We start from the raw sequence: 60,948 nt of genomic DNA, 5'->3' as shown, positions 1-60,948 counted from the left end.
GGTGCAGGCTGCAGTCAAGGTTACAAACCCCTGGCCTAGAAGCTCCAGACCTGTTGCATTGGGGTTTTCGGGGAACTTTCCAGCCGGGTTCTGCAGGATTCCCCAGCCGAGCGTTAGCAGGAGCCTGGGAAGAGGAGGCCAGCCCGGAGCCATGCAGACTTAGCGGGCCGTGCCCCCCACCCCCGGGCACAGACACCTCAGCAGCGCTCCCAGGCTGCATCTCTGGGATCTGCTCCATGCCGAGTGTATGTCCAGGTGGGGGGAGGCGGGTCCCAGCCGGGGGTCCTTGGCAGGAGCAAAGCAGCTGTCGCTGCCTCTGATCGAGCCTGGCACACGTGGGGCGGGGCGCGTGTCCGGCTCGCAGCGGGGGCAGCCCCCCGTGCGCTGCTCCGCCCAGGCACCTATATTTAGTCCCGTCCCCCCCCCCCCGGTGCTATTTTGGCTGCATGTGGCAGCCCCGTTACCACGCCCCCTTCTCCGCTTTCGCTCGCTCGCTGCCCGTCGCCTCTTTTCGCCCTGCCCGGCCCAGCTGGCAGCCGCTCCCGCAGGCAAAACTCGGGGGAAAGTTCCCCCCAAGTCCCGCCCCGCTCCCCAGCTGCCCCGGGCCCGATGCAAACAGACCCCGGCCGTTCCGGGGGCGAGCGCCCGGCGGCTCCGGTTGTGTAACTTGTGTCCCCCCTCCCCACGCAACCCCCGAACTGCCGAGCTCGCCTAGCCGCCGTCATGGGGCGAGCCGAGGAGCTGGTGAGGATCGCGAAGAAGTTGGATAAGATGGTGACCAGGAAGAACATGGTTAGTAAATCCGAGAGGGAGAGAGAGAGAGGGAGAGAGAGTTTGTGTGTGTGTGTGGGGGGGGGGGGCAAGGTAGGAAAAACAAAACACGCTGTGTGTTAACACGTAGCATGTGTGGGGGGGAGGGTAACCCCCAAAACAGTGTGTGTGTGTTGAAACTTTGCAGCTTAGGGGAAGAAAGAGTGAGAGTGTGTGGGTGTGTTATTTTCTGCAGCTTGTGTTTGTGTTAAATTGTGCAGCTGGTGTGTGTGAAATTCTGCTGCTGGTGTGTGTGTTAAATCGTGCAGCTGGTGTGCGTGTGAAATTCTGCAGCTTGTGTGCATGTTAAATTGTGCAGCTGGTGCATGTGTTAAATTCTGCAGCGGGTGTGTGTGCAAAATTCTGCAGCTTGGATTGGTGTATGTGTGAAATTCCACAGCTTTGTTTGTGTGCAGTTCTGCAGCTTGGATGTGCGCGCGCAGGAAGAATGTACAAAGAAATAAAGTTTGTGTGTGCAAACTCTGCAAGCGTGGATCTGTGCAGAACGAGCAAACCCACATAAATCCAGCAGGTGGAGGGAAGGAAAGGCCTGGCTTGGGGGCAGGTAGCTTGACAGCTCTTACTAAAACAGCCTGAGTCCCATTCGGTCAGAGGGCAGGTGGCTGTGGCCAGAAGTTCTTGTGGGGAGTGGGTGCTCAGCGCCTCAGGATATCAGGCACTCAAAGCTTTGTGCTCCAAAAGTGTCAACTTTGGCGTCTATGTGTGCAAACACCAGTTTCTTGTAGCCTGCTCCTTTGGGGTTCAGTTATCCGGTTGACCCCAATACCTGATTCCTCTGCGCGATGGTGTTGGTTTCACAGGTCTCCTAACAGTATTTGCCTATTGCCAGGTCTGGTCACGTGAAGAGTGGTTGTCAAGCCCACTCATCTGTAGGGTGCCTCCCCTCCCCAGGCCTCCCCAGCTCGGGGGCAGGGTTTGGTGAGGAGGAGAGTGAGGATGAAAGCCAGTAGCGTTTGTGGGGAATCTGAACAGGGCAAACCTAATCTCTGACTGGTGCTCACCCAAAGAGATTGGGCTGGAGTGAAGCAAACCCATTCAGGAAGGGCGGGGAGGGGAGAGGGACAGGAGATGGGGTGCACACCCTTTTCACGAGAGACTGAAGAAGTGGCGGGCCCAAGGGAGGAGCGAGAATGTGATGAAATGAAAGCTGGGCAAGAGTGCCTTTGTGCACAGGATTTAAGAACAGGTGTTTCCCACCCCCCGGCAGTCCCAGTGCCTTTGATGAAGGAAACATTTAGCATAGGTACAACTGGCCTGATCCTTCCTGTCCATCCGTCTTGTCCTGGCCAAGGCCTGCTGGCTTGGCTTCCCCTGATTTACTCCTCAGCTGGCATAGCTCTCAGTTGCAGTGACACTACCCCATTACGCTAGCAGGCGATTTGTGCCCTTACGGGCCCGGCGCTGTGCAAGGAGGGGCTGGTGCATGAAGTTAATATTTTACTTTCCATGTGACCTTTGCCTCAAGGGAGTGTAATTAACCCCCTCTCGCTCCCCTCAGTTGGTGTGTAGGATCTGAGTGCTTATGCTGCTGCTGTAATGGTGGGCCTTGGATTTGTTCTAAGGCAATCAGATGACCCTGCCCCGATGAAGCGTGACTTGGCAGTAGCTGGATGGAGGACACCAGCTCTGTGCACTGGAGAAGCAATACACCTAACCAGGCTCAGTCCTTCCAGCATGAGACCTGAGGTGTGTGGCTGGCCCTTCCTGCAAGTGGAGAGGCGCCTGTTTGAAAAAGGGGAAGCATGTGAAAAAGTTCCCCCACGTGATGCAGGTTGCAGCGCCTTATCTGTTTAAGAGCTGCTAACCACAGCAGAATCCCTGGGCAGTTTGTCTGTGATTGTTAGTGCATGGGGGGCGTGTTGATTTCTCCCTTGCTCTGCACATGTATGAGCTCAGCCTGATTCTCCTTTGCCCAGCTCCTGGGGGTGGTGTTTACACCAGTGCAAAGTGGGTGTGCAAGGCCACTCTGAATGATAATGCTTTGCCTTTGTTTCGCACGTGGGCCAATGTCTGCAGGAGGCACTGGGCAATACGGAATTGAGCCCGTACATCGGGCTTCCAATTGGCGCTTTCTCCAGGTACCCCAGTGTTGTGCTAGTCTTTGACGGTGGCTGGAGCAGAAGCCCAGCCAGCCTTTTTTACCCCCACATCATCTGGAGGGGACCACAAACCAGTGTCCTGGGAACCTTTCACATTTCAGTCATGCTCAGCTCCCAGCCAGTCTGCCTAGCCAAGGTGTGGACATATGTTCCCTGGATACCTGTGGGACTGTATTACTTCTAGCTGGTGACACATCAGAAGCCACTTATACTGCTCAGGAATAGCGAAGTCATGGTGCTGTGTCCTCCCAGAGATAGCTCATGTGTCTAACCAGTGAGAAACCTATTGCTCAGTATTCACCTTAGTGGCTGGCCATTTTTACCTTGTCTTAGTGCTTTCGTCCTCAGCAAGGTCATTCTTGTGCCAGGCTCAGTATAAAAATTAAAATGAATTAAATATCCCCCAGCACTGTGTGCAATTGCAATCAGTATCCAAGGATGGCCCCATTACTTTTTGGCGGGCCCCCGGTTATTTTGTGACTTCTGCATACAGATGTCTCCAAAGCCAAAGGTTTGAGTGAATGGTGCAGTACCACCCTCCTCTAGGAGGATGTGAGGGACATCACGTCAAAGGAACACCAAACAGCTGCTGCTGGGAGTAGCCCAGAGGTGTATAGTGTGGGGCGCGGAGCAGATCTAAAAACACTAGCTGGATTCATGGTGTCTTTCTGAAGGACACAACTGAAAGGACTTCTCCTACCCAAAGCCGGAGCCAATAAGCCTTCAAAATGAATGGCACAAGCGCAGCATGGAGAGAAGGGACTTGGCTGTCCAGTTCTGTAGCAATCTTGCTCCTCACTAAACCAACAGAAAAAGGATGACAGCAGAAGAATCCGCCTCCACCCGCAGGTGCCACCTTGCCAGCTCTGAATGCCATGCTTTGGCCTGTACTCCTCTCAAGCATGTTGTTCCCAGACCCTGACAGACAGATGGCTTTCCAGTTAACGTTGTTCTGAAGGCTCAAGCAAAAGCTGCTCCTTGTGAGTTCTGCTCGGCTATGGGACACCCCAACGGTGCCCAGAGTAACTCAGTTGCTTATTGTAGGTTGACCGATCAGAACAGAGCTGCCCCAGAGAGGCAAATCTTTGTTCTTATTGGTCCTGCTTGTAACAATGTGAAACAGCTTTCCCATGGCTCTCTTCTTTAACCTTACAAATGCAGCTGAAAACTGAACCAAGCTTCAAAAGCGAAGCCACTACTAAGATTGGATGCCAGTGTTCCCCATAAGCTGAGCACTTGGGTGGCTGCCCAGGATAGATTCAGGTGCTGGCCAGGTGATTAACAAGGTGCCCACAGTAAGCAGTGCATGTATCTATCGGTGGTGCACATTTGTGCATGCGTTGATGCATATAACAAAATTTATTCCACCCATGAATGGAAAAAAAATAAAGAGGAACACTGCTGGCTGGGGAGAATGTTGGACAATCCCGGCATTGCACCTGCACCCCTTGATCATGCTTGTTTGAGACTGTTCAAGGGGCTGAATACAGAAGAAACAGGTAGGCTGGTTCCAAGCCCAGCTGAATTGCTAGGTGACCCTAGTAGCTGTAGTACCAGTGTAACATACATCACAGGCCTACAGAAAGGAGAGAATTCTGCAGAGCAGAGTCATAGAATTAGAAGATCAGGGTTGGAAGAAACCTCAGGAAGTCATCTAGTCCAACCTCCTGCTCACAGGAGGACCAACCCCAACTAAATCATTCCAGGCAGGGCTTTGTCAAGCCAGGACTTACGAAACCTGTAAGGACTGAGATTCCACCACATCCCTAGGCAAAATCCCATTGAGCAGAACTCTACACCTTTGGGACCAAACCCCGGGGACATGTAGATCTGACTGAGACAAGCACTCATCTGAAACTATCATATTGCAGTTTAACTCTTCTTAAGGATTGTTTACGTGGATACGATTGTTTACATGGAGGGGGTGTGAGCATATAAGTGCTGTTTCTCTGTACTTAGAAGAGGAAGCTAGGTAGGGTGTGGAGGAGGAGAAGATTGAAATTTTCACACCCCAACGTGAACTTCCATCAAGATTATTTTTCCCCGCATGGGAAAATCTCACTTGTAATGGAATTCTTTGGGAAAATGTCAGTTCAAAACGAAGGGAAAATGTTAATTTTGTTGCATTTTAAAATGTCACATATAAATTCATAATTTTTTCATTAGAAATATTTTATCGGGAAAATACAGTATTGGGTCTTTACTCAGCTCTGGGTCTAGGTAGGTACAGAGGCAGACAGAGCAGCTTGTGGCCTGAGTAACTGTATTAATGGTAATGAAAGTTCCCTATTTAGTGTTTAGGAGGTTGATTCTTTAGCACTAAGAGACAAGGCGGCAAGGTTTTATCTTTTAGTGAAATAACTTCTGTTGGTGAGAGAGATAAGCCTTGGAGCTAACCTGGAGCTGTGTAAGCTCAGAAATTTGTATCTCTCACCAACAGAAGCTGGTCCAAGAAAAGATATTACCTCACCCATCTCATGTCTAATATCCTGGGACCAGCACAGCTCTTTACCAATGCTCTTTACCACTAGCCCAGCACAAAGACCTACCTCAGCTCAGCACTGTGCTCACTTGTCAGTAGTGGCTGGTTTGCAATTAACAATGAGCTTGAATCTCCATAGCCTTGCACCGTGGGTTGTCATCCAGTTGGGGCACAGCACTCTACCTCTGCAGCCAGGCCTGTTTATTTACCCTGGCAATGTTTTGTACCCCCTGTTCACTTGCACAGCTGTGTCTGGTACGCGGGAAGAATTGGGCCTCACGACACAAGACCCCATGAGTTAACATGAAGAAGCGTCAGCGGAAGTGTAGTTACAAAGTTGTGATCTTCTCTTGTCAGTCACTCGGTAACGAGTAGGACGTCTTCATGTCACCCTCCTACTTGTGAGTCTGTTAATGGCCGATCAGCCCGATTCTCTGCAGGTCTTATCACAGAAGAGGCAGGCGCTGGTAGCTGTTGGAGGGGTACAGGGCAGTTTTTACCGCATTTTTCTTCTTCATGGCCTCTCCTTGTCTGCATTGCAATGGGACCTGCTGGAAGAACCCAGTGAGGGGTGCTGCTACTGGATCTGTACAGCAGGAAGATTCACTGGCCCATCCCCTGCCCCCAGATGCTGCCCTGCTGGAGCAGCCTACAAGGAAACTGTGCAGAGCTGGGCACCCGCCCCATTTCCTGTGCTCGTCTCCTAGTTAACGTAACTGCTGTGGCAGCTCCTGGGCTCGGTGTTGATAGCCCCACGCTCATAGGCGGGGAATGAAATCTCACTGACCTGAGGTGAGGGCTGGGACTTGCTATATTTAACCCTGAGTTCAGCTCCAAACTGCTGCAGCTAGACAGAGCCCTGGCAAGCTTTAAGGTCTGCTGTCCCGTGACCCAGAGCTGTGCTTCACACTGTTCCACCGGAGAGCTGGGCGGTGCTTAGACCGGACGGAGATGGGTCACAGACCTGCCCCCAAGAGTTACCTGTCAGCTGTGCTGCTGGCCTGCTGAGGGACATAGGGCAGGTGGTGTCTTACTAAAGCTGCTGCCACCTCTGCTTTGTTCGGACAGCTGTAAGCACTAGAATGGGGATCCCTGGTTGTCCAGCCTCAGCAGGCCACGTCGGACAGTTTAAAGACCTGGCGTTCCCGCGGCCGTTGTGCTTCTGCGTCCCCACTTTGGGTTTTCTTTCTCCTGACACCTCTGTTTCACAGAAGCAGTGTCCCCTGAGCACTGGGGTAAATGCCCCAGAGAGATCCAGGTGCTGCCCAGCTGATTAGCAGAGCACCCACAGTTAGCATCATGCATTTGTACCGGTGGTGCACAGCTGCCCATAATAAAACTTACACTGCACATGGATGGAAAAAAAATGAGAGGGAACACGGCACGTGAGCCTCAGTGTTCATTTCTATGGGGAACATTTGAACTGGAGATCAGTCTCTATACTTGCTGAAAGTTAGGAGTCCCAGTTTGGAGGTGGTGGTAGAAAGCAATAGGGTCAAATTCTGCTGCCACCTTACTCCAACCTCACCCCTGGGATGTGTTGTATTTAGATAAATCTATGTCCCAAAAGTGTTAATGGAGCCCTGTGACTATCCAGCATCAAACAGACTTAAATAAGGTTCAGAGCTTGGTTTGCAGAGACCTCCACCTGCCTAGTGGGATTTCATATTTACCAAGCGCAAGCTGGTCACCCTCTTGGAAGAAAAGCTTAGAGGACTTGAGGCGCAAATATCAACCCTCCAGTCCATTGGAGAAGGTGAAGACTCCTTTGATAGAAGGCATCTTTTAGTACTGGAGGCATAGCAGGCTGAGCAACCGGTGAGGGCAGTACAAACCGAGGGAAAAAAACTGGAATGCTGTAACCTCCAGGAGAAGAAAGCTAATTCAGGTATCTCCAATTCCTACAGAGGTAAGCAACCACTTTCAAGTTCTCTGCACAGGTGATATGATGGAGGATGTTGTGGCAGAGACCTCTCAGGGAAGGGATCAGAAGAAGACCCCACTGGCTGGAAGGGATGGGATGCATAGTCCTAGGGGTGGCAGTTCTATGACCCCCCCCCCCCGAGAAGACGATGGGTGGTGCTGGTTGGGGACACCGTCTTATGAGGGACGGACTCATCTGTCTGCTGTCCAGACCGGGTATCTTGGGAAGTTTGCTGCTTACCAGGAGCAAGAATCCAGGATATGAGAGAGAGACTGCCAAAAATCATCAAACCTGTAGATTATGCCTTCCTACTTCTCCATGTAGGAACCACTGACACAGCAAAGAACGATCTGCGGATTATGTAACTCTGGGAAGGAAGTTTAAGGAATATGGAGCGTAAGTGGTCTCATCCGTCCTCCCTGTTGAAGGAATGGGTCCAGGTAGAGATCATGGATGTAAATATGTTATGCAGGTGGTGTTGGAGAGAGAGATTTGGTATCTTCGACCGTGGGATTCTGTTTCAGGAACAAGGATTGCTAGGAAGTGAAGGGGTCCACCTAACAAAGAGAGGAAAGAGCATCTTTGCAGGCAGGCTTGCTAAACTAGTGAGGAGGGCTTTAAACTAGGTTCCTTGAGGGGAAGGTGACCCAAGCCCCGAGGTAAGTGGGGAAGGAAGAAGGTACAGCAGAAGAGGAGCACTCATTCAGAAGGAGACGGTCGGGCAATCAGCTTATTGTCTAAGGTGTTTATACACAAATGCAAGAAGCCTGGGATTCAAACAGGAAGAATTAGAGGCCTTGGCACAGTCATAGGAGTATGAGGTGATTAGAATAATGGAGACTTGGTGGGATGACTCATAGAACTGGAGCACTCTCAGGGAAGGATATAAACTGTTCAGGAAGGACAGGCGGGGAGAACAGGAGGAGGAGTTGTGGTTATGCAAGAGAGCAGTGTGATTGCTCAGAGCTCTAGTATATGGAGGGAGAAGAGACAGTTGAGTGTCTTTGGGTTAAGCTTAGAAGCGGAAGCTACAGAGACGATGTTGTGTTTGGTGTCTGCTACAGGCCACCAAATTAGGGAGATGAGGTAGATGAGGATTTCTTCAGACAACTAAGAGAAGTTTCCAAATCACAGGCCCTAATTCTCATGGGAGACTTTAGCTACCCAGATATTGGTTGAGAAACCAATACAGCAGCACACAGACAATTCAGGAAGTTTTTGGAGAATGCTGGGGATAACTTCCTGGTACAAGTGCTGAAGGAACTGACCGGGGGCCATGCACAGCTTGACCTGCTGCTCACAAACAGGGAAGAAATAGTAGGAGAAATAAAAGTGTGTGGTAATGTGGGCTGCAGCAACCATGAGATGGTGGATTTCAGGATTGTGACAAAAGCAAGAAAGGTGAGCAGTAAAATATGGACCCTTGATTTCAGAAGAACAGACTTTGACTCCCTGAGAGAACTGATGGGCAGGATCCCCTGGGAAGCTAATATGAAGGGGAAAAGAGTTCAGGAGAACTGTCAGGATTTTAAAGAGGTCTTACTGAATGCACAGGAGCAAACCATCCCAATGAGCAGTAAGAAAAGCAAATATGGTAGGTAACCAGCTTGGCTTACAAGGAAAATCCTTGGTGAGCTTAAACTCAAAAGAGATGTGTATAGGAAGTGGAAACTTGGGCAGATGACTGAGGAGTATAAATATATGGCTGGAGAATGCCGGGGGGTAATCAGGAAAGTGGAAGCACAATTGGAATTGCAGCTGGCAAGGAATTTGAAGGACAACAAGAAGGATTTCTACAGATATGTTAATAAGAGGATAATCAGGAACGGTGTGGGGCCATTACTGGATGGGGGAGGTGACCTGGTGACACATGAAGTGGGAAAGGCTGAAGTACTCAATGCTTTTTTTGCCTCAGTCTTCACGGACAAGATCAGCTCCCTGAATATGGTACTGGGTAATGCAGTATGGGAAGGAGGGGGCAGCCCTTGGTGGGGAGAGTACAGGTTGAGAGCTATTTAGAAAGGCTCTCAAATCCGTGGGTCCTGATTTAATATATCCAGGGGTACTGAGGGAATTGGTGGATGCCATTGCAGAGCCTTTGGCTATTATCTTTGAAAACTCATGGAGGTGGGGACAGGTCCCAGATGACTGGAAAAGGCAAACGTAGTGCCCATCTTTAAAAAAGAAAAGGAGGACAACCCAGGAAACTATAGACCAGTCAGCCTCACCTCAGTCTGTTGAAAAATCATGGAGGGGATCCTCAAAAAATCTATTTTGAAGCACTTGGAAGAGGGGAACGTGATCAAGAGTAGTCAACATGAATTCATCAAGGGCGAGTTGTGCTTGACCAATCTGATTAGTTTCTGTGATGAGGTAACTGGCTCTGTGAACATGGGGAAGTTAATGGATGTGATACACCTTGACGTTAGCAAAGCTTTTGATACAGTCTTCCACAAATTCTTGCCCATAAGTTAAGGAAGTATGGTTGGATACATGGACTGTAAGATGGATAGAAAACTAGCTTGATGGATGGGCCCAGTGGGTAGTGGTCAGTGGCTCAACATCTGGTTGGTGCTTGGTTTCAAGTGGAGTACCCCAAGGATCGGTTCTAGGCCATTATTGTTCAACATCTTTATTAATGACCTGTATGAGGGGGTGGATTGCACCCTCAGCAAATTTGCAAAAGGCATTAAGCTAGGGGGTCAGGTAGATAAGTTGGAGGGAAGGAATAGGGTCCAGAGTGACCTAGACAAATTGGAGGATTGGGCCAAAAGAAATTTGAGGTTCAACAAGGAGAAGTGAAGAGTCCTGCACTTGGGACAGAAGAGCCCCAAGCACTGTTACAGGCTGGGGACCGACTGGCTAAGTAGCAGTACGGCAGACAAGGACCTGGATATTGCAGTGAATGAGCAGCTGGACATGAGTGTGCCCTTGTAGCCAAGAAGGCTAACAGCATATTGGGATGCATTAGGAGAAGCATTTCCAGCAGATCTGGAGAAGTTTTTATTCCCCTCTGCTCAGCACCGGTGAGGCCATATCTGGACTATTGTGTCCAGTTTTGGGCCCCCCCAGTATAGAAAGGATGTGGATGCACTGGAGAGGTTTCAGCGGAGGGCAACAAAAATGATTAAGGGGCCTGAGCACATAATCTATGAGGAGAGGCTGAGAGATTTGGGCTTAGTTTGCAGAAGAGAAGAGTGAGGGATCATTTGATAGCAGCCTTCAGTTTCCTGAAATTGGGCTCTGAAGAGGATGGAGAGTGGCTGTTCTCAGTGGTGACAGATGGCAGAACAAGGAGCAATGGTCTGAAGTTAAAGAGGGAGAGGTGTAGGCTAGATATTAGGAAAAACTATTTCACCAGGAGGGTGGTGAAGCACTAGAATGCATTACCGAGAGAGGTGGTGGAATCTCCATCCCTAGAAGTTTTTAATTTGCTTGACATAGTCCTGGCTGGGATGGTTTAGTTGGGGTTGATCCTGTTTTGGGCAGGAGGCTGGACTAAGACCTGCTGAGGTCCCTTCCAGCCCTAGAATTCCGGTATTCTATGATTCTAAGGCAAGCACACCATTCAGATCCTCGGAACTTTTTAGTAGAGACTCAGAAAAGAAGGAAAAGCCATCTAAGCACATGAAGCATTAAACCAGTCTTCCTTTTTAACAGCTGATCCCTTGTTCCCTTTCCCAGGAGCTGGAGAGAGTTTTTAGGAAGGAAAGGCCCCTTGTCTGGCAATCTCTGAAATGGGTTTAAATGTGATAACCGTCCTTTGGAGAAGAGCGAAGATGTTTGTTGAGAGGGACTGGAGTTGCTGCTTCGTGTAAGGTCCTGATCCAGTTTTCCAGAGAACAAAATAATAAATAGGTGCAAACGTGGAGAGACAACAACACCAGCAAAGGTAGAAAATGCAGCCGCTGGCCTTGCAAGCTCACTACTGGAGAAACACAGGTTCCGTGTACAAGAGCCGGGAAATATGTGCCAGCATCACGCTGTTTAGGGTCCTGCTTGTGGTTATCTCTGGCTCCCAGGTTACGGCAGTGCTGCAAAATACAGTCCTGGCCAAGGGTGACTGGAGACGTGAGACCAGGTGTGACACCTCCCAGGGCAGGGAAGTGATGGGACAACTCCCCTCAGCCCCCAGGCCATGCCTCTCCCTGCCCCTGCCCGCCTCTTCTCCCTCCTGTGGGTGATGTGGCCTGGCGGCTAGTGGGGGCAGGGGTCTGGCTGTCCTGCATTCATTGGCATCAGTGTGGAAAAGAGCAATGTGGCCCATGCACACACGGCTTCCTGCTGGTGAATGCTGGTGAATCCTGTCCCTCTCCTGAGTGACACACCAGGAGAGCAGAATGAGCTGGTGAATGTGGAGGGGTGGTGCAGACCCCTGTTGTGGGTGCCAGGCCCCTTTGCTAGTCCCACCCCCCACCAGCTGCTGGCTGTCTTCTGCCCCTTCCAAGCATTTGGTGTTTCTGGGAGGCATGTTTCCCCTTCGTTCCCCTGACGCGTAACCCCTGGAGTCCGAGTCTTGTTAGACAGAGGGGATGGGACGGAGAAGATATAAGGTGGGGAAGGAAAAGCACAGGTCGGGGGGAGGGAGAGACAGTCTCAGATCCCACAGGCTCGTACGTGGTGGGGTTATTCATTTGCACCCCCCATGGTCTGCCTTGCTACACCCACACCCTGACCAGTCTGTTTGGGGATCACCTGGGCCAGAGGCTGGGCAGCGGATCGCAGCAGCAGCAGCAGATCCCCTCCGTGTAGCCTCCCTCACCCCTGTACTCACCACAAGGCTCCCCACCTCAGCGGGCTGGGAGGTCGAGCCCTGGAGGCCTCCCTGCTGCCTGCAGAGGAGCAGAGCTCGGGAGGCCGAGGCAGAGGGCTGCGTGCGGAGTGTGGGGAAGGGGTGGAGGGAGGTCAGTCACCTGTGCTGCCAGCCTCCATCCCAGGTAATCCTCCCCATCTGTGGGCTGAGGGGGGGTGAGGTGAGGTGGGGGGTACTTGGGCTGAGCAGAGGTGGGGTGCAGTGGAATCTTGAGGCTGAGCGTGGGGGTGTTTGGCCTGAGGGGGGGACTGTCGGCAGGGGGGATGCTCCTTGGGCTGAGCACGGGATGGGGTGTTTGGGCCAAGTGAGGGGGCGTGTTTCAGGCTGAGCCAGAGTGGGGTGGTTGGGGGTGGGTTGGGGCCAAACTGGGAGTGGGTGGAGGGAAAGCCGGGGAGCAGGGCCAGCTGGAGAGCCGGGGGGGAAAGGGCAGGGCCTGCTGTGGGCAGATGGTGGTCCACATTTACAAAAAAAAAAAAAAAAAAAAGCACACACAGCCCAGAGGTCCCTGCATACAGCCTGTCCCAGGTGGAGTCTGGGTCTCTCTCTCTCAAGATTAGGATATTGGTGCCCCTGGGTGCCAGGAAATGGCCAGGCTAGGAGCCAAAAAGGTGAGACTCACTCCAGGAGCCAAGCTTTCTCCCGAAATCGCTCTCTCTTTTTAAGGCCTCCCAAAGGGAGCGATAGCTGGAATCACTCATCCTCTTAGGATTTCGTCCACCAGTTTGACTGAGTTTCTGACGCACCAAGTTCTGTTCACTGTTGTCTGGTCCTGCACTGGGGTTGTTTACCAGACCTTGAGGTCTATCATGGACCCATTTGTTTGGATTAATTCAGTGTCTCCATCTCCCTCTTGTGCTTTTCCCAGTGACATTTGTTCCTGCAGGCTAGGGTGACATCTTACAAACCTCTGTGGATTTTTGACATTTGAGCTCACAATGTGGGTAAAGTCCCAGTTATTACAGCAGTGTTACTGACCGCAGGGGTTGGCTGGCTGCGTCTAACTCAACAAGCCTGCCTCTCTGAATCCAAGCTTGTAATCAGAGCCCACCAGTTGCCACATCTGACTCTAGTTTGGTGTAAGCAGCTACCCTGCTCTGTGCTCTTCAGCCTTCCATGTGTGATGGTCCATGTGGGCAAGAAGAACCAGTCATCTACTGTTGTGACTGTCATGGGGATTCTCCAGAACACTCAGACCCCTTCAGACTCTGCTCTGGCCAGGAGCACTGTTTCACATTTTGGTGCAGGGTTGACCTGTTCAGGCCACGGTGTGGAGAGGGAGGAAAGGGGGCAGAGCATATGGGGCGGACAGGGTAGCAGTGCAGTGGTGTTACTGAACATGCTCAGTACAAGCCATCTGCTATTACTGCCCAAAAAACCCTCATGTCTTTCCAGGGGCTACTAAGGCAGAATCTTAGCAATTAGGTGACTGGAGCAATGTATGTAATTCTGCTATGAAAGAAAGAAAATTAAATAAATAGTAGACCAAAGGTCTGCAACCTGTGGCTCTTTAGGGCCTTCTTTGTGGCTCCTTATGCTGTAATTTCAAAGTAGAAAAAACAAAACAACCCTCCTGAATATTTTCGACGAAGAGTTGGCAACCAAAAGCCCAAAAATAACAGCTCATCTAAACAGCAAATGAAATGTGATCTTGAAATGTTGGATAACTTCCCCCAGCATCCTCCAGAGAGAAGGTTTGGGAGAGAAAGTCAGGAAGACAGTGGTGCACACACACACGTAAAGTGTGAGGAAATATGTAAAAAGTTTGTGAATGTCCTGCAGTAAACATGTATCGCATTACAACTCGTGGTGTGAGCTCTGTTCTTAAAATAGCGGTTACAAAAAGTAGGGTTTGACGCTATTGGTTAAGGACTGTCTCATATTCACATGCACTGTGCTTCTTGAATGATGGAGTTTTTTACCAAATTGGGGGAAAAAAAGAGGCTCTTCTTTATATTTTGGTTGCTGACCCCTGGTCTTAGACCCATTCAGCTCTAATACTAACCTATTCTGACATCTTGTGACAAGTCACTTAAGGGACGTTGGTTAGCATTAAAATTTTAATATGTGTACTTAGTTTGTTACTAACTCTGCGGGGAGAGAAAGAGAGTCAGGACTCCTGGGCCCTATCTTAGCTCTGGGAGGTGAGAGTGGGGTCCATTGGGTTATGGCAGGGAGCAAATACATTCTGGCTCTGTGTAAGAACATCAGAATGGCTGTACTGAGTCAGACCAGTGGTCCCTCTAGCCCAGTAGCCTGTCTTCCAATAGTGGCTAATGCCAGATGCTTCAGAAGGCATGAACAGAAGAGGCATTATCAACATTTTCCCATGGCTTATGGGGCCCTTAGAAAGCATTTAGGGGTAAATTACAGCTAAATAACAGCCAGAACACTGAGAGCCAGGACTCGGGGCTGGAAACAAACTTTATGGGATCACAGGAAGCTCAGCCACACCCATGATAAGTGGTCATCCTGCTAACTAAAATCATGCCAGATTACATATGTTGCTGGATGAGAGAGTTCCCAAATAGAGAGGTTCAACCTGTGTATGTGATCTACAGGAAGAGCTGTCTTATCAGCCAAAAACAAGTGATTGGTGGGTTTATGCATTCTGGGCCACACCGTTGGAGTAAGTCAGTGCTGCTGTGTTGAATTAGTGGAGCTTTGTCAGTTGACACCAGCAGAGGATCTGACCTCTTACTTTATTCATCAACTTCTATGTCAATTAGAACTGAAAAAAATACTTTATGTCAGTAATTCATGGCAAGAAAACCAAGCTTCAGGGTCATAGGCAAAGGGAAGAGAGAGGGTTTCTGCTGAAATTGAAATGAGAGGGAAGGTCATGGGGGCAGTCAGGTCCTGGGGCTTTTCCAGATGGTAGAACTGCAGAAAAATGAAGGCTGTCTCACCAAAAGCAGTAAATGGAAGACCAAAAGTGGTACCTAGCTTGCTCTGGTACATATCTGGCCCCCATTCCTGTATCATCACCATGTTTTATGTATTTCTCCTCACACACTCCTGGGAGGCAGGCATGGGAGTGCTGTTATCACCTGTACAGGTAGGGAAACTGAGACACAGAATGGCAGGGACTTGCCCAAAGTCTCAAAGAAAGTTGTGACAAAGTACGGAATTGAATAGAAGCTCCCGTACCAACCACTGGTTGACCCTTCTTCTCCTGGTCTGTGGAGAATAGAGACCCAAAGCAAATGTTCCTCTGTTACGCAAATGTAAGAACATAAGAACAGCCACACTGGGTCAGACCAAAGGTCCATCTGGCCCAGTGTCCTGTCTTTCAATAGTGGCCAATGCCAGATGTCCCAGAGGGAGTGAACAGAACAGGGAATCATTGACTGATCCCTCCCATCACCCATCCCCAGCCTCAGACAAACAGAAGCCAGGGACACCATTTCGACCCATCCTGGCTCATAGTCATAGATGGACCTAACCTCCAAGAATGTATCCAGTTCTGTTTTTGAACCCAGTTGAAGCCCTGGTCTTCACAACACCCTCTGGCGAGGAGTTCCGCAGACTGACCTGTGCTGTGTGAAAAACTTCCTTTTGTTAGCTTTGAACTTGCTACCCATTCATTTCATTTGGTGACCCCTAGTTCTTATGTTATGGAAACTAAGAAGTGACTTTTCCTTTTTCACTTTCTCCATACCTGTCATGATTTTATAGCCCTCTATCAATTCCCCTCTTGCTCTCCTCTTTTCCAAGCTGCAAAGTCCCAGGCTTTTTAATCTCTCTCTGTATGGCACCCATTCCAAACGCCTAATCATTTTTGTTTACCTTTTCTGAACCTTTTCCAATGCCAGTATATCTTTTCTGATACGAGGCAACCACAGTTGTATGCAGTATTCAAAATGTGGGCGTACCATGGAGTTATATAGAGGCAATAAGATGTTCTCTGGTTTATTCGCTATCCCTTTTTCAATGATTCCTAACACTCTGCTTGCTTGCTTGTTGGTTTTTGACTGCTGCAGCACATTGAGTGGGCGTTTTCAGAGAACTATCCACAATAACTTCAAGATCTCTCTCTTGAGTGGTTATAGCTAAATCAGTCCCCATCATTTTGTATGCGTCGTTGGGATTATTTTTTCCAGTGTACATTACAGTAAAATATCTATTATCTGGCACCTCTGGGGAACTGGCGTGCTGGATAATCAAATGTGTTGGATATTGGGTTATATGCCCTGGCTGGATAGTCAACTCCGCGGCAGCCGGCCCTGGTTGGTTAGCTGGCCTGAGTGCCAGGTAACACAATGTGCTGGTTATCTGGGTGGCGGCTCACTGAACTTTCACTGTACTTTACATTTTTCACCATTAAATTTCATTTGCCATTTTGTTGCCCAGTCACACTGTTTCATGAACTCTCTTCGAACTTCTTCACAATTCACTTTGTTCCTAACTATCTTGAGCAGTTTGATATCACCAGCAAATTTTGCCTCCCCATTATTTACCCCTTTTTCAAAATAATTTATAAATAGATTGAATAGGATTGGTCCCAGTACAGGCCCTTGAGGGACACTACCAGTTACCACTCTCCATTATGCAAACCTACCCTTTGTTGCCTCTTTGTCTTCCTCTTAGGCCAGGGGTGAGCAAACTTTTTTCCCCTTTTTGGCCCTGCAATTAGCTGGGGTCCCCCCCAGCCTGTGGGAGGACCACAGGAAGGGTTGTGGGGAGGAAGGACACTCAGGAAGGGGACACTGCCTCATGGGCAGCCGCCAGCTTTTCACATGCTTGGCAGTCCCCCCAGCCATACGGTCACCCTGAGGCCCTCCTGCTTGACGCAAGGCCCTGACTATTCCGATTGGCCCAGTGGTAGGGGAACGTTCCCGTGATGAGGGTAGCGGTGGAGACTGTGGAGGAGGAAGCAGATGGCTGGGGAGGCAGTGGAAGCTCTGGGGTGGGAATTGATCACTCTGTACCCTCCCTACAAAATGTCACACTCCTTCTGGGGGGCACACCCCCCCACTTTATTTACCCCATCTTAGCCTATGACAGCTTACTTTACATAAGAGCCTTTGGTGAGGGTCCTTTTCAAAGGCTTTCTGGAAATGTAAGTACACTATATTCACTAGATGCCCCCTGTAGAGCTCTACTAGATTAGTAAAGCATGATTTTCCTTTACAGAAACCATGTTGACTTTTCCCCCAACAATTTATGTCCATCTCTGTGTCTGACAATTTTACTCTTTACTATAGTTTCAACTAACTTGTCCAGTACTGATGTTAGACTTACTGGTCTGTAATTACCAGGATCACCTCTAATGGTGTCACATTAGCTGTCTTCTGGTCATTAGGTACAGAAGCTGATTTAAAGGATAAGTAACAAACCACAGTTAATAGTTCTGCAGTTTAACATTAGAGTTCTTTCAGCACTCTTGGGTGAGTGCCATCCAGTTCTGGAGATGTACTAAGTTTATCAACTTGTTCCAAAACCTCCTGTAATGGCACCTCAGTATGGGGCAATTCCTTAGATTTGTCACCTAAAAAGAATGGCTCAGGTTTGGGGATCTCCCTAATATCCTCAGCTGTGAAGACTGAAGAGGAGAGGGGGCAGCTCAGCTGGTACCTGGGGGTCCTGCAGCTGTGCGCCAGGTCCGGGGTCTCAGGAAGCATGTGTGCTCCTTTCCCTCCCGAAGCAGCTGGTGCGTTTCCCTGAAAAGCTGGATCTGTTGCCCGCCGGCACCTTCCTTCTGCCTGATGCCTTCCTGCGTGGGGAAGCGGGGAGAGTGGGAGTCCCAGGTCCACGCCTGCTCCAGCTGCTCAGGCAGCACGCACCCTGCCGCTTGCTACCCACAGTAGCCACGCACTACCTGAGCAGCTGCAGCTGGCGCAGATCCGGGACTCCCACGCCCCATGCGCAGGAAGGCAGTAGGCAGAAGGAATTCACCTGCAGGCAACAGACCCGGCTTTTCAGGAAACGTGCTGGCTAACTGGGGCGGGAAAGCAGCACAAGGGCTTCCTGAGATGCCGGCTCTGGCGTGAAGCTGTGGGACTTTCCCCCACGCTGGAGGAAGTCGGTGCTACCTCCATTTTTGCAGGAGGTAACGCCAGTGTGGGCACTTTCTTGGGAAAAGGAGGATTAATAATTAACTAAAACCATGCCAGATTACAGATGTTGCCAGATGCGCAATGTTCTGGATTAGAGAGGGTCACCCTGCATTTCTGTTGTCTCGCACCCCCTGGAATTCTTCATGCCCCCCCAAGGGGGCACGCCCCTCAGTTTGAGAACCTGTGTGTTAGATCTTTTTCTTGAACTGGCTGAGGATGAGAATGTTATCTCTTCCTTCTCAGCTTGCCAGCAGACTTTTGGGCCTCTTTTCAGTGATTTACGATGCTATAGTACAAGATAAGCTGCAATGACGGCTTTCCCACCCTAGCTTTACACTGAACTAGCTTTCATTTGAGGCCAAGTAACTGAAGAGCCTTTGTGTGTGCATGGCCCACTTTGAATGAAAAGTTTGGGGCCTGTTTTGTGTCAATTTATGTCAAAGATTTTTGAACAAAGACTGGCCAGAATCCATCAGAATACAATATCAGGATCTTGGCCCTTCAGTATCTTTCAGGCAACCGGCAAGTAATCCCCAAGCACACCTGCACACACACCCTAGAGATGGTGTAAATGCAGAGTCATGCTGCTGGCTGGCAGAATTGGTCTGGGCGTAGGCTGGGGTCACAAGAAACAGAATCTGCTACGAGGCCAATGAGAGAAGCTGGAGTCAATCTATGAAGGGTTTCAGAGCCTTGGGCGCTTTGAGGGTGGCCTCATGCAAGGCCCTGGGCAAGTTGCTTCATCTCTCAGGGCCTGGGTGCCTGGCAGAACAGGACTAATTCTTTCTCCTGCCCTTTGGGTCTCTGTGTCCTTTGGGATTGTCTCTTGCTGTATGTCTGTGCCGTTCCCAGAGCAGTGGGGTTCCAGGGCTCAGGCAGTGCCTGTAGGCACTTGGGTGATAAAATAATGCAGCCTGTCCTTGGTGGCACCAGCACTACTCTTTGTGAAGTAGCGTTGGGGAAGAATTTGGCCAACAGAGGACAGTAGAGGCCAGGATTTTGCCTGTTTTCTGACAACCCCGTTGGCGCTCTCAGCTGCAGAGTCTATTTCTGGGGGTTGATTTCGCCACTGATGGTTCAGTGTTCACTGAGGCTTTTGTTTGACCCAGGAAGGCGCTCTCGATCTGCTGAAGGAGCTGAACAGCTACACGATGACCATCCAGCTGCTGCAGGTGAGGGGGAGTGGGCAGGAAGACAGGGCAGCGTCCCGAGCTTCACCATAGCCTTGCTTAGGTGCAGTACAGGGGCGGAGAGGGAGCAGAAGGGGAGACGACTTGGAATTCAAAGTATGTTAAAAGCATGCATAAGCTCTGCCTGCTTGGGGTGGTGCTTTGCCCCCTCTAGTTGTGGCTAGGCCATCTCACACTTGTTGAGCCGCTACTAACTGGGCTAAGGGAACAGCGTGTGTTAGCTATGACCTCATTAAGAGGTCACAGGTTCAGTTGCTGGGGCTGAGAATCCACCTGGATTCCGCAGTCTGGGCTGCCTGGTGTCTGGCAGGAAAGCTGTTTCTTTTAAGAACCTCTTTTTTTTTTTAAATTAAGGCTGGACAAATTTTTCCTGTGCCAGCGAGGAGTGCACGAGAGAAAGAACTGGGAAGCCAGAGCTCCCAAGTGGAGGATGGTCTATCACAGCCATGCATCTCGTAGAGCTGGAAGGGACCTTGGGAGGTCATTGCATCCAGTCCCCTGTCCTATTGGCAGGGCCAAGCACCGTCCCTGACAGATTTTTTAAAAAATCTATTTGCCCTAGACCCCTAAAACCACCGGGTTGTCCCTCCCTCCTGTCAGTTTAACCAACCAGCATCTAATCCATTGCTATTGCTGGTGCTAGGGAAGGTTCCACCATGTTGCTTACTGTCTCAAGATGATTTCGAAAGCAAGCTGTCTTGTTCTCTCCCTGGGTCTTTCTGGGAAAGCAGGGGCTGTCAGAGCGTACTGTCAGGAATTCTCCTGATGACGTTCCTTGGGCCACCACCAGAGTGAGGAAGGGCCATATTAGTTTCTCTCCATCCGTTATTGTATTGATTAGTAATATCTGTTGTTTTCACACCTAAAAACCCCAGTCATGGACTAGGACCCTATGCCAGGTGTTGTACAAACACAAAACAAAAGGTAGTTCCTGTCCCATTTGACCAAGGCATTTACATGGCCCCAATTGCTGTAAAATGGGAGGCAGGGCAATTCTATTATGTCCATTGTACAGATGAGAAAACTGAGGCATGGAGCAGCTAAGTGATATAACTGTGTTCAGACAGGGCACCTGCAGCATGCTAGTGCGGTAACTACTGGGCGACCTTTTTCCTCTGTTCTGCCTTCGCCTTTGATCTGCTTAATAATAAACAAAGTTCCGTCTGTCCTCTCAGACTACGAGAATTGGCGTGGCCGTCAACAGCGTCCGGAAGCAGTGCTCAGATGAAGAGGTGGTGGCCCTGGCAAAAATCCTCATCAAGAACTGGAAAAGGCTGCTGGGTGAGAGATGCTGAGGTTGCTTCAGCCCCGAGTGCCATGCCAGCTGGTCCTGAAACCTCGTTAGCTCTTCGATTGCACACAGTCCTCGCTGTCCCTTTACTCCCCTGGGATGTAAGGAGCTACTGAGCCTGGTTGTTGGCTTTAGTCTGACAGAAGGGTCATGTGGAGGCTTATTGGCAGGATCCAAGTGCAAAGAGGGCAGGCTGGATCGAAGCTCCTTTGCGTGATACTGCTGTGCTAGCCTTGGGAGCTCTGCCATGCCCCTGCTCATCACAATAATCCCTCTCTCCCATGTAACACTTTCCATCGTCAGATCCTGAAGCACTTCCCTTCTTCAGTGTATTTATCCCCACAGTCCACCTGCAGCAGGGTGATGCTGTTTGCGGGGGGTGGAAACTGAGGCACAGAGGCGCCGTACTGCCCACGATCACACAGCGCAGGAAACTGACTCTGGGTCTCCTATGTCCACAGGCCCTAGGTTCCCCCTCACTGTGCAAAGCCATCGTGCTGTTCCAAGTCGTAGGCCCACATGCATGTTCTGCCGTTGCACACACCCTGCGCCTGCGTCTCTTAGCTGGTCCACTCCTGGGTCCCCAGGCCTAGCACCTCCAGGCTGAGCTGTATGATAATCCTGGCCTGGAACTGCACACAATCCCTGCCGGCAGGGTTCCCTGTACTGGAAGCTGGGTGCTTGTGCAGCCGTGCAGGATTGGTTCCGATGCTGCCTGGCTGACTTGCAGAGCACCCACAGCTAGGGTTTGTGTTTCTCCTGACGGTGCACAGTCACACGAGCCTTGGTGCACGTGGAAAAATTTATTCCTTACATGGAAAAATCCCCTCCTGGCTATAGTGGTGACGGCTCAGCAGGGGGAGAGGCCAGGCCCACCCTTTCTAGGCCAGGCCCTGCCCCTTGCTCTGCCCCCAGGAGAAGGGCAGGGCTGCCCCAGCCCTCCTTGGAAGTGGAAGCAGCACCTTCTCCGCCTCTGGGGAGTGCTGGGGCGGCCCTGCCCCTCCCCGGGAGCAATGCAGCTGGGGTGCTGCCCAGCCTCCACCTTCCCTGCTGCTGCTCCTGAGTGCTGAGGGGAGGGGAACGCAGAGCAAGGCAGCCTCCTGCTGGCAGTGTAGCCCCGCTGGTCCGTCTGGGAGTCTGCACTGCATCCCCTCCCCTGCACTTACCAACAGCGGTGGCCGGGAAGGCGCAGGCCAGGTGGCTCTGGGTTATCCCACCTCTCCACCAGAGCTGGGGCCATCCCAAAGGGGAGTGCAGGGCCCGGGATAAGCCTCCACCCTCATGAAGCCTGGAGCAACCCCCACCCCCGGACCCGCCTTCCGCACTCCTTCTTCTGAATAATGCAGCTGGGGGATCACGGGAGCCTGGGGTGGCGGGGGCATGGGGGTTCATCTCCCCCTACGCTTCCACACGGCGGGAGGCGGCGCGCCCTGGGGCCAGAGCCCTCTGCCCCCCACGCTGCTGAGAGTCCGTGTGGTGAGTGAGCTGGGGGAGGGTGAACCCTGCTACCACTGCGTGCTGGGTCCCACAATTCCCTCTCTTTCCTCCTGTCCGTCGCATGGTTGGGGCGGCCACCTTGGGGTCCCTAATAGCGCAGTCTATGCCTTTTCCCATGGCTGCGGCCAGTGAGTGTGGGGCCTGGGTGGCTCTGGCTATGTAGGGCTGGCCCCTCCTGCCTGGGGGGTGCATATAGCCCTGCCTACACCCCCCACACATCAGCTGTGCGTGGATGGAGAAGATTAGAGGGAATACTGCCTGCCAGTCCAATCCTGACCCAAAAGAAGCAGCATCTCTTTGAGTTGGTGGCTTGGGCCCAGTGGTCATTTGGACCCAGGTCTCAAGAGATAACAGGCTAATGCACTAAGCCTCTGGGCCACCATATCCCCTGGGAGCAGAGGGCTGGATGCTGTGGGCTGCATGTGGGCCCTGAGGCTGCCCTGATGATACAGTCATAGAATCCTAGGGCTGGAAGGGACCTCATGACATCAAGTCCAGCTCCCAGCCCAGTGCAGGATCAACACCAACTAAATCATCCCAGGCAGGACTTTGTCAAGCCAGGACTTAAAAACCTCTAGGGATGGAGACTCCACCACCTCTCTAGGCAAAACATTCCAGTGCTTCACCACCCTCCTGGTGAAATAGTTTTTTCCTAATATCCAACCTACATCTCTCCCTCTGTAGCTTGAGACCAGTGCTCCTTGTTCTGCTATCAGCCACTACTGAACTTCCCCAAGTCCTCATGGCTTGTTTGTTTATCCCAGCCAGTATGAAATTATCACCTGCTCAGTGACTAGAAGTGCCCTTTCCTCTGTTCACATTTTGATTTCAGCCAGCAGCACCTGAATGCCCAGCTGAGCTTTTCTTTTCTTTAGAGACCTCGGGGACCCCAAAGGGAGAGAAGACCCAGGAAGGGCAGAAGAATAAAAAAGAAAAAAGTGTCGACTTTCCCAACTGGCAGCCTGATGAGACGGATCCCCATCCAGTGAAGCTCTGCCAAAGCCCAGCTGAGAAGCACAAGGCAAAGCACAAAGACCGGTATGAGGTGCCCACCGCGGTTCCTAGGCAGTAGCTGTGTCTTGGCCATAGGAAGCAGCACTGATACTGAATCAGTCACTTAGCTAAGACGTGGGGCAATCACTGGTCAGGCAGGGAGAGGCAAAGGGCTGGATCCTCAGAGGTATTTAGACACCTGATTTCTAGGTGTCTAGGCCTTGGTCTCCACCTGTAAAATGGGTGCAGCTCTGCCCTGCCTGCCAGGGGGTTGTGATACATTAAGGAGAGGGCTGGGGGCCATATAGATAGATAGTAGTTTGTCGCCCATGGCCCACCAGTCTCCTCCTTTGGACAGGTTGGGTGGTGCATCATGGGCTGCCACTGTGTGACCTCAGGCCCAGCTCCTAAGGCACTGAACCACCTAATGCCCCTCGATTTCAGGGGAGTTCCTGGCTGCAGTGCATCATGGGAGCGAGAATCCAGCCAGGGAGTCCAGCCCATGTCAATAGGAGTTAGGTGCCTTGATACCTTTGGAGGGGGGAGGAAGCAGGCAACTGGCCAGAGGTCACCAGAAGTTTGTGCTAGTGCATGGCTGTGAGCCCAGGTCTTCCAAGTCATGGGCCGGTACCTATCCCTGGCCCATCCTGCTTCTCCATTCACTGCCTGGCTTGGATCACACTCTGTCTTCCTGCAGGTTGTCCCTTTGGTCCCACTAAACTCAGGAGCAAAGCTGAGTGGAATTAGGATTTGGCCTCTAGCTTTTTTATGGCTCATCCCTTTATCCTTTAGGAGTCAGTAATCTGGTGTGTCTTTTCCCCTGCCTGTAAAGGGACTTCTCCAATCATAAGGCTCTGGGCGCTCTTCCTGGCTCAAAGAAACATTCGTCGGATCAGAAACAGGCCAGGTAAACTCCCCAGCATCCTCCTCATTGCTTGGCTCTGGGCAGGGCGGCAAGGGAAGCCAGGCTGGTGTGTGAATTTGTCAGTGTGTTGGGTGTGAAGACCTCTGGCGTGACCCACTGTTGTATATTTCAGGTAGAGCCACCCACGGGGCCACCCCGAACCATGCGCAAGATATGCAGCCGCGTAGGGCACTGGGAAATTGGGGGCACCAAACTGCCCAGGCTGTGCCCAGCAGGGGCCAGAACAACCCCTGTCCTCACCTCTGCTCCGCCCCACTCCATCTTTCCCCACTCATGTCCCTGCATCACCTCTGCCTCGACTGCCCACGACACCCCTTCTCTAAAGCCCCCTGCCTGAGTGCCGGGGCCCAGGGGTTCAGCAGAGGGCCCGGTGCCAGCAGCAGGGCTCAGGCCTACCCCTGCACCCCCTGGTGGGTGGGAAGTGGAGAGATCAGGCCCCAACCTCCTCCCAGCCATGTCACTCCGGCGTGCAGGGGACTCTTCCGTCCCTTCCCCAAGCCCATTCCCCTCCTGCTCCGCTACCGCCAGTGAGCGCAGGAGTGTCCCAACCCCTGCTGCTTCCCCGCCCCATCACTGCCCCCACACCCCCTGAGCACAGCAGACCCCTGCGAAGGGGGTGCAGCCCCACCTTGGCGTGTTCATCCCCCCTCTGGTGGGAGCAGGTTCTCCAGCTGCGTAGGGCAACATTACTGCTAGGGATGGCCCTGGCCACCCAAGTCCTGTCCAGGCCTCTGCAGCCATTTCTGTCCTTGTGATAACATGGGGCTTCCTCCAACCAAGCACAGTGGGACAAGCAGGAGGAGAATGTGAGTGTGTTAAAGTGGAAATGGGAATAAACCCATGTCCAAAAGAGAGAGCAGTCTCCAAACTACTCCCGCTTTCCGTGAGGGAGGGGAGTCAAATTAGACCTCGACTCGTCCCCAGACTCCAGACCCTGCTGGGACCGGGCAAGGAAGAGACGTATCTGACGAAGGGGGTTTTGCCCATGGAAGCTCACGCTCCAAAATGTCGTTTAGTTTATAAGGCGCCACAGGACTTCTCGTTAGTTTTGGCGAGGGAAAGACATGCCTAAAAGTGGAGCAGGGCTGTAGATTCGGTGCAAATTGATTTGCCTCGTCGTTCTAGTGGGCTGAACCAGAAGCACACGACTGGACAGGCTAGGAATTCGAGACGTTTGCAGTCGAGGGCCTTGACTCCTCTGTTTGAATCCAAGGGGTTTAGGTTTGACCCATTGCTGCTCGAAAGGGTGTGTTTGCTCTCGGGCTCTCCTGCAGAGAGGCTGAGCTTAACTTGGCAGCACTCGAGCTGCTGTGCAGTGGCTGTCCGAGCACTCTGCCATCCTGCTTTGCAGGCGAGGAGCCTGGAGCACCCCAGGGACGTGTTGTGCATTGCAGCAGTGTCGACACAGCCGGCTGCTGTGCCCCTGGCCCCTGTGCGGGTGCTTCACGGCCTGCCCCAGCATGATGCGTCTCTGTGCTTGCAGACATGCCCTTAGTCGAGAGACAGGAGAAGCTTTCAGGGAAAGGAACATAGAGAAGACCAAGAACTGAAGCGGCTGGCGCTTGTTTTCTTTTGTCCCTTTCTTTCGCCTTGTGTAGTATGTGGGGTTGGTTTTTAAGAGGTTGTGTGAAGAGCTCATGTGCTAAAAATATAACAATAGAACTGTGCTGCGAAGCAGAAACCACTCTGTGTGACCCCCCTTTCTCCCCAGGAAACCCAGCAAATCCAGCTCTCACACGGCAGCCCCAAAGAGTCAGTCTGCAGACTCCAAGCCAGACAGGTAGTGGCTGATGTACCCACAGATCCTTTGTTCGGGGAGCAGCAGTTACAGGACAGGGGTGACGCGAATAAGGCCACACGGGTCTTGAACAGCTGAGGTTGATGGAAAAGACTCCTCTTGCTGCGGAGGGTCTCGATCAGACCTACAGTGAGTCAGTGACAGAACTGGGGATAGAAGTCCTCCATCATCAATGCTGAAATAACTTTCTCCACAAGCATGAAGTCTTTATGCCTGCATGAACACACAACACCCTACTCTTTTATCTAGCAGCTTTCAGTGGTTAATCTCCTAGTGCTTTACAAAGGAGGTCAGGGTCATCACTACCCTTTTACAGATGGGGAAACTGAGGCACAGAGCAATCCAGTGACTTTCATGAGGTTACCCAGCAGGCCACTGGCAGAACCAGGAGTAGAACCCTGTACACGGGAGTCACAGTCTAGGCGGCAGTCCCTGGAAGTCCAGCTGTGTTTCTGTCCTCTCCTTCATGGTCTGTGTACTGTTTCCACAACCTTTTCACTAAGTAAGTTATACCACTCAGTGGTTTCCTGTGGCTTACGATGGGAGTTCGGCACACAAACAGGCTCTTGAGACTTCTATGAGCTGCCCCTGTGGTAAAGCGCTGCATGTGGGGACAGCTAATTGTCTCACTTCTACTATGTCCACTTGCAAGATCTGGGCTGTGACTGGGGCACTCACCTCCAGAACCACTATATGTTTAGGGGAGAACTATGGCAGGAGAGTGACCTGAGCAGTAACGTTTGCGTGCCCTCAAGCAGAGCCCGATTCAGCCTCCCCCAGATTTCTGAATTCAATGGCAAGTAGCCTTGATTCTCCAGCCAAGCAGGAGTGAACTGAGGCTGTCAGGTATTTCTAGACCCACAAAGATACAGAGCTAGATTCCTGATGACACAAAACTCAGCGATGTTCAGAGCAGGGCCTGTGGGTTGGCCAGTTGTAGAAACACAAGCTCGTTGGGAAGTTCATGGCTGGATCCCAATGCAGAATTCTGCCAAAGTCAGGGTTGGACCCAGGGTTTTGGCAGGGTTCTGTGCAGAGTACTCCGGTGGGGACTTTTTTTTCCATGCAATTGACCATTGATTGAAGGACCGTCTATCCTCAGGGGCCGTGTCTACACTAGCCCCAAGCTTCGAAATAGCCACGCAAATGCCATTTCGAAGTTTACGAATGAAGCACTGAAATGCATATGCATATCAGCTCATGGGAATAAGGGGACTTCGAAGTAGGCGGCGTCCTTTTGAAAAGGAGCCCCATCGGGATGAGCCGCGCGGCGCCGAGGCGCGTCAATTTCAAAGTGCCGCGGTCGCCCGCATGCTAATGAAGGGCTGAATATGCATTTCGGCGCTTCATTAGTAAACTTCAAAATGGCCATTTGTGTGGCTATTTCGAAGTTTGGGGCTAGTGTAGATGTAGCCAGGAGGGAAGAAGGCCAGGATTTGGTTCATTAATTACATGAGAGCTGGTGGATTTCTCCATCACATGTGATTTTGAGGTTGAGTCTTTTTAAAAGATCCACAGTAGCACCAACAGGGATGATGGTCTTGTGCAGAAATACAGGGTGAGGTTCTCTGGCCTGTTTTATGCAGGAGGTCAGACGAGATTGTAAGAGTCCCATCTGGCCTTAAAATCTATGAATTGGGATGTTTTGTTATTCTTATGCTATATATATATATATATATCTCAGATTAATAAGGATACACTCAGAAACACAGGAGTTCTGCCGCCAGACTCCCACCCTAACTCTTACTCAGTACGCTCTGTCACAGCCGGGAACAGAACACAGGAAGTCCTGACTTCCAGGCATTTTGCTTTACCCACTAGGTAACACTCTGATGGCTAGGGCCTCCAGCGAAAGGGTTCATGCTTGAATTCTCCAGTTGCAAGAGGGGTGAATTGGGGGTTTGAGGAAAACAATGTGTTTGTAGGAGGCTGACTGGGTTGGGGAGGAGTCCCACACTCCTCTGGTCAGCAGTTCCACTGGCTCGCTTACCAGGGCAGTCGGTCACCCTAATGGATGACAGCAGAGATAGGGGCCTGGTGCTGGGATTTCGGGTGTGCTAATCTCTCTCCTCTCTGCGTGTTTTCCCTCCGAAGGGAGACCAGCGACTGCAAGGCGCTTCCCACCACCTCTAAAAAGTCGCACTTGGATAGCAAGAAAGAGAGGTGGGTCTCTTGTGGCTGGATTGTGGCATGTTTTGATTCTCTGTCTCTGGGCGAGAGAGGTGCCTAGCTCAAAACAAGGCATCTCTGCCCTCCACTACAACCTCCTCTGCCTTCTCTGCATGTCCCCTTCCTGGCCGTGGGCAGCAGGCCCCCCATTCACTGGTCAGTGCCCTCCTTAGGGATTATCTGGTTCCTTGTGTCCCTCGGTACATTCTAGGCTCTGTGGCTGTTGCCCCCCTTTCCCTGTTCTCCATGTGTTGGGCCATGGCCTTTTCACCCCCATTCCTCTTGCAGGAGAGACTCTGCAGATTCAAGATCTTCCACCATCACTGCTGCCTCCTCCTCTTCATCTTCCCCTTCCTCTCCTCAGAAGAGGCCATCGGTGGAAAGGTAAGGAGGGGAGGCTCATTCTTCCAGCCAGCTCACTGAAGGCTGCCATCTCACCCACTTAGAGCCTTAGGTTCCCAACCTGCTCAGTAACACAGCTCACTTCAGTGAGACCAGCAATTCCATGACACACCCACCTTTTTCAGCTGAATCAATTGCTCATAAACCACCACATTTAAGGTGGTCCGCTCTTACCAGAGAGGTTTGCAACATAGTAATGCTCAAAACAAGCTAAACAAGGATCAAATGCGTCGATGTTTCAGATCCACCACCTTCAGCAGTGAGCAACAGAGCCATTTGCAGAATCTGCTGAATTCAGCTATTTGTAACTAAGGAAATACACATCTCCTAGAGCTGCAAGGGACCTTGGGAGGTCATTGAGTCCAGTCCTCTGCCGTCTTGGCAGGACCAAGGACCAGACCCTCTTTTTTTAAATTTATTTGCCCCAGGTTGCTAGATGGCCCCTTCAAGGATTTAAGCCTGAGTTTCACAGGCTAACCCTCAAACCACTGGGCTGTCCCTCCTCTGTAGCTAGACCCTTAAATCTGTTCCACTCTCAGCATTCAGTTCAGGTGCCTGAATTTCGCCTTTTCCCATTATGAATTTCATATATGTAACAATATTTTTAAAAGTATAATTTTTATTAAACAATCGAACCGAAAAATAATAGAAATTTTATGGAGCAGAGCAAAATGCAAAGTAGAGTTAATAGCAACTTACTGGGTTAGTGGGAAACCTGGGCCTGCCAGTGTGCAAAAAGGTGGGCAAATAGGGATGGCGGGTAGGTGGCTCCAGAGAGCAGGGTCCCTTCCCTGCCAGCCCCTTGGAGCTAGGACGTGGCATTTAAGCCACGTCCCAGCTCTAGGCAGCTCCCCCATCCTCCCACACCCCCACTTGGCACAGCAGGGGGTGGGGACAGGCTCCCTGCCAGCCCATTTGGGCCAAGACGTGGCATTTTAGCTGCCTCCCAGCACAAACGGGCTCCTGCGGAGTCGGCATTTCCCCTTGCGGCGGCCCTGCAAAGAGCCGCTGCGGGGAAATGACCAAATCCGCACCAGCTGGGAATCATGCAGCCTTAGTGCATGAGCCCCAGCTCTCAGAGGTCGTCTGTTTCCTTCCCGTGGTGGCTTTGCAAAGAGCCACAGCAAGGGGGAAGTTGGTGAAATTTCATGGCACTCCTGGACAGCTCTCGCGGCACACCCGTGTGCTATGGCACACTGGTTGAAAACCACTGCCCTAGAACCAGACAAACTCAGGGCTGGAAGGGACCTAGAGAAGTCCTCAAGTCCAGCTCTTGGCGCAGCGAGAGGGCCAAGTGAACCTAGACCAATCCTGGCAGGTGTTTGTCCAACCTGTCCTTGAACGCTTCCAGTGACTGTAAATCCGTGGCCTCCCTGAAAAGCCTATGGCAGAACTTTACTCTCCTGGCAGGTAGGCAGTTCTCCTAAGATCCAAGCTAAGTCTCCCCTGCTGCAGCTTACGCCCCTCATTTCTTGGCCTACTCCCAGCCCTTCTTGTCCTTCCGAGGGGATTGACTGTGGGAGAAGGAAGGTGAGAATCTTGGGTCCCGGACGGGGGGATGTGTGTCCCAGTGTGCTGTGGAGGTCTCTGCACCAGCTACTCTCACTGCCCTAGCTGGGATGGGTCACATCTCCAGACCTGGGGCAGGCAGGGTGAGTTAGAGGATATCTGGTTAGAGTTTCCCTGTCTGAAGCCTGTTGGACACTGGGCGGCCAGCCACCTTTCAGAAAGAACTGGGGGAGGCCGAGGAGCCATGATGAAGGGCCTGATGTGCTGGTTCCCCTAGGGGGCGCTGTTTGTCACGGCAGAACAGCGCTCTCAGCCAGCAGGGGGCAGTAAACATCACGCTGGCCGTGCTGAGCTGGGGCGTCCGACGGGATAGCGTACCCCTCTGTTTTAGCTTCATCTGAAACAGACCTGGCCCTGGGTGCTCTCTCCATAGGTGTGACTATGCTGTGTGTACCCAAGCACCCGTGGCTGGCCCACGTACCCTGGCTGGCGCTGTTAAATTACAGAGCAGATCTTTGAGTTTGGGCCTGTGTGTTGCGATCCACTGTGGGGAGAGTCCCAAGGCCCAGGCTCCAAGCCAAGCCCAAAGCCAGGGGTGAAAGTAACTTACATACTCTCTGATCCCACCCCCCGGGGGAGGGGTCAGTGCAGGGTGTTGGGGTGGGGTTGTGGTAGGACAGTGCCCATAAATAATGTAAAAAAACACAAAAGCAGCCAAGTAGCGCTTTAAAGACTAACAAAATAATTTGTTAGGTGATGAGCTTTCGCAGGACAGACCCACTTCTTCAGATCGTAGCCGTACCAGAACAGACTCAATAGATAAAGCACAGAGGTCCCAAACTTGTTATCAAGGTTCGCAAATCAGAAGAGGGGTGGACGGAGGGGGGCGTGCGGTTGGGAAGTCTAGAGTTAGATAAAACAAAGTACGTAAACGAGTCCTTATAATGGGCCAGGTAATTGTTATCCCGGTTCAAACCACATGTTAATGTGTTGAATTTGAATATAAGTGACAGTACAGAGGGAGTTCTCAGAATTGTCATTTAGATTCAAATGTGACATGGTTTGAACCGGGACAGCGATTACGTGGTCCATTATAAGGACTCTTTTACATACTTGATTATCTAACTCTTAACTCCCACCCCCCCACTGCCCCCCCCATCTCTCTGCTCTTCTGATTTGCCAATCTTGATAACAATTTTGTCTGCTTTATCAACCTTGATAACAACTTTTGGACCTCTGTGCTTTATCTATTGAGTCTGTTCTGGTCTGGCTGTGATCTGAAGAAGTGGGTCTGTCCCACGAAAGCTCATCACCTAATAAATTACTTTGTTAGCCTTTAAAGTGCTACTTGGCTGCTTTTTTGTTTGGATAGAATACAGACTAACACAGCTCTCTCTCTGTGTCACTATTCAACATGTAAGAAATGTAAGCGTGGGATGGCGCATGGGAGATGAGGGGGTTCAGGGCAGGATTTGGGGCGGGGGGATGTAGAGGGGGAGCTCAGGGCTGGGAGTGCAGCCACTGTACTGCTCTGCTGACTGAGCACCGGGACCGGCCAGGGCTGTGGGAACTGCACAGCCTGGCAGGCTGAGCCCTGGAGCTGGCTGGGGTGGTGGGGACCATGCTGCCCAGCCACTGGAGCACTGGGCCTGGAGCCAGGTGTGCTGTGACCACCCTGCCCAGGATGCCAGCTGCATCCAGAGCCCTGCTGTGAGCCACCCAGGGCACACCAGCTTACCTTGCCCATAGCTGAGCCTTCTGAGGCCCAGTCAGCTGCCACAGGCAAGCTTCAGTGTTTAATTACAGAGCAGCCATGCCCCAAGAGACAAAACACCCTGCACCTTGGCTTGGAAGGCATCAGGTGCTGGCTGTAGAAGGTTATAACCTCAGATCCCACAATGCAAATAGACCTGAGCCAACACGAATGCAAGTCAATGGAAGGTTGCTCAGGGGAATTTGAAGACAGCCATTCTGAGCATTTAATACCCTCCCAGACAGTCTCACCCCTGCCCATGTCTAGGCCTGGTGTTTAGACCGTGCCCATCACCGTGGTGTCCAGATACTTTATGGATGCATGGCTGGGGTCACCAAAACAACCTCAGTCTGGGGTTCTCTGCTGGCCACATATGCACTCATGTGTTTCCCTGGTTTGATTCCAGGAGGCCTTCTACAGGCTCCAACCCAGCTGCGTCTCCCACCAACTCTCGGAAGAACTCCAGCAACAGCAAAGATGACAGGTAGGGGAGGGTGCGGTGTGAAAGCCTAGAGAAGATGGTGTTAGAGACCATCTTATCAGTGGCCCAGTGCTTTCAGGATTTCTAGGTTCAAGCCCTGTGTGATCTTGGGCAAGTTACTGGGGCCTAGATCCGCTAAAGTATTCAGGCACCTAACTCCTGTGGAAACCAACAAGAGGTTGATACCTAAACACCTCAGAGGACACGAGCCTTAAATCTCTCTGTGCCTCTGTCTTCCCATCTGTACAATGGGGATAACAGCCCTACCGAAGGAAGGCTCCAGGAGGACAAATACATTTAAAATTATGGGTACTCAGCTCATTAGGGGATGGAGGTATACACTCAAGATGGTTGGATCTTGCAAAGGCCCACGAGCAGGAGAATGATCAGGAGGTGTCCCCAGTCAGTGGGGGATAGATGGAGTTTGTGGTGGGCCAGTGGGGTGGAGACAGATCCATTGCAGCATGAGATGGAGGGGCCATAAGGCCATGAGGTCTGAGGCTGCTCCCTGTGTGTGTGCAGGTAGAGCAGTACCTGGGGAGTACAGGTAGCCAGTGTGGGTAGAGAGGTTCCTGGCAGTGGAGGTGTGTGTCACACAGAGGGACCCTGTGTAAAGGAAGATGCTTCAGTTAGTGGCAGGAGCTCTCCTCTGGCTATGGCGAGTGGGGTAGGGGCCTTGCCATGTGACTTCCTGGGGTGATTGCTTGTCTGTTCTCTGCAGAGCCAACAGCACCAAACCCGAGACCCCCAGCAGCCCTTCTAGCCCCACGTTTGTGCCGACCATCTCCTTCCTGGCGCCCTGCTACCTCACAGGAGACTCGGTCCGGGATAAGTGCATCGAGATGATCTCCTCTGCCCTGAAAATGGATGGTGAGAGGGGGCCGGGAACAGCCCAGGCTGGGGAGGGGATGTAACTGGGGCAGCTCATGGGCAGGTATGACTTCAAGGTGGCCCTTTCGCTGGCTGGGGTTGCGGCAGATACAAGGGCTGGGATTGGTACACGAACACAGACGGTCGTGGCGGGGCACGCAACTTTTGCTTATTGTCCCATTGGAGAAAACAAGGAAGCAGCAAGAAACACCTTTCCATGTGAGGCTCTAGACCTGTGTTTCTCAACCAGGGGTATGTGTACCCTTAGGGGTACACTGAAGTCTTTCATGGGGTACGCCAACCCATCTAGCTGTTTGCCTAGTTTTACAATAGACTAGCTATAAACACTAGTAAAGTCAGTCCCATCTAAAAGTTCATTCAGACAATGACTTTTTTCTACTGTTTCCTCTGCCTTACGCTGACATGTAAGTATAATAGTTCTGTTCCAATCCATTGATTTGATAATAAGATGGTGGAAAGTCAGCAAGTTTTCAGCAGTCGTCTTCTGGGATACTTGTGCCTGGTTTTGTAAGTAAGTAGTTTTAAGTGAGATGTGCCTTGGTGGGATTCAGAACAAATCTGACTCCTGCAAAGGATCCAGAGATGTAGAAAGGTTGAATGGTGCTTGTTTCAAGATCTCAGATTACCTTAGAACCATGTTCCCTCTCTGGTAGTATGTGTACCCTTAGGGATACATGAGAGAAATCTGGGGGTCCTTATATTTATTTCGAAAATGGGGGTACTTTATTAGAAGAAGATTGAGGAAACAGACCAGCCCTCTAGACAGTGCTTGGTTCTGCTGTGAGAACAGGGGACTGGACTTGGTGACCTTCCAAGGTCCCTTCCAGTTCTAGTGTTCTAGGATTGTGTCTGCCAGACTCTTTGAAGGGGCAGCTCTTGCTCTTGGTAAGACTAAAACTGAACCTCTTGCCTCCCTTCTTACATCTCCATCCAATCAGCCAATGCTGCGTTGCTTGTTCTGTTTAAATCCATCTGATGGTTGCACTGCCAGCAGATCACCCCTTCTCTGAGCAACCCTACAAAAACAAACCAATGCACATGCCCTGGAGCATGGGTTCCCAAACTGGTGTGTGCGTGGGGGGGGGCGTGAAGAAATTCCAGGGGAGATGCGAGGCAACCCAGCACCCCTGAGTCATTCCCTGCACCTAAAGAAACAGCTGGCCCTTGCTTCCAGCCCTCAGCCCCTGCCACTCTATGTGGGTGACCCGGTGCAGTGGCTGTAAAAAGCAGGCAGCCAGCGAAGGCCCATGTAGAGCTAGCTGCCTTCTGCAAAGGTGAATGAGTGTGGGTTGTGGGGAGGATGGGTTAGACGAGGGACTCGCAGTGCCTGGCTTTGGGGAAGGGGAGGGACAGAAGCAGGTAGCTCCCAGGCAGCTGGGGTGGCTGGCCCCTGGTAAAAAAAGGTGGGGGGGATGTGAGGGTTTCTCAAAAATCGAAAGGGAGCGTGATGCCGAAAACATTGGGAACTACTGGCCTAGAGTGCACAAGCAACCCTAGAATAACCACCCTTGTGAATAAGCTCCAGGTCAGTTACTGTTTGTGGCTCACAAGCGACTTTGTGGGGACAGACTGGTGGGTGTGGCCCTGTAGCCTGTTGGCAACCCTGTAATAACCAACCAGGAAGTCGGTGTCGGTACCAAGCTCATTGTACCAGTCGTCCGTGATTTGCGGCGAGTCGGCTTTGTAAGGCACTTACCCCCTTCTCTCTTGCTCCCCCCCGTAGACGATTACAAACAGTTTGGAGTCAACTGTGACAAGATGGCCTCTGAAATCGAAGATCATATCCTTTTTCTAGCTGGGCTGTGGTGCCTTCAGAGAGACGCAAACGTACGAAGCCGGTGCCTGTCCCAGGGGCCAGCTGTGGGAACTCACCACTAGCCGTACTGGTGATGCCCACAGCGTTTCAGAAAGAAACTCGTCGGCGAAGTACCTGCTGAGCTCCGCCCCCTGCTCCCAACCTCTGCTGCCTCTTGCTGGCCGACAGCTCCGCCGATCAAGTCCTCTGCACGCCCCTCCCAGAGCCGCCTGCCCCCGTGCGTTGGTGTTCTGTGGTGTGCAGGAGGCGCTAGGAAGGAGGACAGGAGCAGGTGGGGGTGGGGGGGTACATGGGGAGGGGCACAAAGAGGTGGTGGGTCGGAGGAGGGGGTGGAGTGGGGGTAGGGCCTGCGGCAGAGTGGGGCTCAAGTACCATTACCGGACAGGGAGGAAGTGGGGGTCTGTGTATTCCACTACCCAGGCTGCTGTGGCTTCATTCTGGTTGTTATCCAACTAGCTGTGATCAAGGCGGGTTGGGGAGTGGCTACGGCTACGCAAGCCGCACACACAGCTCTGAGTGCCATGCAGCCAGACCCCCAAACCTACAGGGAGCTTGGAACCCTCTGAAGAGTGAGGAGTCTCAGGGATAGCTAAAAACAACACCAAGTCCTGTGTCACCTCATGGACTCTCACGTTTTTGAGAGCATCAGCTTTCGTGGGCAAAGCCCTGCTTTGTCAGATGGGGTCGCTGGGTTATCTGTGTCCTTAGGACCAACCAGGAGTCCCAAGGCACCTAACAGATTTTTTTGGGCAGAAGCTTCCGGCTAAGAACTCCTGCACAAAGAGGTTTTGACCCACAGAAGCCAGTGCCCAAATAAATGTTAGTCTGTGGGTGGTTGTTTTTACAGAAGAGTGAGTCAGTCCTGGGCCCTCACAGCTCTCCTCCAAGTCAGTGGCAGTTGTGCGAATTCAGCCCCTCCTAGCAACTGGCCGCTGCGGTGTATTGTGCTGTAGGTGCAACAGTTCAGCTGTGCTGGCAGCTTATAATATAAAGGCCTTTGCAGGTGGGCAGGGAAGTAACCCCACGAGCTCCTTCTACTGTGGAGTCCTTGTACAAAGTGGAGCTAATTGTTGGCTGTGTCCCGGGTCCCAGCTCTGCAGGCAGCTGCCACTGCAGGCCCGCTGATAAAGACGACCAGACTTGATTTGTAAGTAAAGGCTCCTGGTCAGATTTACTGTCCATGCCGAGTCAGTGAAGCACGCTAACACATGTATGGTCAATGCAGTGGATTCAGGGCAGGACAGGACTTTCCATCCACCCTCAGTAGGCCAAAGACACACCCTCTCGCTGATCCTTCTTCTATACAAACAGGTTACGTAGTGCCCCTCTGACGTGGTACCGCCTTTACCTTGTACATGGTGGTTTGAGCAAAACAGCCCTGTCCATCCTCCCGTCTCCTAAATGCTTTCAGAGGGGTCAGGGTGATCCTACATCATCTTCAGGGAGGGGTGTTTACACCTGAGCGGGCTGGTACCATCCTTCTGGAATGTGATGCCAGGAGCGAGCTGTGGCCAGGAAAGTGAGTGGTTTTGCAGACCTGTGTGTTTTGTGAGTGTGGAAGCACCACGGTGTGTAACGGCCTGGTGGGCTCACAGCCTGACTTCTGCTGACTTTGCTTTGTACCCGTCAAGGGTTCAGCCTCCTGCCTCTTATCGCAGGCTCACCTTTCAGGCTCTCTCTTCCTCCCGTACAAAGTAGGTGGCAACACGTCTGGTAGCAGGTCAGGCATCTGTTCTGGAAAGGGCCTGGTTACAGAGCTTCCTGCCCAGTGAGGCTGGCCAGCAGGGCTGTCCTGAGGCAACAGAGTACACAGCTGCATGGGGCTCCACTTGCCCCACTTTAAGTAGTGCCCTATGTGGCACCTGCATATGGCAGGTGAAGTGGAAGTTAAGTGGCCTGCTGTCTCCTGCACCTGTTATGGAGGAGAAGTTGTGCCTCCCAGGGAAGCTGGTGTGTAGCAGATGAAATAAGTGATAAGAGGAAGGACCAGCTCCTGCTATGAAACTTCCATGATTTCTCCAGAGACAGGGCTGGCCCCAAAATCACTGATCTCTGGTACAAACTCAAAAACTCAGCCCAGGCTTAATGGAGGCACCTCTAGGTCCATTTCCTAGGGAGTCTGGGCTTAGCTGGGGCTTGGCCTGAAAGCCAGGGGAACCTGAGGAGCTTTGCCTGAGTTCAGTGGTTTGCTTGAATCCAGACATCCAAAGCAACGATCCGGGAGGTGGAAACCTTGGAAGATGTTGCTAGGGTGTGGCTGGCTTCCTGGGTTGTCCCAAAGCCCAGGTGGGCCTCTCTAAGGATGTCGACCAATACTAGGACATTCACACCCCACTGCTGTGGCCTCCCATCATCCATGAGCTCTTATTCCTTGACGGTGCCACATATCTTCCAGGAGCTGAAGAGCACAGACATGAAATATCGTAACCGCGTGAGGAGCAGGATCAGCAACCTGAAGGACCCCAAGAACCCCAACCTGCGGAGGAACGTGCTGAACGGAGCCATCTCTGCCAGCCTCATTGCTAGGATGACAGCAGAGGTGGGTAGCTTGGGGGGAGGTTGTTGGGGGAGAGGGGTGCCTGGTGGCAGCCGCACGGAAGAATTGGGTCAGCGAGATGTGTGATATCGCTGATGGAAATGAGGCAGAGCTGACCAGGAGGAGAGGAAGCTGCTGAGCGAGGGGGCAGCAGACCAAGGCACTTGATGTTTTCTAAGCTACGAGTAAGGACGGATAGGCCCTGGCAATGCATGTCACAGGCGGTGTTGGTGAGTCTGGTGGAGGCAGGCTGCCCAGAAGTTGTGTGGGTGAGTCGTTCAGCGGCATTGCCCATGCACAGGGAGGACAGTTGCAGGGAGGGACAAACTGACCTAAGCGTTTTTGTGGCAGCCTCTCCCCTCTGCTGGAAATCATATCCGGTGGAAACAAGGCCCCTTTTCAAGCCTAACCCCTGCTGTGCCCACTGCAGAATCCAAGTGCGATGTGTGTTCTCTGCCCAGGAGTGTTGCAGGGCTGGAATACCTGGGGTTGGGAGCTGCAAGCTTGGGTTCAGGGGCATTGGCAGAGTGCTGTGGGGGAGCCCAGGGCTGGAATAGCAGACCAGGCTGAAGCTTGGGTTGGGGACAGAGCTGCAGGGAAGCTAGCAGGCCTGGGGCGGCAGCAGGAGCACATGGGAAGACGTTGTGGAGACCCAGGCCTGGGTTAGGGAATGTCACATCCACAGTGAGGGGCTTCGGCCCAGCCAGGCCTCCTGGTCTTGCACTTGCACAATCTCACAGTGGGATAGTGCTGCTGGCAGATCGATTGAAGGTTCCTGCCTCATTTCTCGTGTGAAGCTGGAGGTTGGGCCCGTGTGCGTGTGTGTGCCTGTGCTGGAGAGAGACTCCCCAAGGGACACCAGGAACCGGGCAGCCAGAAGATGGTTGGAGTAGAAATACTCTAAAGCTGTGACCCGTTGCAGGAAATGGCGAGTGATGAACTGAAGGAGCTGAGGAACGCCATGACCCTGGAAGCCATCCGGGAGCATCAGATGGCGAAGACTGGTGGCACCACCACCGACCTCTTCCAGTGCGCCAAGTGCAAGAAGAAGAACTGCACTTACAACCAGGTGGGCACCTGGAGCAGGGGGCCCCCAGCCCAGAGTGAAGGTTTGGAGGGACCTTCTCTGCGCAGCGCTCCTGCCTGCAGGGAAAGTTCCCCCTGCTCCAGGGTCAGTGCAGAGAACTTGGCTCCCTCCACTCTGACTCGTAGCAGGTTCTGAGGCTGGTAAGGGCCATCAGCATGCAGCTGAGGGCTCTTAGCCACCTGGAAGTACAGCAGGGACCTGTTTACCCAAATCCCTGCTGCCAGATCTCTGTCTGACGCTCTCCAAGCTGGTCTCCTTCCCTGTCGACTTTCTTGCCTGTGAGTCCTGCTTGTACAGACTCTGGGAGTCCAGACAAATTTAGGACCTTCCAACTAGGATTCTACTGTACTGTGCAGAGTCATGTCCCTGCACCCTCAGGGGGATTAGCCCAGAGATTGGCGAGACCAGTGACTTCCATTTAAGCCCATGGAACCCTCAGGGCACTCAACCCCTGGACTGTGTGGGTGGGTCCTGGAGGTTGAAGGTTCAGCTCACTTTGCAACATCACCCCAAAGCACAAGGCCTTGTCCTCGTGTGCCTGCAAAGCTGTGCTGGGCTGGGCATTCAGGGGCTGAGATGCTGTAAGGAGCACAGGCAGCTTGTGCAAAACAATCGTTAATAGCAGGGATGGAGGGAGAAGATAAAAGGCACTTTCCCGCTGGCTTGTGGTTTGGTGGGGGGCTGAATTTTGGGGAAGGTCTGGGGTGGTTCTCATTGCAGCTGCAAGGCTCCTCTTCCCTGAACCCCAAAGGCCATTCTCTGAGCTCCTGGAGTGCAGAAGGAACCAAAGCAGACATTGCATGCTCTCTGAGAGCCTCCACGGCTGGTTTTCTCCGTAGGTCCAAACCCGGAGCGCTGATGAGCCCATGACAACATTCGTGCTGTGTAACGAGTGCGGGAACCGCTGGAAGGTCGGTACCCATGGATGTCCCTCAAATGACACAGAGCAGTTGCCTGAGTGTTGTGTCCCTTTTGCCCACGGCCACCAGGAGGCACTCTAGAATGTACTGTCAACATCACAGCCCCATCTGTTCTGCTCTAGAATGCAGCACCCAGCTCTGGCCCCGTGCTCTAGAACGGGGATAGGGAATCTCAGGCCTGTGGTCAGGATCTGGCCCCCAGCTTAATTTCATCTGGCCCACGGGAAGTCTCCGTGTCATGAGACAGAAGCCCTGAACATTGGTGCCCCCCAACAGGGCTAGAGCCATGAGCACCAGCTTGCCCCCCTGCCAGAAGAAGCTAGAGCACCAGGCCGGTCTGCTGACCCTGTGGCCTTTCGACACAGGGGTGATCAGGCAAGCTCAGGTCTGAGAGTCCACATGTGTCTGCCCCCTGCCTGCAGGCACCACCTCTGCAGCTCCCATTGGCCAAGAACCACAGCCAGTGGGAGCGACAAGGGTGCTGCCTGTGGACGCAGGCAGTGCTCACAATCCAGAGCCACTTGGTCACATTGTGGTCACTTCTGAGAGCAGCCTTGGGCCAGGATAGTGGGGACACTGCCTTAACCCTGCTGGACTTCAACCCCTTGGTCCAGGCCTGAGCCCCCCACTACACCCCCACCCCCTTCCGGAGCCTGCATCCTCACTCTGAACCTCCTGTCCCAGCCCTGAGCCCATCCCCACAGCCAAACTCACTCCTACAGCCCGCACTCCCACCCAGAATCCTGCCCAAGGTTACATCCTATCTTCTGCACTCCATCCCCATATCCCAGGTTGGAACCCCATTCCTGCACTTACAGACCCCTCAGCCCCAGCTTGGAGCCCCCTCCCAGACCCTGAATCCCTCACTTGTGGTCTCATTTCAGAGCCAAGAGGAAGCTCTAACCCTCCCGCCTGACCTTGCGGGGGAGGGGGACTGTGATTGATTTTTTCTGTGGGTCAGGTGCCCGTGATAGAAAAAAGGCCCCATCCCCAGTTCTAGAACGTTATAGCCACACTTCCTCCCTGTGTATTGTGTGCTCTAAAACACAGCTCCCATCTTGCTGGTTCTGGGCTCTAGAAGGTCATGTCCACTTCTCATGTCCCACATGCTCTGGAACACAGAACCCTCTTCCCTCATCGGTGTCTTGTGTGCTCTAGAACTCAACTACCATTTTCACCACCCCCCCAACCTGAAATATGCCAGTAGGCGTCCTCCTGGATTTCTGAACATCTCGTGACCCTACTCCCGAGCTGACCTCCTTAGCAGTTTTAGGTGGCCTCCATGGGGGAGTCATTGTTAACTTTTTCTTTTCCTCTGTTGGCTTGTCTGTCTTCCAGTTCTGCTGAGGCTGCATCCGAACCCCCAGCGGAGACGCTGCGGCCTGACGACAAAGGGAAAATCTCTGACCATCCACATTTGACACTGGGGGATGCGGGGGTGGGGGGGCAGGGAACTAACCTGTTGAGAAAGGCCCTGAAAATCCTGCCCATTGGCTCCTGAGGATGTAACAAAGAGTCACCCATTGGCTAGAGGGAGGGATTGTTTGGCAAAAGCCTGGTGTTAGGGTACCCCGAGCCTCCAGCCCAAAAGCTGCAATGGCACGTGCCAGCCACTAGGAGGCTCAGCTTTGGTGATGTATGTATGTGACTGGAGCAATCATTGGCACCTTAGGCTGGAAGGACCTACTGGGTCGTTCTAGTCCATAGAAGCATGTGCATGGAGCATGACAAAGCCCAGGGGAAATCTTCCCCTCTGGAGGCTTCAGGGTGTCCTTTGAGCCCCTGGGAGTTCCCCTAGCAGCTGCAGGGGTGCCTTGGCCTTTCGTTGCCTGGCTCAGCTGAATCGGGTTTGTTTTATGAGCTGGGTAATCCCCAGGCTGCATCAGGCCGTGTGGCAGTGGGGAATCTCCCCATCAGGTGTGCCTCCAATCCTTTTTGGGGGAGTGTCTCCCATCTGCCCCCCATGACGCCCCCTCTGATCTGGAAGGCAGGCTGAGCATCCCTTTCCAGGGCTGTAGCAGGAGCACTGAAAGCCCATTGTACTCTGCCCTGGAGAGCACCCAGGAGTCCTGCAGCTGGTGACCCCCCAAATTCGCTGCAGGGGGGATGCTCAGCTTCTGCCATTTGCGTTTGTGTTTGTCACAGACTCATTTTTAATGCTGCACTTACTGGGCACGTCTCCTAACACATCAGCTCTGGGCCGTGGCAGCCCCATGAGAAAAGACCAGCTCTCTCCTTATTTCAGCCCCATTGTAAAGGGCTCCTTGGGGCACCAAGCACTGCTCTCCCATACACATGCCACAGGGGGCGCCCCAGCCCTATGTGCTGCTCTCAGGTCCCCCGAGCAGTTCTCCAGTATAATTAGCTCTCAGCCTGCTCTGCGGTGAGTGTATGATGGGGGTTATAATGGGGTTGAAGGTGTGCAGGGTGCAATAGAATGGGAGAGGAGGCAGACGCCTCTCTGCTCAGGTGGGTATTTTCCCAGAGCGTCGTCTTAACACACTCCGACGAGGCACAAAACTCCATATGCAACACCAGCAAACCAGGGCTGGCTCGTCGACAGAGGGAGCCGGGCAACCTGCAACCCCTTCTGCACGGGCATGGTCCGGGAGTATCAACCCTCCCTGCAGCCAGTGAGGGATTACCTGCCCTTCCGTGTGAACTCCACTGAATGGTTCTGAGCTCCTGTTTTCAAACCCTTCACCCTCCTGTTCTGCAGGAGGAGATGGGAGCTGAAGGCTTTGGAACTGGGGCTGCAAAGTAGATCTTGCCCTGCCCCATCCCTGGGTGTCTCTTTTTCCCAATGGCAGAGTGGGTACCACACAAAGACACTATCCCAATTCCCTGGAACCTGATTTCACCAACTTCCCCCACCCCGTCAAGTGCAGTTACTTTGCTGTAAATAATTGTGCCTTTTCTTGGCCTTTGTGTGGCTGTTTCCAGGTGGGATTGGCCATGGAAAACACCATGCCCGGGAGGCTGTTCTTAACGCTGTGCGTGACCTCACTGGAGCAGGACTCCCAGGGTGGCTGGAAGCTGTTATTCCGCACCAAGCTTTTGGGGGCTTAACCACCCTGACCTGGGAGACTTTTGGGCTTCACCTAGCGAGACTGGAAATCACTGGGCCCTGTGCTTCCAGGCTGAGGGAGGATGTAGAATGGGGTGGAGGAGAAGAGAAAGCATCGGGTAGGGGCAGACCTCCTTCCACGTTCTGCTGAATGGCCATGGTAAACTCAGCTTGTAAGCCACATTGAGGGCCTGTTTGCTCTCTTCTTTCTGTCTCCATGATTTGGAGCCCCCGGGCACTGTTCCCTGCCAGCTGCATGTGGCACACCCAGCTTGTTCTGTTAGACCATGTCCCTGCTCACCCAATAAAGGGGGGATGCCAAAGGGGAGAAAATCGCCAGTTAGAGCAATAAAGGTGTAAGATGCGTTAGCTGGGTAGCTGCCTTGCTTTCTGACCCCCAGCATGCTGGGGATTTAGCCATTCATACTGTAATGGTACCCTCTCACTGTTGCCTTTCTGTCGGAATCCCTTCACCAGCTATATACACACATTGCTGCAGCCAGCTCTGGGGAGGAGTGTACCAGCCATGTGGCACACAGCATTGGGTGTAGGTTCCTTTAGGCCAAGAGTTCCAAAGCAAAGTCTGTTCCCACTACACAGTACTGTGGGTGCCTCGCTTTATGGTGTCTGGTGTGGGGCACCTGGTTTTTTTAAATAGATGGGGACTCGGCAGTTCTTGACGGGATCTCAAGCTGCACCCCCCCCCCCAAAAATCAAGGTACCCAAACCCCCTAGCCATGTGTGGCCATTGGGGCCTTCATCTCTGTTCAGAAGGCTGTGATGCCTAGTGGATATAGTACTGGATTAGCGTTAACAGGATCTGCATTCTATTCCTAGTTCTGCTGGTGGACTCCTGGGTGACCTTGGGAAGGTGCACCCCCTGCTCTGTGCCTCAGTTTCCCTGCTGGTAAAATAGGGATAAGGCTACTGACCTGTTTTTGTAAAGTGCATTGAGCTCTACCACTGGGATGGCCAGGGCAGTGCTTCTGCTAATCTTTTCCAGCCATGTGCAGAATAAATTTTTCATGTGTACCGAGGCATGTAGGAATGTGCACCACCAAAAGAAACACAAGCCTAGCTGTAGGTGCGCTGCTAATCAGCTGGGCACCTTTTAACTCTCTCCTTAGTGGCTGTCCAGGTGCACAGCTTACAGGAATGCTGGGGCTGGGGCTTACTCACGTGGTCAATCTGGCAGACACAGCAGGAGCCCTGCGACGCTGCTTGAGTTTGGCGGATTTAAGTGAAAGGGGAATGAGGCCGTCTCATAAAAGTGATGGGACAAAAGTGCCAATCAGTGGCAGCAATGTGGTTCCCAACGCCAGAGTACCCCTGTGGAAGCGGCGAAACTGCAGTGGAACCCTGAGCAAGTCACGGCCCTGCTGTGTGCCCCAGTTTCCCCCATTTTCCAAAGCCAGGGTAATGAGTCAGCACTTAGAGATCTATGGATGAAGGTAAGACATGGTTCATAGCATCTGTAATGGGGGCTTTTGTGATGGGAATGTCTCTCTGGAAGGAAAAGGATTGAGTCATTGACATTTCATACATAAGCTCCCAAGTGTCTCTGTGACTAGATTTATTTGTAACTATATCTACAGCATGCGCAGACACAGTCACTGTTCCATCTGCTAATGAGGGTCTGAGCAATTAGAAGCTGCAGTTCTTCCTCGAGTGTCCCCGTGGGTGCTCCACAATAGGTGTCGGGCTCGCCCTGGTGCCGCAGATCGGAAACCTTCCAGTAGTTTCTGCCGGACCGCGCATGCGCCGGCGCGCGCCGCTCCCTTGCGCGCCCCCGGCCACGTGCGCGATCCAGTCCCCGCCAGTTCCTTCTTAACCGCCATCGGCTGCAGACGGAATCCGCTCAGGCTGCGGCCAGAGTCAGCGTACTTAAGAGTTTTTAGTTAGATTGTTGGTTTCTTTTCTTGCAAAAAAATAATATATGTAGAAAGATTAGTAAAAGAGAGGAAGGAGCAGAGACAACGCGGGGACGTGAAGGCCAGTAGGCCTCCTGCTGCAACAGGCTGGGGTCCGTGAGAGGGGAACAGGCATAGAGACAGTGCTAAGTACCCTATTAACAACTCAAAAGACTCACCGCGATGTCCTCTTCAGGATTCAAAAAGTGTGAGTCCTGCCGCGAAGCTATACTGGCCTCCAATGGGCATAGTCAATGCATTAGGTGCCTGGGGGAATCACACATTACCCAGTGTTCCTTCTGTGCAAAGCTCACAGCCAGAGCCAGAAAGGACAGAGAAATGCGCCTGAAAATGCTGTTGTTTGATAAGGCTCTCCAGCCAGACGTGCCGGAGAGGCCTCAATCAGAGGGACCCACAGGGCTCCATAAAAGGAAGGCGGCGTCCCTCACCCCCTCGGTGCAGAAACGGAGGAAGCTCTCTCCAGCCTGATCCCTGCCGGCGGCCACAGCGAGCGGGATGGGTGTAGCACACAGCCCCCAGCCACAGGCACAAACTAGCGGCAGCGCACGTGGCAGAGGCTGAGCCTCTGATTACTAAACAGCCGGCACGCACAGCCTTCAGAGCGGCGGCCAGGCAAGCGCCGGAACCGGTGGCACCGCTGCAAGCGGCACAGATTCCTGCGGTGCCAACGGTGCAGGGCCAACAGGCATGCAGCCTGCAGGCATCGGAGGAGGCTATCCGCGCGGCACCGCAGCTAAGCGTGCCGAGCGTGGCGCCGACAGCGGGGCCGAGATTCCCGGCACGGGAGGGGGCGGTGGCAGCCCCGCAGGGGAGGGGAAAGGCAGCAGCAAAAACCCGGGACCGCAGCCCTTCCCCGGACAGGGCTGCAGGGCTGCTTTCAACAAGCCCTCCCCTTATGCTGCACACACCAACCAGAAGACATGGGTCTCCCCCAGCCTACCCAGTGCCTCCTCCGTTCCTCCAATCAGCGTCACCATGGCTCGGGCCACCTTCGCCTTTTCTGGGATTTGACCCCCTGGAGTACTATCACAAACCAGTTTCACCATTGTCTCAGTCATCGAGAAGATCTCGCTCTCCCAGACATAGGGGGTATGCACCTCGAGTGGTCCAGGTCTCCATCCCAGGAACCGTGCCCATGCTGCCATGGTCGCCCTTACCATGCTGGGCATAGACACCACAGGCATACACCCAGGGGCAGGTCCCCCCGACCGTCCAATATCCCCGTGGGCACTCATGGATGGGGATGGAAACACAGTTGTCTCAGGGGGAGTTGATTTTGGAACCCCGAGATTTTCCCTCGCACGCCTTTAGCGAGGGTGTACCACTGACAGCAGGACCCTGAGAGTTCAAAGGAGGCTTACCCTAGTGGTTCCTCCTTGTCCTCCCCCGACGAGGCTACGGCTCCCGGGGATGTTGCTCCCCCAGATGACCTCAAACAGTTTCAGGAGCTGTTTAAAAGGGTGGCCTTCATGCAAGGCATCCAAACAGCAGAGGTGCAGGAGAAGCACCACAAGCTCCTCAAAAACCTGAGACCTCCGGCCTCATCCAAAATCGCTATCCCGCTCGACGAAGCAATCATGGAGTCGGCCACCACCATATGGCAGACCCCGGCTTCTGCTCCACCTATAAACAAGAGAGCAGATAAGAAATACTTCGTCCCGGCAAAGGGCATGGAGTTCCTGTTTAGTCACCCACAACCAAATTCACTGGTGGTAGAATCGTCTCAGCAGAGATCAAAGACTTCCCAGTACAAAGCGGGGGGTACGGACAGAGATGCCAAGAAGCTAGAGCTGTTTGGCAGAAAGGTATACTCCTCCTCCACCCTGATGTTGAGAATGGCAAATTATGCAGCACATCTAAGCTGCGTCTACACGTGCACGCTACTTCGAAGTAGCGGCACCAACTTCGAAATAGCGCCCGTCACGTCTACACGCGTCGGGCGCTATTTCGAAGTTAACTTCGACGTTAGGCGGCGAGACGTCGAAGTCGCTAACCTCATGAGGAGATAGGAATAGCGCCCTACTTCGACGTTCAACGTCGAAGTAGGGACAGTGTAGACGAGCCGCGTCCCGCAACGTCGAAATTGCCGGGTCCGCCATGGCGGCCATCAGCTGGGGGGTTGAGAGACGCTCTCTCCCCAGCCCCTGCGGGGCTCTATGGTCACCGTGTGCAGCAGCCCTTAGCCCAGGGCTTCTGGCTGCTGCTGCTGCAGCGGGGGATTCGTGCTGCATGCACAGGGTCTGCAACTTGTTGTCGGCTCTGTGTATCTTGTGCTGTTTAGTGCAAGTGTGTCTGGGAGGGGCCCTTTAAGGGAGCGGCTGGCTGTTGAGTCCGCCCTGTGACCCTGTCTGCAGCTGTGCCTGGCACCCTTATTTCGATGTGTGCTACTGGGGCGTGTAGACGTTCCCTCGCTGCGCCTATTTCGATGTGGTGCTGCGCAACGTCGATGTTGAACATCGACGTTGCCAGCCCTGGAGGATGTGTAGACGTTATTCTTCGAAATAGCCTATTTCGATGTTGGCTGCACGTGTAGACGTAGCCCTAAGCTGCGTCTACACGTGCACGCTACTTCGAAGTAGCGGCACCAACTTCGACGTTAGGCGGCGAGACGTCAAAGTCGCTAACCCCATGAGCGGATGGGAATAGCGCCCTACTTCGACGTTCAACGTCGAAGTAGGGACAGTGTAGACGATCCGCGTCCCGCAACATCGAAATTGACGGGTCCTCCATGGTGGCCATCAGCTGGGGGGTTGAGAGACGCTCTCTCCAGCCCCGCAGCTCACTGGTGGCCGCGTGGAGCGGCCCCTTAAAGGGCCCCTCCCCCGCCCTGACTGCAGGAGGCTGAGGGAACGTGCAGGTTCCTGCCTGCACACGCGGTGGAGAGCCTGCCCAGCCCTCAGCCCCTTCTGCAGCCATGGCTGCCCAGCAGCCCCTCCAGCGCCCCCAGGGGACCTCCCCCAAGGGCAGCCAGGGCAGCCAGCAGAGCCAGAGGACCAAGCAGTCTGGGAAGCGGCAGCGGGGCCCCTCTTGGACGGAAGTCGAGATGCGGGACCTGCTGGGGCTCTGGAGCGAGGAGGAGGTGCTCCAGGTAGTGGGGAGCAAGAGACGGAACGCGGATGCGTTCGCTCGGCTGGCCGACGGCCTGGCTGCCCGGGGTCACCCTGCCCGCACTCCTGACCATGTGCGCAGCAAGGTGAAGGAGCTGTGGCAGGGTTACGCCCGGGCCCGGGATGCGGCCAGCCGATCTGGGGCCGCCCCAGTCACTTGCCCCTTTTACAGGGAGCTCAGGGACATCCTGGGCTCCCGGCACACCTCCCCCCCTCCGGCCACCCTTGACACTTCGGCTGACGAGCCCCAGCAGGCCCTGCAGCCGGGCTCCGGCCCGGAGGTAAGCCCCGCACCCCGGGGGTCCCCCCCTGAGGCCATCCCCGGGACATCACGGCAGGGGGAGGAGGAGGAGGAGGAGGGGGGCTCCTCCTCCACCGATTCCAGCCTGCAGATCCTCCTCCTGCCATCCCGGAGCAGCAGCAGGGCCTCCGACCCCCAGGGATCTCCGGACCGTGGGAGCGGACCCACAGGTAGGTACCCCTCTCTGGTGGACACCCCGGGGCTGGAGGGGCGGGGGGAACAGAGATGTGTCCAGGGCCCCCCACACGCTCACATGGCCATGGCCCCAAGGACACCAGGGACAGGGCCCTCACAGCACTGCAGCCAGCAGCCCCTGCCCCCCGCCACCCTGCATGACAGTGCCATGCCCCATCCCCAGGCCAGGGGGGAGCGGAACCTCGAGGGGCCCCCGGGCGGAGGGGGTGGGACACCCCGCAGCACCAGCAGGCGATGGAGTGGGGGGAGTGCCAAAGGGAGACCCAGGCTACAGATGAGCCACCCGAGCCGAGGAGCTCCCAGGGCCAAAGGAGGATCCTGGCGCTACAGCTGGCAGGTGACACCTCTGCCCTGAACAAACAGGAGGGAGGAGCCGAGCTGGCTTTGAATTGGGGGGCGAGGGTGGGGGCCACAGGTAGAGGCTAGGGGAAGGGAGAGCTGATAGGCAGCCAGCCAGAGGAGGGGGAAAGCTGCATCGCAGAGGGGCCCCCCCTTGGGGTCTTCTCCCCATGACGAGTTGGAAGGACTGTCTCTTCCGACAGCTGGTGCTGTCACTCCTGCCAGAAACTGGCCAGCTGTGGCCTAAGAAACCTCTCCTGCTCTCAGACCCTGCGAGCTGAAGTGAGAGTCGCTCCCACCAGGGGACGGGCTGCAGGGCAGGGGGACCCCTGAACCCCATCCATCACAGCAGCATCTCCCGGGGACGGGGATGGGGAACCTGCAGCACAGGGCGGGGGGGACAAAGGCCACGGCTCGGGGACCACACTAACGCCTGTCTCCATTCTTCTTTCCCCCCTCCTCTCCTGTGTCCTGCACCTGCACCGGCACCATCCGAAAGACCGGAAGAGAGCGCCGGCGAGGCGTCGGTCGTCCCGGAGACTCTTCCGGGACCCTAGCTCCAGGGAAGCCCCTCGGCCGAGGAACCACCGGCCCCGCGGAGGGCAAGACGGCGGACCCCGCGCCTACTACCGGCGGTGGCCACAGACCCCCAGCTGCTGGCCATCCATCGCCGGCAGCTGGAGGTGTCGGAGCGGCAGCTGGAGGTGTCGCAGCAGTACATCCGGCTGCAGGAGCAGGCGCTGGCCTGGCGCCGAGAGTCATGGGGGGCCCTTGTGGACACTGTCAACCGCCTGGTTGATTTCCTGGCCCCCCATGCCGCGCCGGCCGCGCCACCGCCCGCCATGGCCACTCCTGCAGCCCCACCACCGGCTGCTCCAGCCGCCGCCGGCCCGTCCGCCGTCGCCCCACCACCTCCCCGCGAGGGCCACCGCGCCGAGGGACCCCTGGAGCCACCCGAGACTCGCCGGCGCCGATATGTTCCGGTGGAGCCCGCTCCCACCCAGCCGCGGACCAGACTGCAGGCCCGCCGGAGCTCCCGGCCGGGAACGCCCACTGGGGGCCTGTAGGGGGTGAGGGGCCCGGGACGTGGCCCCCCCCCCCGATGGACAGACTTTGGGGACTGGGTGGGTGGGTGCTGCCCCTGCTTGCCCCGTCCCCCCTGTAAATAGTTCTCCCCGTTCTCCTCCCTGCTTTTTGGTTTTCTTTTGTTGATGGCGCACCCTGTTTGGATTTTATTGTTGTACATAGTTTTATTTGTGCCCATCTTGCTTTTGTTACATGTTTGTCCCTCCTTTTTGCTTTCCCTTTCACATGTGTATATTTTTCTATTTAAAAAAAAAAAAAGGTTCAGCCAAAGAAAACATTTACGTTCACCCACAAGTTCGATCTGTCGTTTCTCCTGGACAAGTGGGGGGGGCGGTGGGGTGCTCCATGGTGGTGTGGGCGTTGAGGCAGGAGTGTGGGGGAGGAAGGGGCGGGCAGTCGGGGGCCTGGGCAGAGTTCACCCCGCGGCCTGGTTGTCGAAGTGGGCCCGCAGGGCCTCCCGGACCCGGGTCCCCTCTGGGTCCACCTGCCGACTGGGGGCAGCAGGTGGCTGGACATGTGCCCTGCCGGCCTCGGCGGCCCAGCCCTGAAGGAAGGTCTCCCCCTTGCTCTCGACAAGGTTGTGCAGGGTGCAGCAGGCACCCACAATCTGGGGGATGTTGTTGGGGCTGGCATCCAGGCGGGTGAGGAGACATCGCCATCGTCCCTTGAGGCGGCTGAAGGAGCGCTCCACCACCTGGCGCGCACGGTTCAGGCGCTCGTTGAAGCGCTCCTGGCTGGCGGAGAGGTGGCCCGTGTAGGGGCGCATAAGCCACGGACGGAGGGGGTAGGCCGCATCCGCAATGATGCAGAAGGGCATGGTGGTGTCCCCCAGAGGGATCTCCCGCTGGGGGATGTAGGTCCCCGCCTCCAGCCGGCGGCACAGGCCCGAGTTGCGGAAAACCCGGGCGTCGTGGGTGCTGCCAGGCCAGCCCACGTAAATGTCCTGGAACCGTCCCCGGCTGTCCACCAAGGCCTGCAGGACGACTGAATGGTAGCCCTTCCGGTTCACGTATCGGCCTCCGCTGTGGTCCGGGGCGCAGATGGGGATGTGGGTCCCATCCAGAGCCCCGAAGCAGTTGGGGAAGCCCAGGGTGGCAAAGGCGGCAATGGTGGCATCTGGGTCCCCCAGCCTCATGAGTCTGTGCAGGAGCATGGAGTTGATGGCACGCACGACCTGCAGGGAAAGCACATGGGACAGCCTCAATGAGGGGTGAGCAGGGTGTGCATGGCCCTGCCCTGGCCCCCCCGGCCCCCCCTAGCCTGCCCTGCTCTGCCCTGGCCCCCCTTGGCCCCCCCGGCCCCCCCTGGCCCCCCTGGCCTGCCCTGCTCTGCCCTGGCCCCCCCTGGCCCCCCTGGCCTGCCCTGCTCTGCCCTGGCCCCCCTGGCCTGCCCTGGCCCCCCTGCTCTGCCCTGGCCCCCCTGGCCTGCCCTGCTCTGCCCTGGCCCCCCTGGCCTGCCCTGGCCCCCCTGCTCTGCCCTGGCCCCCCTGGCCTGCCCTGCTCTGCCCTGGCCCCCCTGGCCTGGCCTGGCCTCCCCCTGTGGGTTCTCTTACCTCCATGAACACAGCCCCGATGGTGGCCTTTCCGATGCCAAACTGCTGCCCCACGGATCGGTAGCTGTCCGGAGTGGCCAGCTTCCAGACAGCGATGCCGACCCGTTTCTCCACACTGAGGGCACGCCTCATGGCAGTGTCCCGGTGCCGGAGTGCGGGGCTGAGCCACTGGCACAGCTCCAGGAATGTCTGTCGGGTCATCCTGAAGTTGCGGACCCAGTGCTCGTCGTCCCACTCCCCAAGCACCAGGCGCTCCCACCAGTCGGTGCTGGTGGGGTGGCTCCACAGCCGCCGGCGTGTGAGGCGGGGGGTGGAGCGGGGTGCTGCAGGGGGAGGGGCTGAGCCCTGCTGCCCCGGGGGCATCTCCTCCCCTGGGGCAGGAAGGTGCTCAGCTGCCCCCAACATGACAAGAGCCAGGGCAAGCCCTGCTCCTGCCAGGAGGGCTGGCTGGACCTCTAGCTGCTGCTGCTGCGGCTGCTACTGCTGCTGCTGCTGCTGCTGCTGGGGGTCCATGGCTGCGGCGCTCGGGGTCTGTGTGCCTATCTGGCTCGTCAGACCGCGTGCTGTGCAGGCTCAGTGTATGTGGGAGGGGCCCTTTAAGGGAGCGGCTAGCTGTTGCCCTGGAAGCGCTAGCCTGCCCTGTGACCCTGTGTGCAGCTGTGCCTGGCATCCCTATTTCGATGTGTGGTACTTTGACGTGTAGACGTTCCCTCGCTGCGCCTATTTCGATGTCGGGCTGCGCAACGTCGAAGTTGAACATCGACGTTGCCAGCCCTGGAGGACGTGTAGACGTTATTCGTCGAAATAGACTATTTCGATGTCGCAACATCGAAATAAGCTATTTCGATGTTGGGTGCACGTGTAGACGTAGCCCTAGCGAACCATAATTTCGACAATTACTCCAGGCTTACTTCTCTCATGGATTCGCTTCTGGAAGATAAGAAGCCGGTGCTGAAGGCCATTGTGCAAGAGGGCTATGCAGCTTCAAGGACGGGAGTCCAGATCGCACTGGATGTAGCAGACACGGCGGCACGCTCAACGGCTACGGCCGTGGTCATGCGCAGGGAATCCTGGCTGCAGACATCGGGTATCCCGAGGGATCTGCAGGCAAAAATTGTTGATCTCCCCTTCAACACACAGAAGTTGTTTGCGGAGTCAACTGATTCGGTCCTTCACTCCAGTAAGGACTCAAGAGCAACACCCAGAACCCTGGGTATTTATACCCCTCCATACAGAAAGAAAAAGTATTACCCTCAACAAAGGCGATACCCGTACCAACCTCAGCGTGCTCAGTACCAACGGGGCTACGACCAAAGGCGACATCAACAGCAGCAACAGTATAGAACTCCTAGGTGACGTTCCCAACAGAGCTGTGCATCCTCGGGGCAGGCCCAAAGGCAACAAGTTTGACGGACAGGTCGAGGGCTGCACCATTACTACCATCGCGCAATGCCATCCCCAACTAATGTTCCATCATCGCCTCTGACCATTCCACTCACAATGGCAAAAGATCACCACAGACAAATGGGTACTAGAGATCATAGCCACGGGTTACGCGATCCCCTTCCAGTCGCTCCCACCGCCAAAACCTCCACCCAGGCCTCATCTCAGGGATGCTTCCCACGAGGCGAAACTCAAGCAGGAGGTGGACCATCTTATGTTCATAGGGGCGGTGGAAAGAGTACCGGAGCGACTACAGGGGAAAGGGTTTTATTCACGATACTTCCTCACAGAGAAGAAAACAGGAGGCTGGAGGCCCATCTTAGATCTTCGAGGCCTCAACAGGTACTTGCGCAAACAGCGTTTTCGGATGATCACAGTCGCCTCTATACTCACGGCACTGGACGATGGAGATTGGTTTGCAGCCCTTGACTTACAAGATGCGTATTTTCATATAACGATCCACCCGGCACACAGACGTTTTCTCCGTTTTATGGTCGGCAAAGAACATTTCCAATACAAGGTCCTGCCGTTCGGCCTCTCCTCGGCCCCCAGAGTCTTTACCAAAACCCTGGCAGTGGTGTCAGCCTACCTGCACAGACAGGGGGTATTTATATTCCCATATCTGGACGACTGTCTACTGAAAGGGGCCTCGAGGGCAGAGGTACTACGCATGATACGCATAACAGCAAACACGTTTTCTTTGCTGGGCCTGGTCATCAACCTCGCGAAGTCAAAGACCGACCCTACACAAGACATAGAGTTCATAGGGGCACGTATAAACTCTATTACAGCAAGGGTTTATCTACCCGACGCCTGCTTTCGTGCTATCGGTTCCCTGGTGCAAGTCATTACATACAGCCCCACGGTGCCGGTCTTAACGTGCTTGCAGCTGCTAGGCCACATGGCAGCAGCAACGTTTGTGGTACAGAACGCCAGATTGCATATGCGCAGCCTGCAACATTGGCTGGTGAGCGTCTACAAGCCGGCGTCCCACACTGTCCACAGGGTGGTGTCACCCACGATAGAGGTGCGCAGATCCCTGCAATGGTGGGTAAACCCCAAGAACATGCTAACAGGGGTGCCCTTTCACCAACCACAAATCTCTATTTTTCTTACTACCGACGCTTCCCACATAGGGTGGGGAGCACACATCGGCGACAAGGTAACGCAAGGACTGTGGTCCCCTACGGAACAGTCACTGCATATAAATATACAGGAGCTCAGAGCAGTGTTCAACGCCTGCAAATACTTTCGAGACCACATACAAGGCAAAGTAGTCAGGATCAATACAGACAATACCTCCACCATGTTTTATATAAATCGACAAGGAGGAGCTCGATCCCGTGCCCTATGTGCGGAAGCAGTCCGGCTGTGGAACTGGTGCATCGCCAACAATATAACGTTGAAGGCTTCGTACTTACTAGGAGCTCACAATGCGAAGGCAGACCAGCTGAGCAGGCGCTTTGCACTCACGCATGAATGGCAGATCCGCTCCGATCTGCTATGACTGATCTTTCATACATGGGGGTTTCCCCAGATAGACCTGTTTGCCACCCAGCACAACAAGAAGTGCCCCCAGTACTGCTCCAGGGCAGGACTGGGGCGGGGGTCCTTGGGGGACGCGTTCACGATTTCATGGAAGGGCCCCCTGCTTTACGCGTTTCCCCCCACAGTGCTCATCCACAAGGTCTTGCAGAAAGCCAGGAGGGAGAGAGCCCGCATGATCCTAGTAGTCCCAACATGGGATCGACAGCAGTGGTTCCCCTTGCTTCTGCGCATGTGGGACTGCCCACCGCTTCCCCTTCCAGCAGCACCGGACCTGCTCACGCAGGCCCAGGGGTCCATAGTGCATCCACACCCTCAAGGCCTGCGCCTACAAGCATGGTTCCATGGCTCAGCTCACTAGAGAGTACATGTACGGAGGGAGTACAACAAGTCCTGGAGAGTAGCCGAAGGACCTCCACCAGGAAGACTTACAAGCAGAAATGGACTTGATTCACTGCATGGTGTTCTGCCAAGCAATTAGCTCCCCTTGATGTGCCTATACCCATAATACTAGAATACTTACTGGACCTCAAGAGGGGCGGGCTCTCCCTATCCTCGCTGAAGGTCCACCTCGCGGCTATATCGGCTTTTCGGCATGAAGAGGAAGGGCCCACGGTGTCTGCCCACCCTATTGTTACCAGGTTCCTGAAGGGGCTGGTAAACCTGTACCCCCCTCGGAAACCGCTTCCACCATCGTGGAACTTGGACCTGGTGCTCAGCGCGCTAACGGGCCCACCCTTTGAACCCTTAGCCACAGTTCCCCTACGTCTCCTTACGATAAAAACAACCTTCCTCCTTGCAATCACGTCAGCCCGCAGGGTGAGCGAGCTCGCAGCAGTCATGGCAACGCCGCCCTGCACAGTCTTCTCAAAGGAGGCGGTAACCTTACGGCTGCACCCAGCCTTTGTTCCGAAAGTTTCTTCAGAGTTCCACCTTAACAAACCTATAGTTTTACCCTCGTTTTACCCGAAGCCTCACAGCTCCAGCAAGGAGGCACGCCTACATATCCTGGACGTGAGGAGGGCGTTGGCCTTCTACATAGACAAAACTAAGTCCTTCCGGAAAACGGACAGACTCCTAGTCTCTCTCGCTCCCAGGTCAAAAGGAGAGGGTCTCTCCTCACAGAGAATCTCGAAGCACATTGTGTCCTGTATAAAAATGTGCTATGAACTTCGAAAGACTCCTTTGCTGGCCCCGCCTAGGGCTCACTCCACCAGGGCGGTGGCGGCATCAACAGCCTTTTTCAAGGGCATCGCGTTAAAAGACATCTGTAGAGCAGCGAGCTGGTCATCCTATGACACCTTTGCCAAGCATTATGCCCTACATCAGATATTCCAAGAGGATACCCGCCTCTCGACAGCGGTCCTTTCGGGGGCAAGCTGCACATAAATCCGATTACCCACCTCCTTACTTGGGTTACTGCTGGGTAGTCACCTATCGTGGAGCACCCACGGGGACACTCGAGGACGAAAGAGAAGTTACTCACCGTAGTAACGATGGTTCTTCGAGATGTGTCCCCATGGGTGCTCCACCACCCGTCCAGCCTCCCCGCTTCGGATCTCTGTTTAGTGTTTTTCAGGAGCATCCGAGGCAGTTGGTCAAGGAACTGGTGGGGACTGGATCGCGCACGTGGCCGGGGGTGTGCAAGGGAGTGGCGCACGCCAGCGCATGAGCGGTCTGGCAGAAACTGCTGGAAGGTTTCCGATCTGCGGCATCGGGGCGAGCCCGACACCTATCGTGGAGCACCCACGGGGACACATCTCAAAGAACCATCGTTACTACGGTGAGTAACTTCTCTTTGCTTAGAATGAGGTAGATCGGACTGGCTACAAATCATTAAAGAGGGGTGACTGTATGGCAAAAACCTTTGGCTGAACTTGTAAAGCCCAAGCGAGGCGCTGTTAAAATAGCCAGCATTTTCAGATGGGATTTTTTTTATGGGGGGATGGCTTCATTTTGAGGCAACTAGCACAAGAGGACTCTGAGATGGATAATGCCTATTAGATTTGGGAGGGGTTGCTGCCTTTGAAAATCATGCCCAAGGTGGCTAATAGCAGACAGCCAAAAAGGCATCTTTGCATATGTGGTCCTAAGACTTATCTCATGTGGTGGTTCCCAATCTTTTTGGCATCACAACCCCTTTTGATATTTTGAGAAACCCTCACACCTCTTCTTTACCATCACCCAACCCCCTTTTAGCAAAAAATTCAATTTATAATTTAAAATAAACACAGCAACTTGATATAAGAATGTTGTTTAAAAATAAGCACAAATAGTTTGTCTTGGTGCCTTGTGGAGGCCTGGTGCAGCCCCAGCTGGCCAGATGCCTAAGCCCTGTGCCAGCTGCCTGCCTGAGACCTGTGCTGCCAGAGTCGCCTGTCCAAGCCCCACACCACCAGGGCCAGCCACCTGCTCACCCAGCTGTGGGCCAGCCAGCCAAGGTGCCCGCCCAAGCCCCATGCTGCCCAGCCCAGCAGCCCGCCTGCCAACCTGAGCCACTTGAGTCCTGCGCTACCGGGGCCAGCTGCCCGCCCACCAGCCCAAGCCACCTGAGGCCTGCGATGCCGTGGCCAGCTGCCCAAGCGCCATGAGTCCTGCAAGCTGACAAGCTGCCTGAGCCCTGCAAGCCCTGCGAGCCACCTGCTGGCGCCCCTCTCCTCGCACAAAGCCAGGCACCACCAGCCCCCCAATTCCTACCCCATCCGCATCCCGCTTACCCAAGCCAGGCACCCCAGCCCTGCATCTAACCCCATCCTCCCCCCAAACTCCACTCACTCACCTTTGCACATGGGTCTTCGCCAGCCGCCTGCTTTTCATAGCGGCTGCACCAGGTCACCGATGTAAAATGGCAGGGGCAGAGAGCTCGAAGCAAAGGATGACTCCTTCTTTGAGTCAGGGAAAATGATTGTGGGGATTGGGTCACCTTGCGCCCCCTCCTGGAATTTCTGCACACACCTCCGGGTGGGCATGCCCTCCACCCCAGTTTGGGAAACCAGGATCTAAATGGCTAGAAACCTCTGATATGTAGAGCCCTGTGTCAATAGAAAATTGTTATGTACATCTGCAAAAATGATCTGCAGCTGCAGATACCTATGGATTTGCAGGGCCCTGCTGATCTGCATCTGCTAAGCCATTGTCCAGTAATTGATTTGACTGAATCCCCTGTGGATTTCTTTTTGCAGTCACTGGATAGAATTTACTCAAAGAGATAAATAAAATAACATCAGTGACTTTTCTAGTGACCATCTAGGGCTGGGTCTATGAGCTGCTTGTGACAAAACTCATCAAGCACAGTTTAAATATGATGGTCAGCTGTGACGTGCTCCAGTACTAAATGCCTCGCTGTGCCCTGTCAGAGAAAGTGGGGACGTGCCCACTTAGGAGATTTACAAAGCTTATCACTTTTAAAATAGGATTAATTTTTGGAAGGGAATTTTTCTTGTCCCTAAATAAAAAAACAGTGCTTCAAGCTCTGGAAGATGCCTTATCCTAAAAGTTCCCACAGCTCTAGAAGGGTCTGCATTCTGGAACCCATCAGTGGTCAGATATATGCTAAAAGCTCAGGCATACATATATCATGTGGTAGAACCACTAGATCAGCCACAAGCCACACTCTAGCATCCACTCCAACTTGTGACCATCCACATTTTAGAACGATGGCCCAGGCCACACACGCCATTTGTGCGCTAGAACGACCCCCGCTCAGATACCATCCAAACTCTAGGACAAACAATGCTCAGAAAGGCTCCCAATTCTAGGCCCCCCAGGCTCTCCCATCTTTACAGCACTTAGTAAAATCCTCCGAAAACTCAACATGAGTCTTCCTTGGCTGATTCAGATGCACTAGAATAAGTTCTAGATCAGCGTCGCTACGGAGACACCAGTCATCACCCACATGTAGAGAGAGAGAGAACTGAGGTGCTGTCCCCAGGTTGGTTCCATCTTCCCCAATTCCTCGAGCTGGCAGGAAACTGAAGGAGATGGCAGTATCCTGAGACACACATACACGCAAAGGACTTCGCTATGTGTCACAAGCCAGTGCGGAGGGTCTCTGCTCTAGTGACTTGCACAGTGGTGAGCTCAGGAGCCTGGGGCAGCTGTGCATGAGGGTGTAGACTTGTGCCTAGGCCTCATTGAACATGCGTGTGCTGTTGACTTGTTGATTGTCTCCCACACAGTATCATCAATGCTGACCTGGAAAGGGAGAGGAACGAGGCTCTAGAACCACTTTTCACAGTGGTGCTGCTGGGCTGGGCTGTCTTTCGGAGCCTCGCCAAGAGCCTTTGGAAAGAAGCCAGCCTTTCTCAGGTGCTGGCACGGAGTTCTTCGAGGTGCTGTGACTCAGCAGCGAGCTGAGAGACTGTGACAATTTACTTGAGGACCTGCGCATTCTAAATAAAGTAGGAGCCAACTCTATAGCCAGGACAGATGCCTCAGGGAGTCTCAGCTGGCTGGGGTCAAAGGGCCACTTGATTTGGGTATTGTTTCATGGCTGGGAGGTCAGGCATGTGCCAGCAAGGAGGAGATACTCTATGACACCCTCCTCACAATAGTCAGGTCCAGGCCCTGGGTTCAGGGCCATGATTCCCTGGCTGTTGCTTTACTTAGAGAGGTGACAACAATGAGAGGAAATAAGCTGGGAGCAACATCCCAAGCTGCTTCCACACAGGTCTGCAGCAACCTACCTCCTCTGGGGACAGGATGGAGATGTAATCCAGGTGGATCTTCTTGGCTTTCTCGCAGACCTGCTCCTGGCTCTGCTCCCTCTGAGGTCCTCACAAGCCAGCCAGAAGGCCATGTTCTCATCGCTGTGCTCCGTCCGCAGGAACTCCATGAAGACTGTCTGGCCAGTCAGGCTCGCCAACACACAATCAAATGAGCACTTCCAGGAGGATGCTTCTTCCAAGGTGAGCCTAGGAGACAGGGAGGGAGAGATCAAAGTGACGTGGCTCTGATGCCCCTCACCCACCTTCTGGTAGAGCCTTGGTGATTGCATCATACACACTCTCTTTTCAGCACCCACCCGCCGTCTGTTCCTGACTCACCTCTGTCTGCCAAGGGCATGGCCCCATCTCCCTCCAGAGCCTAGACACCTGCCACATTCCACTTGGGGGTACAGAGTGAGCTGACCCCAGCTCCTGGGCTAATAGAGCTGACTATGTGGCACTTCATGGCCCTGCTGCCCTGAATCATCCTCAAATTCCCATGGCAGAACCAGAACTAAGGAGATGCACAGAACAGGGCTCCTGGGAGATGAACATGACCTCAGTCTTTGACCCTGATCTGAATGTTTCCCATGTCCCATTGATTCCAACCAAGGGGATCAGACCCAACCCCAGACCAAATCCTGGTGACTTTATTTTTTAAAAGAGAGACTCATTGTTTTTCTTTGCTCCAGCTTTCGGCTGTCATCTGGGGCCCATCCTCTGGGGACAGCATGGTGTGCTCTTGGCATGCTCAGACGCACCTTTCCTCAAGGGACTGGGGGATCTCCAGCTGGGAGACGCTAGACATTTTGCACCTGAACCCATCTTGTGTCCTTCTCACCTTCCAGCTCCTGAAACAGAAAGAATGGAATAGGCAGTGGAGGGCTGGGGGCGGGGGGGGGGCGGCGCATTTTGTATCTAAATGAACAAGAAGGAGCCAAGCCCTCAGCATGGTTCCCAGGTAGTTCAGGAACCATGAAGGAACCAAACAACTTTCTATGAGCTGGAGTAGCAAAATGGTGGGAATCTCACTGTTGAAGAGGGAAGCAATTTGGCTAAAGAGTAGCGTACTCTACAGGTGCATGCGAGAGACCTGTGTTCTACTCTTTTCTCCCTGGGTCACCTTGGGCAAGTCCCTTCTATGTGCCTCAGTCTCCTTGCCTGTGGAATGGGGTGATGAAATTGATGCCCTTGGTAAAGCTGTTGAAGATCTGCTAATGAAAATTCCTATCCCATCAAAGCACAGGTAGCTAGATAACTGCTACGTTTCTTTTCTATATCCTTCTTTTTCAATGCTGTGTCTCCTCGGTCATACTGAGCAAAGCCTCATTTGTTTGATAACGAACAATAATTAGCTAGACCACATGGTTTTTGGGACTGGGGTTGTGTGTACGAGTGGTGAAACACTGGAATGTGTTGCCTAGAGAGGTGGTGGACTCTCCATCCCTAGAGGTTTTTAAGTCCTGGCTTGACAAGGTCCTGGCTTGGATGACTTAGTTGGGGTTGATCCTGCTTGAAGCAGGGGGCTGGACTAGATGATCTCCTGAGGTCCCTTCGAGCCCTATGATTCTATGTATACAGTACTGAATGCTTCCATACCTCTGACTTCTCTACTCCTAGTAGAGATTTCCCTGGTTATGCATCCAGCAGGGAATTTTTCTATGCTTACCAGCAGATTGCTACTGCAGGAATTGATCCCCCAGGGACTGATTTAGCAGGTCTAGTGTAGATCCACTAAATCAACTGCTGCTCTCTCTCTCTCACTGACTCCAATACTCCACTGGAATGAGAAGCATAAGGGAAGATGACAGGAGAATTTCTCCAGTTGACTCTCTCACAAACCAATGGCCCTTGCACTAACTTAACCTAGGGTATTTTGACTCCTGCTATGATATTCATGAAACTGGAATTACATAAATTAGATCAAATTTACCCTGTAGTACAGACCTGCCCCCAACATGGGATTAGCTCTTTGGGCCACAGCATCACACTGGGAGTTCATGTTTCACTGATTACCTACCATCTTTCCCAAGTCTTTTTCAGTTTCACTGCTTCCCAGCATAGCATTCCCCATGATGTATGGATGGCCTGTATTCATTGTTCCTACATGTATACATGTCTACCAACAGGTGGAACTGAACCTGATACATCTAGAGCTTAGTGCATAAGACCCTTCTGGTTGAGCTAAAAGCCAGCTGCCTCTTAGGTCAGGT

The 60,948-nt window shown here is 53.6% G+C and overlaps 2 protein-coding genes across 3 annotated transcripts in view; one reads left to right on the top strand and one right to left on the bottom strand.

Annotated features, from left to right (window-relative positions):
- Positions 1 to 468: 468 nt before the first annotated feature.
- On the top strand, positions 469 to 42,899 carry TCEA3 (transcription elongation factor A3). Of its 2 annotated transcripts, XM_074976246.1 has the most exons (15): positions 469 to 792; positions 19,315 to 19,377; positions 20,571 to 20,676; positions 23,059 to 23,221; positions 24,009 to 24,083; positions 25,813 to 25,881; positions 27,994 to 28,062; positions 28,357 to 28,452; positions 32,139 to 32,216; positions 32,935 to 33,083; positions 34,828 to 34,889; positions 37,310 to 37,459; positions 38,379 to 38,525; positions 39,383 to 39,454; positions 40,802 to 42,899. In XM_074976246.1, the coding sequence occupies exons 1-15, from the start codon at positions 724 to 726 to the stop codon at positions 40,808 to 40,810; spliced, it is 1,377 nt and encodes a 458-aa protein (XP_074832347.1). In that variant the 5' UTR covers positions 469 to 723; the 3' UTR covers positions 40,811 to 42,899. The 2 variants fall into 2 exon arrangements, with proteins under 2 accessions (XP_074832347.1, XP_074832348.1); XM_074976247.1 differs by lacking the exon at positions 25,813 to 25,881.
- A 12,844-nt stretch (positions 42,900 to 55,743) lies between these two features.
- Positions 55,744 to 60,948, bottom strand: part of LOC142001391 (regulator of G-protein signaling 8-like) — a 7,806-nt gene continuing 2,601 nt past the window's right edge. Inside the window, exons 2-4 of the mRNA XM_074976545.1 lie at positions 59,497 to 59,586; positions 58,715 to 58,942; positions 55,744 to 58,223 (exon numbers count right to left, since the gene is read on the bottom strand). Coding sequence (XP_074832646.1) covers positions 58,160 to 58,223; positions 58,715 to 58,942; positions 59,497 to 59,543 — 339 coding nt within the window. The 5' untranslated portion in view covers positions 59,544 to 59,586 and the 3' untranslated portion in view covers positions 55,744 to 58,159. The remainder of the gene's footprint in view (positions 58,224 to 58,714; positions 58,943 to 59,496; positions 59,587 to 60,948) is intronic.

The sequence above is a fragment of the Carettochelys insculpta genome, chromosome 24 (assembly GCF_033958435.1).
Source record: "Carettochelys insculpta isolate YL-2023 chromosome 24, ASM3395843v1, whole genome shotgun sequence".
Taxonomy (NCBI): domain Eukaryota; kingdom Metazoa; phylum Chordata; order Testudines; family Carettochelyidae; genus Carettochelys; species Carettochelys insculpta.
This window is presented reverse-complemented; position numbering and strand designations above follow the sequence as displayed.

Coding starts and splice junctions, on each gene's coding strand:
- TCEA3 (XM_074976246.1), top strand. CDS start 724: ATGGGGCGAGCCGAGGAGCTGGTGAGGATCGCGAAGAAGTTGGATAAG. Junction 24,084..25,812: donor TCGGATCAGAAACAGGCCAG/GTAAACTCCCCA, acceptor CTTTCTCCCCAG/GAAACCCAGCAAATCCAGCT. Junction 33,084..34,827: donor CTCTGCCCTGAAAATGGATG/GTGAGAGGGGGC, acceptor TCCCCCCCGTAG/ACGATTACAAACAGTTTGGA.